This window comes from Clytia hemisphaerica, unplaced genomic scaffold (assembly GCF_902728285.1).
Source record: "Clytia hemisphaerica strain Z4C2 unplaced genomic scaffold, Clytia hemisphaerica genome assembly, whole genome shotgun sequence".
In the NCBI taxonomy this organism is placed as follows: Eukaryota; Metazoa; Cnidaria; class Hydrozoa; order Leptothecata; family Clytiidae; genus Clytia; species Clytia hemisphaerica.
The window spans coordinates 1607913-1666144 of record NW_027103770.1 but is presented as its reverse complement, the minus strand read 5'-3'; the positions used below and the strand labels follow the sequence as shown (position 1 = coordinate 1666144).

General features: G+C 35.4%; 3 protein-coding genes across 3 annotated transcripts; all 3 read left to right on the top strand.

Moving 5' to 3' along the window:
• The first annotated feature begins 20566 nt into the window (after window positions 1–20566).
• Window positions 20567–21769, top strand: LOC136806003 (uncharacterized). The gene has a single exon (XM_067062584.1). It carries the CDS (start codon window positions 20567–20569, stop codon window positions 21767–21769), a length of 1203 nt encoding a protein of 400 aa, XP_066918685.1.
• A 95-nt stretch (window positions 21770–21864) lies between these two features.
• Window positions 21865–24126, top strand: LOC136806001 (uncharacterized). The gene has a single exon (XM_067062583.1). It carries the CDS (start codon window positions 21865–21867, stop codon window positions 24124–24126), a length of 2262 nt encoding a protein of 753 aa, XP_066918684.1.
• A 14371-nt stretch (window positions 24127–38497) lies between these two features.
• On the top strand, window positions 38498–53159 carry LOC136805899 (ankyrin repeat and SAM domain-containing protein 3-like). Its single transcript, XM_067062474.1, has 12 exons — window positions 38498–38662; window positions 40069–40286; window positions 41246–41367; window positions 42640–42721; window positions 43167–43299; window positions 44169–44280; window positions 45153–45283; window positions 45608–45626; window positions 45830–46036; window positions 46478–46553; window positions 52237–52302; window positions 52905–53159. The coding sequence occupies exons 1-12, from the start codon at window positions 38545–38547 to the stop codon at window positions 53142–53144; spliced, it is 1524 nt and encodes a 507-aa protein (XP_066918575.1). The 5' UTR covers window positions 38498–38544; the 3' UTR covers window positions 53145–53159.
• The last annotated feature ends 5073 nt before the right edge of the window (window positions 53160–58232 follow it).

Below are 58232 nucleotides of genomic sequence, written 5' to 3'. Positions count from 1 at the left end.
GCTCTTCCAGAAAAAATTTAAATATGGGAGGATGGTACCCCCGGATATTGTGAATTCTGATCCCCCGGACAACGGATCTCACCCCCGGACAAGCATCAGCTGACCCCCCGAACATTCAAAATCACCCCTAATTAGCGCAAGTTTTCTCCTAAAACAAGGCAAATTTTGCAGATTTTTCACTACTCCCGGAAGAAATATCCAATATAAAATTATCCTCCACCCCACCCTCCATGTACAAAACTTTTCTGGAGGATCCCATTTATAGCAATGACAAAAACTTTCTACTACCTGTTCTACATAATCCCTTATTAATATACGTAGATTATCAAAAATGTTCATTGAAACCTGATCCTAAAGAGAGGTTAAATTTTGGTGGAAAAGTGACCCATACCCATACCACTTTTCAATTTTTCACGTTCTCAAACTGTCCCAAAATCAAAAATTTTACAAGTACAGTTTCATAAATTCTGTTTCAAATATATGAAAAGTCAATCTATCCATGAGATGAATCAATGAATGAAACGTTTTCATTTGAGCAAGTTGGACGTTAAAATCAAAACTTTGCTGAAAGTTTTTTAATGAAGCAAATATATGAGGGAAACGTTAATTAAAGTCTGTCCAGATATAATTGGCAGTGGAAACAAGAATGCCTGTAACTTTTGACAGTCAAATATAATTATGGAAATTTTTTTTTTGGTTGAAAAATTCGCGATTTTTAGCGGTTAAATTTGCGATTGCAAAAAATGAGCTTTTTTTCTACTTATGCTATAACGTTCATTTTTACACCAGTGGTAGTTCAACCTTAGGTTAAGAAGTTTGTTAAATTTCAAGGCAAACAGAAAAGTCCTTCGGAAGATATGGGACCCGAAATACCCCTTGGTAGCACTTTTCTGTGAAATATCAAATCTCGGTGACCAGGGCGATCGATCGATTATTTTCCATCTTCTATATATGATTTAGTTTTAAAAATAAATCCTAAATGGATAAACCCTTAGAATTTAAAAAAAAATTATCAAAAGATTATTGATACCTAGCTAGGTTAAAACTGAACTTTATCGTCTGTCAAGAAATCTGCTTGACAGCTCAATTTTCTAAAGAAAAATGGAGAGAAGTAGACGAGCAACTAGTCTGTTAATTAATCATGAGATAGGGCGGGAACATAAAGAGGGTATGGTCGTTTGCTAAAATAAGAGCTGCGTAGGAGAACGAGCAAAAATTGGTGAGAGGTTGCTGATTAACAAAGCAAAGTTTTCAGCCCTTGCCACTGACAAAATTTCTTCCTTTGCTTACCTAACTCCCACGCTCATTTTTCCCGCGTGATATCATCGCACCCCGACTGGTGTACCAGTCTAGGAGAGAAGACGGCTCTACCAGCCGAATCGATGAAAACAAGGGTTGAAATCTTCATGAGTTGGGTTTGCTATAAGATATCTTTTAAATTTGATTTATAGTCTGTCTCAAAAGTATGTCAGCAGTTTTTTAACAATTTCTCAGCACCCATTGTATGGTATGTTTTTAAAAAGTGATTCACCGTTGTAAAGATCTTTTCGAGGAGAATAACATAAAAGAACAGACTTCAGGATCTTTTGGTAACAAAAATTTCGGGGCTGAAGTCATATTTGGATGATTTGTTTAAAAAGGAATTAAAAGAATATTTAAATAGAATAAATTACTTCATTATATTTAATAAAATAATACTGAGACTAATTACAAAAGAATTGAAGTGCGAAGTAGACCAATTCTACCTTCCGCCCCCTGTAACATCACTGCCTAAGCTACACCCCTGTGGCACAGACCCGGTTGAACCCTCTAGACTCTGGATATTCGGCTAAAGTTTCGTCCCTGGTGTGAAAAATACCCTATAATTCAGCCCGATTGGACAATTGACTTTATTTTCATACCCATTTGAAATTCAATGATAAATATTTAAAAAAAAATTCACTCCAAAAATTTTCTATTGCGATTTAACTATTGAGTTCAAAAGCATATTGTTCAAAGTGTCATTGAAAACTATTCAAGATGAAATTAGACACGATACGGCCTTCATAATCAGAGAGTCAATTGAATAAGTTAAAGTCATAGTTAAAGCTGAAATTACGCGCCTTGAGAGTCAGTTGAATAAGTTGTAATCATAGTTAAAGCTGTAGTTACACGTCGCTTTATAAACTTTCGTATTATTACTCCTTGCCATCAAAATGACTGAATTGAAACCAGTGTTCAAAGAAGAAGCAAAAGCTGAAAAATCAGCATTTCGTTTTGTCCAGATGAAGGTACTCCCTTCTAAAAGCGTTGAATCGTTCAAGCTTTTGTTTAATATAATGAGAGATGGCATCTGTAAAATCATCGAGAATAACATTACTAACGTAATGATTAGAAGGGTTTTACTGGATTTCCGCTGGTTGATTAGTCGTCTCTTATCCACGATACTTAGCTCGTCACCTTGGTTTTCTTTCTTTCGGATATGATGTAAGGTAAACCAAACGCATGACAATATTCCTGCGTTCAAACTGATCACAAACGCAGATGCCATATAGCTGACAATCTGAAAATTCAATATATCTTCCTTGCCTACAGTGTAGACTATGAAGAAAACCAGAGTAAAAATTACACTCAGAATATTTTGCAATACCATAATTACAACCATTTTACGACGAGCCATTTTTGTTGATCCTAACGGCCTAACTATTGACCGCACTCTCAGTAAGGATATAGTTAACATTCCAAATCCATCGGCAATGACTGGAAACACAATGAAGGAGATCATAACAGCTTGTTGAAGGCATGTCAAACCACGGACGACACTAAATCCTAACATTGGCATACCAATAAAACCAGTAAGTAAATCAACGCATGAGACATAAACGAATAACTTCTGAACGCGACTTAATCCTTTGTTAGTTTTGAACAACCCAAACATGAATGTAAAATTGGCAGCAATGATAAATGCGGAAAATGCGAAACAAAATATTCCAGCAACTATTTCGAAAGTTTCATCTTCAAGTTCGTAAAGTGTTCGAAAAGATTCAGTTGAGTTGAAATCTAGCACGTACAAATAACAACTGTAGCGGAATTTGAAATAACTCATTGGCGGTAGCTTAGTTCGGTTATTCATTTCAATTTTGTTGGCTTCTAAATGTCACAAAAATGAAGTTTTAATCTCAAAATTTGAAATCGATAAGTGAATTAATAACATTACACGATTAAATAAGAGCATTTATACAGAAAAGAATTAACAGATCACCCGGGAGGAGGTAGCATTTCACACCTAATGTACAAGAAACTCACCTGAGAGGAAAAATTATTCAGGTTATTGTTTTAGGTTTTTCACCCAATATATGACAAGAAGAAAAGTTTTGTCAATTTTCTTTCGAATTCTGTCGTTACACTATTTCTTTTTCAGAAATTGATTTTACACAGCCCCTACGGAAAACCGTAAAACAAGTTTTTAAATTTTTGTATCGCGTCAAATATTCTTTAAAATTATTTCGTGTTTTAAGAAAACCATATCATGAATGAAAACATATACAAAAAATTACTATATAGGCGAGGTCAATTTAATTTGTTGTTTTGTGGGAAAAGCTATTTTATGGGCAGAAACTTTCGCAGGCAGAAACTTTCGCATTTTTCTACCAGGTAAGAAATTAAACCTGAAAAACGCAAAAGTTTTTTTTCGCAAAATATAAATTTTCCTACTCAGTTTTGTACTGTTTGCTAAATTTTTGCTTTTTGACTTTTTGTTATCAAAAAAGGCAAATTTTATATAAATTCGCTAAAGTTTTATCTGTGAAATTTCGGCTAGCACCATAATTCGCAAAATATTTCTGCCGGCGTAACTTTCTGCCCTTAAAGTACCAAAAAAAGAGGGTCAGTTGGTCGGCGAAAAAATAAAAATAAAAGTAGAATTTTAACTATAAGATCTCCTAAAAACAAGACAGCAAAAACAGCTACATCTTGACAAAAATGCGAAAAAAGAAAATAAAAGGCACAAAAAGCTCGAATTCATAGATAGAAAAAAAAAAAAAAAAAATGAACACAAAATTCTCGAAACCTTGGAAAAACTACCAAATTTTTGAAAATTTGGCAGTTTGTAAAGCAATGAAAATAAAAATTATACTACCAAAATTAATTTCAATTTTATTTCGAGTTTTGAAATTTCAGGGTCGGTTAGGCCCGTAAAACAATAATAAAATTGGTCTCACTTAATAATAATTTTACCTTACACCTGTACGGTACAGAGCTGAGACTGCCTTGTAAATTGATTGATTTCTTTAATACGCACACCCAGAATCATCAAAGCTCAATAAATAAATATTTCATCGAAAAAAGCAAGTTAAGATTTAGATAAACAAATAAACGTAATTAAGAGCGCATGATTAGAATAAATAAAAATCAGAAATGAATTTATCATAAGAATATCTCTGTCAAGGAAGAATGATGGCAGAATGACAGATCAACAAAAAAAAACTGAAGAATTATTACTAATGCAGGGTATAAAACAAGCTACTAAATAAAAGAGTTTACGTAATTTGAAAATCTAGGAATTACTCTCGGGTACCTAATAGCCGGGGGGGATTAGAATAAGCGGGGGAGTTAAAATAAGCAGGGAAGTTGGAAAAAATCTCAAAACTTTATAAGCTGTGGAGGGGGGGGGGGGTTGGAATAAAAATGTCCTGAGTGGAAAATTTTTGAAAAGGGAGCTAATACAGCCGAATTACGACAAAAGAGGAAACTTTCAAAAACATTTTCCCAAAAATTAATAAGCCGGGGGTTAGAATGTCCTAGGTGGAAAATTTTCGAAAAATTAATTAGCGGGGGGGGGACGGCTACTAGGTACCCTAGAGTATTACCTTTGGGTGTTTGATAAACTGGGAGGCATAAGTTTGGGATTTCGAAATGAGGCAGTGAGAAAAAAGGCAACTTTTGGAAGATTTGGAATAAGAATATATATTTACTGTACAAAAACATGAACGGGAACAAGGGTGATTAAACTCATCCAAACATTAAGTAGAATTAACTGTAAATTGTCCTTATTATATTTTTATCTTTAGCAATATCACATTACTCATAAGAACAGCCAGCGTTTTCGTTTTGCTTACAAAAATTGCAGCGATGTCGTGACATCAAAGGTTTTGTTTTTAAATAAAAGTGATATCGTTTGCTTAAGGCTTGGGGACACGAGAAGTTTTTTTGGCGTTGGTGCAATACAACATCCCACCAACCTGAAACGCTTTCTCGTGTCTCCACCCCATTTTTTATTTAATAACATTTGTGCTTCTCTCACTTTTGTCCCTGGGACAATGGAGCAAAATTGATTTCTTTGGGTATTTCCCTCACTTTTTGTCCCATGGAATAAAAAAAGAAACCATGAGACACACACTTTGGAGCATGTTGCATTGCACCAGCGCGAGAAAAAAAATTCTCGTGTCCCCAAACCTTTACCCGTAAATTTTAATGACTTTTTCACATTGAATTGACACAGATGTGGAGCAAGATTGGCTAGAAAGAGGAAAAGAAAAACTGTTTTTGCTTATTAAGCATAATACAAACAATAGACAGATACAGTCCCGATATGTAATATGTGTCTGACATGAAACTTATGTAAAAATAAAACCTTTTAGTTTTCGTTATTAAAAGATCGGTAAACAGTGTCTCAAGTGTTTGTATGTAATGAAGTTTGAAAAACTATGGAGCGCCAAAGTGGAAATAAATACTATCTTTTAAAACTACACTATCTTTGTTAAAACGACTTTAACTTTTTTTTCAAAAAGATACTTTCTTTGTTAAGCCGATTGCGATAATATTTTTTGAAACCGATACTATCTTTTTTTAAATGATATAATTTGCTTTATATAGCTAACAAAAAAGTCAAAAATTTTGCCTTAGACATCGAAAGATTTAAGGGTTGTTTTTAAGCTACCCAAGGTCCCTTAAAGGATTGGGCTCTTCCAGAAAAAATTTAAATATGGGGGGATGGTACCCCCGGATATTGTGAATTCTGATCCCCTAGACAACGGATCTCACCCCCGGACAAGCATCAGCTGACCCCCCGAACATTCAAAATCACCCCTAATTAGCAAATATATGAGGGAAACGTTAATTAAAGTCTGTCCAGATATAATTGGCAGTGGAAACAAGAATGCCTGTAACTTTTGACATTTAAATATAATTATGGACATTTTTTGCTTGTTTTAGAGAATTAAGATCCCTATATTTAAATTTGCGATTGCAAAAAATGAGCTTTTTTTCTACTTATGCTATAACGTTCATTTTTACACCAGTGGTAGTTCAACTTTAGGTTAAGAAGTTTGTTAAATTTCAAGGCAAACAGAAAAGTCCTTCGGAAGATATGGGACCCGAAATACCCCTTGGTAGCACTTTTCTGTGAAATATCAAATCTCGGTGACCAGGGCGATCGATCGATTATTTTCCATCTTCTATATATGATTTAGTTTTAAAAAGAAATCCTAAATGGATAAACCCTTAGAATTAAAAAACAAATTATCAAAAGATTATTGATACCTAGGTTAAAACTGAACTTTATCGTCTGTCAAGAAATCTGCTTGACAGCTCAATTTTCCAAAGAAAAATGGAGAGAAGTAGACGAGCAACTAGTCTGTTAATTAATCATGTGATAGGGCGGGAACATAAAGAGGGTATGGTCGTTTGCTAAAATAGAAACTGCGTAGGAAAACGAGCAAAAGTTGGTGAGAGGTTGCTGATTAACAAAGCAAAGTTTTCAGCCCTTGCCACTGACAAAATTTCTTCCTTTACTTACCTAACTCCCACGCTCACTTTTCCCGCGTGATATCATCTCACCCCGACTGGTGTACCAGTCTAGGAGAGAAGACGGCTCTACCAGCCGAATCGATAAAAACAAGGGTTGAAATCTTCATGAGTTGGGCTTGCTATAAGATATCTTTTAAATTTGATTTAAAGTGTGTCTCAAAAGTATGTCAGCACTTTTTTAACAATTTCTCAGCACCCATTTTAATGGTATGTTTTTAAAAAGTGATTCACCGTTGTAAATATCTTTTCAAGTAGAATAACCTAAAAGAACAGACTTCGGGATCTTTTGGTAACCAAAATTTCGGGGCTGAAGTCATATTTGGATGATTTGTTTAAAAAGGAATTAAAAGAATATTTAAATAGAATAAATTACTTGATTATATTTAATAAAATAATACTGAGACTAATTACAAAAGAATTGAAGTGCGAAGTAGACCAATTCTATCTTCCGCCCCCTGTAACATCACTGCCTAAGCTACACCCCTGTGGCACAGACCCGGTTGAACCCTCTACACTCTGGATATTCGGCTAAAGTTTCGTCCCTGGTGTGAAAAATACCCTACAATTCAGCCCGATTGGACAATTGACTTTATTTTCATACCCATTTGAAATTCAATGATAAAAAAAAATTTCACTCCAAAAATTTTCTATTGCGATTTAACTATTGAGTTCAAAAGTATATTGTTCAAAGTGTCATTGAAAACTATTCAAGATGAAATTAGACACGATACGGCCTTCATAATCAGAGAGTCAATTGAATAAGTTAAAGTCATAGTTAAAGCTGTAGTTACACGCCTTGAGAGTCAGTTGAATAAGTTGTAATCATAGTTAAAGCTGTAGTTACACGTCGCTTTATAAACTTTCGTATTTTATTACTCCTTGCCATCAAAATGACTGAATTAAAACCAGTGTTCAGAGAAGAAGCAAAAGCTGAAAAATCAGCATTTCGTTTTGTCCAGATGAAGGTACTCCCTTCTAAAAGCGTTGAATCGTTCAAGCTTTTGTTTAATATAATGAGAGATGGCATCTGTAAAATCATCGAGAATAACATTACTAACGTAATGATTAGAAGGGTTTTACTGGATTTCCGCTGGTTGATTAGTCGTCTCTTATCCACGATACTTAGCTCGTCACCTTGGTTTTCTTTCTTTCGGATATGATGTAAGGTAAACCAAACGCATGACAATATTCCTGCGTTCAAACTGATCACAAACGCAGATGCCATATAGCTGACAATCTGAAAATTCAATATATCTTCCTTGCCTACAGTGTAGACTATGAAGAAAACCAGAGTAAAAATTACACTCAGAATATTTTGCAATACCATAATTGCAACCATTTTACGACGAGCCATTTTTGTTGATCCTAACGGCCTAACTATTGACCGCACTCTCAGTAAGGATATAGTTAACATTCCAAATCCATCGGCAATGACTGGAAACACAATGAAGGAGATCATAACAGCTTGTTGAAAGCATGTCAAACCACGGATAACACTAAATCCTAGCATTGGCATACCAATAAAACCAGTAAGTAAATCAACGCATGAGACATAAACGAATAACTTCTGAACGCGACTTAATCCTTTGTTAGTTTTGAACAACCCAAACATGAATGTAAAATTGGCAGCAATGATGAATGCGGAAAATGCGAAACAAAATATTCCAGCAACTATTTCGAAAGATTCATCTTCAAGTTCGTAAAGTGTTCGAAAAGATTCAGTTGAGTTGAAATCTAGCACGTACAAATAACAACTGTAGCGGAATTTGAAATAACTCATTGGCGGTAGCTTAGTTCGGTTATCCATTTCAATTTTGTTAGCTTCTGAAAGTCACAAAAATGGAGTTTTAATCTAAAAATCTACGTTTCGATATTCTGTATTTGATAAATGTATACACCTTTTCCACCATAGTCGCGCGGTCAGGCGTGCGCCACTTTCTTATTCAATTTACCAACCTAATCTCGATCAAACCCTTTTTTTACATTTTTTTCTATTGTCTTTAGGTGAAGAAAAGACTGGAACCGTTTTAGGGTGGTAAAACGGACAAAAAAATATCCGCGATGAAATTGGCGGTTACGGTTGAAAAGGTGTATTGAAGAGTTAAGAGTTGAATAATTAATAAAAAACTTTTAAATATCTAGCCCTTCTCTGGCCCAAGTTGGCGATGAATCATATCTTTTCCCAAATCGCTGATTGACAATGCATTCAGCAAAATACTTCTTATCGTCAGAGCTAAGGTAGCGCATAATTCTAAGCTCGTTATTTGATTGGTTTAGAAATATCGCGTAATGACTTGGGAATCCCCCCTATAATACATCAAAAGAGATTTTCCATTGACTGAGAGGAAAAATTGTTCAGGTTCCCAGGTGTGAAATGTACTTTTCCCACGCACCCGGGTGATTTATTCAATTTTTCCTGTTTTAGGTTTTTCACGTTATAGGACAATAAGAAAAGTTTTGCCAATTTTTTTTCGAATTCTGTCGTTACACTATTTCTTTTTCGGAAATTGATTTTACACAGCCCCTACGAAAAACCGTAAAAAGTTTTTTAATTTTTGTATCGCGTCAAATATTCTTTGAAATTATTTAATTATTTGTTTTAAGAAAACCATATCATGAATGAAAACGTATACCACAAATTACTAGTATAGCAATCGCCCAAACATCTTAACAAATCCAACTCGGATGTTTAAGAGACACTCACTCACTTCCGGTCTTACGTTCGATTTACCAAAAATTACTATATAAGCGAGGCCAATTTAATTTGTTGTTTTATGGGGCAAGCTATCCAAAAAAGAGGGTCAATCGGTTGGCGAAAAATAAAAATAAAAGTAGAATTTCACCTATAAAATCTCCTAAAAAGACAGCAAACACTACTACATCTTGACAAAAATGCGAAAAATAAAATAAAAAGACACACCAACATTTTGAAAATTTGGCAGTCTGCAAAGCAATGAAAATAAAAATTATACTACCAAAATTAATTTCAATTTTATTTCGAGTTTTGAAATTTCAGGGTCGGTTGGGCCCGTAAAACAATCAAATTGGTCTCACTTAACAATAATTTTACCTTACACCTGAGCTTACACAGAGCTGAGACCGCCTTGTAAACTGATTGATTTCTTTAATACGCACACCCAGAATCATCAAAGCTCAAAATAGAATAAATAAATACATACTTTTCATCGAAAAAGCAAATTAAGATTTAGATAAATAAATAAACGTAATTAAGAGCGCATGATTAGAATAAATAAAAATCAGAAATGAATTTATAATAAGAATATCTCTGTCATGGAAGAATGATAGTAGAATGACAGATCAACAAAAAAAACTGAAGAATTATTACTAATGCAGGGTATAAAACAGGCTACTAAATAAAAGAGTTTACGTAATTTGAAAATAGGAACTATGTACCTTTGGGTGCTTGATAAACTGGTAGGCATAAGTTTGGGATTTTGAAATGAGGCAGTGAGAAAAAAGGCAACTTTTGGTAGATTTGGAATGAGAATAAATATTTACTGTGCAAAAACATGAACGTGAACAAGGGAACAAGGATGATTAAACCCATCCAAACTCCAAGATCAAGTAGAATTAACTGTAAATTATTATATTTTTATCTTTAGCAATATCACATTACTCATAAGAACAGCCAGCGTTTTCGTTTTGCTTACAAAAATTGCAGCGATGTCGTGACATCAAAGGTTTTGTTTTTAAATAAAAGTGATATCGTTTGCTTAAGGCTTGGGGACACGAGAAGTTTTTTTCGCGTTGGTGCAATACAACATCCCACCAACCTGAAACGCTTTCTCGTGTCTCCACCCCATTTTTTATTTAATAACATTTGTGCTTCTCTCACTTTTGTCCCTGGGACAATGGAGCAAAATTGATTTTTTTGGGTATTTCACTCACTTTCAGTCCCATGGAATAAAAAAAGAAACCATGAGACACACACTTTTTTCTTGTGTTGGTGGGATGGAGCATGTTGCATTGCACCAGCGCGAAAAAAAATTCTCGTGTCCCCAAACCTTTACTCATAAATTTTAATCACTTTTTCACATTGAATTGACACAGATGTGGAGCAAGATTGGCTAGAAAGAGGAAAAGAAAAACTGTTTTTGCTTATTAAGCATAATATAAACAATAGACAGACACAGTCCCGATATGTAATATGTGTCTGACATGAAACTTATGTAAAAATAAAACCTTTTAGTTTTCGTTATTAAAAGATCGGTAAACAGTGTCTCAAGTGTTTGTATGTAAATGAAGTTTGAAAAACTATGGAGCGCCAAAGTGGAAGTAAATACTATCTTTTAAAACTACACTATCTTTGTTAAAACAACTAACTTTTTTTTCAAAAAGATACTTTCTTTGTTAAGCCGATAGCGATAACAAAAAAGTCAAAAATTCGATTTGCCTTAGACATCGAAAGATTTAAGGGTTGTTTTTAAGCTACCCAAGGTCCCTTAAAGGATTGGGCTCTTCCAGAAAAAAAATTGAATATGGGGGGGGATGGTACCCCCGGATATTGTGAATTCTGATTCCCCGGACAACGGATCTCACCCCCGGACAAGCATCAGCTGATCCCCCGAACATTCAAAATCACCCCTAATTAGAGCAAGTTTTCCCCTAAAACAAGGCAAATTTTGCAGATTTTTCACTACTCCCGGACGAAATATCCAATCTAAAATTATCCTCCACCCTCCATGTACTTTCTGGAAAGATCTTATTTATAGCAATGACAAAAACTTTCTACTACCTGTTCTACATAATCCCTTATTAATATACGTAGATTATCAAAAATGTTCATTGAAACCTGACCCTAAAGAGAGGTTAAATTTTGGTGGAAAAGTGACCCATACCCATATCACTTTTCAATTTTTCACGTTCTCAAACTGTCCCAAAATCAAAAATTTTACAAGTACAATTTCATAAATTCTGTTTCAAATATATGAAAAGTCAATATATCCATGAGATGAATCAATGAATGAAACGTTTTCATTTGAACAAGTTGGACGTTAAAATTAAAACTTTGCTGAAAGTTTAATGAAGCAAATATCTAAGGGAAACGTTAATTAGTCCATTACCCCTTAGTGTATTTGTATATTACTTTTTATAACTAAACCGCTTTTATTTTACAAGTTATCTAAACTAACTTCTCGCAATAGTCTATACAATAGACAGCTCCAGATTTTTAGGCCTTACTCTTGAGTAGTAGTAGGAGTAGGAGTACGATTAGGAGTTTTATTCTTGCTACACGTAAGTCATTTTTCTAGCAGAAACACCCGAAAAAATGCGGGATTTGCCTAAAAAATAGAAACAAGGAGGTCAAAATCCGGCTTTTTTCGGGTGCTTCCGTTGAAAATATGACGTCATCTTGACTCCCTAACCTACTTCTCGCCTGCACGCGATAGAAAAAATGAAATTGTATGAAATCATATTTTTGTCCAAATTGTAATAATGCTCAGTCAATTTTAAAGGGGTAAGGGAAATTGGGCTCTTTCAGAAAAAAATTGTATATTGGAGGGGAGGTTGAGGACAAAGTGACTTTTGGCTCCCGGACAACAGGTTTACCACCCTACTTATAAGGAAATAAACCTCTACAGAACAGACCAAGTGCGATCCTAGGAGGGGGTACTAGGTTTGGGGGTTACTAGGGTCGAGGGATGCCAGACATGTTAGCCCTGATCCTTAAAGAGGCTGGTGACTCAGAAAGAGACGTTTTCAAATTATTCTACTTTTATGAATTTGCCTTTGACTTGCTAGGATAAAAAATTAACTCTTTGGAGGCTTTTTCTATTGTTTGTTTGGTACTAGACAAAATTAAAAACCAACCCTTGCGAAAGAGAGAGAGATAAGATAATAAATAACAAAGACACGACGAAGACGCATGAAATGTGACGCCTACGGCATTATATGTTTTGAATAGAACGTGTTACACAAAATACCAGAGAACTGCAATCCTTGAAAAAAATAAAACAACTTTTTTAAAAATGAAGAAGAAAAAATGGACTTTTCATTCTTTGATTCCAGAAACTTCATTTTGTGCTTTGAAAATAAGTCATTGTGACATCTTATTACACTTGCACAAAGCTCATATCAACTTCATTCTATAAAAGTATAAATCTGTAATCTGTCGTGTACTAAACTATCTTCGCTTTCTGATTTGAATGTTGGCGCTTCACCGTCAAAATCATTAAAGACAAAAAAGTAGTTGAGTAGTTGAGCTCCAGCTTCTGGACTAGAAATTGGCATGGTAAAATCTAGCAAACTTTAAGCTTTGAAGAAATGATAAGAAATGATCTTTGAGATTAAATTTGGCTAAATTTGCCAAAAAATTTTCAAAAACTCGATGCAATAAACCTTCTAAAAATATATTAGGAAAAGCTGGTTAGGCATACAGGCTTTGGTCAAGATAGAATTTTGGGATTTATTTACCACTTTGTCACTCAAATTTTCCCACCAGCTACAGCTACAAATTGACTTAAAACAGCAGAAGAATCAATATTATACATTATCGATTAATGGCCCTTTTAGCAAATCAAACACAATGACTCCCTCGTAACTACTTTAAGCCATTTTTAAATTGGATTTGCCAGTTGAATTCATCCAAAAGGCTTTATAAGATATTTTATTAAGATATTCACAAATAATAACTTTATATGCCATATATTAAAGCCTTTTTTTGAAAAGCTATGCATGCTGGTTCTTGGAATGCGCATTAATCGCATTTTCTATAATGCCCTACTGCTATTCTTAAAGTAGTTTTTGATATTGTTTAAACTGTCGACCCTCCTACACTGAGTCATATGCCAAGGACTTCTCCCACATGAATAAATTCTCTGTATTTCTCAATTGTTTTGGATTTCTTAGATAATATATCTCAGGCATTTTACAAAGGGTATGGTATGTTATTGTGAAAAAAGGAACATATCTATCTGTGGCAAATCCCAATCATTCATAAGTTTTTAGATTTTTAAGAAAAAAATTGTCGATCATAGTTCTATCCAAGTTCAATTGAGGTTCGATCAGTTCAATAGACCTTTTGCTAATCAGGATGAAAGATTCCGGATAATTGACAATAAGAATCTCAGTGGGGAAATGGGAATCTTATACAACACAATAGTACCACTGGAGTTTTTAAATTATTCAACATGATACTCCTGATTAGCAAAAAGGTCTATTAATAAATTATTCAACATGATACTCCTGATTAGCAAAAAGGTCTATTAAGATCAATGTTTAATTGAAGCTTGGTATAGTTTGATTTATTACCTTGTGGTTTAGTGGCCGTCCACTCTAAAGCCAATATCTATCCCATCGGATGGGAAAAGCTGGAGCGTTTACATACATACCAAACTCATCAAACACAAATCAATCTTCATCGGACAAAACTGTCATCAAACTTATATAAATTGATCAAAAAAATTTGTAAGATAAAATTCGATATACGTGTTTGATCAAGTAATCGAACAGCTATCGTTCAATTTTGTTCGATAGTTCGAAAATCAGTTTTATAGGGTACTTGATACTGAGAGTTGGCGGCTAAATTATAGAATTACCACTTATAAATACCACAATAATGAAGGTTACCTTAACCAATGTTTCCTTTCTCTTAACCTTTGTAACCTACACAGTCTACTTCTAAACAGGGGCCGCGACTCCACTTAGAAAGTGATAGGGCCATGATATACCGACGAAAGAGGCGCCTCAATGGTTGGCGTCGATGGGCGACTAGATCGCCTAAAACAGGTTTGTTTTAACGTTAATATTAACAGAATTTGACTTGATTAGTAAATTTCTTTTTTACTTTGAAAAAATGTGGTCGGGCCAAGGACCGGGTGCCCTCCTCCCCCCCCCTGGTGCCGCGGCCCCTGTTCTAAAATAAACGAGAGCGGATTTGAACTCCCTGATCGCTAAGACTCTCTAAGCAAAGAAAAATAGTTTCCATCAGTGATCTGGCCTTCCAATTATTCCTATCTCTAAAGAAGGGTGTCAAAATTAGAAGGGGGGCTGGTCAACATTAGGCCAGCTTACGGTAGAGTTCAGTGATATTGTTGAACATTCAATTGACATGATTTCTTCTAGGAAATACTTGCTAAAACTGACTGTTTAGCACAACTGGTTTCACTGTCAACAAATATGGTGAAAAAGGAAATAAAGATCATACCTGCTGGTTGTGTTGTGTAGCTAGAGTGCTAGACCTAGAGTGTGGTGAAAAATTAACTCTTTGTACTATATATATACTAAGTTCATTAAAAAGTTCTCACGATGAATGTTTACAAAAGCTTGGTTACACTTCTTGCACTAGCGTATTTAATTATTAAGAAAAGCACTCCTTTTATCTTTTTAGTGAGTCCACTTTTAGAATATTGCCCGTAGTACGCCCACAACCAAACACCTACGCCATAATCTTCGCCGCAAAAAAATTCTCCCCCACCGCCGCCGTCCGCCACAGAAAGGCTATCGTTATACTTTCGCTATGCGAAATTAACAAGAGAAAAAGAGATTTAACATCCCTAAAATTTGCTTGCCTAAAAGATTTCACGCAAATCAAATAAAACATTCCTAACATTAATTCAATTCAGAAACACCACTTCAACTTGGAGAAAAGTAGATTTAATTTAAATAAAAATTATTTATTATATATTTTTCCTTTTTTGGCGACATGCCTTTAAAAACTGAAACCATCGTCATATGGTTCAATTGATATCAGGCTTAAAAGAAAACAAGACAGAACATAATGCGTACCAATTTACTTTTCAGCAAAAAATACAAAATCAAAACCACACATAAGTTAGACTACCAGCAAAGTTTTCTTATCTAAAAATGAAAATAGGAGCATAGCATATGTACACATCCTTCCGGAACCAGATAGAAACAACTTGAGATACACATTTTTTTTAATAAGAACATCCAAAGTTTTTGAAGTCTCCAGATAATCTTAACTTTTTTTCATTTCAAGCCTAAAAAAGATGTTCTTAACATGTGCTTGTTTTTCTATATGCTTTTTGTCCATCTTCCTAAAATAGTCGGGTGTTATAGAGTCCTCAAAGCCTTAAAATGTTCTTAACTTGTTTTTTGATATTAATTTGGCCATTGTTCTTATATAAAAAAAGTCTTCACGGAAACAAAGTGCGAGTATAATAGACCTGATCGAGGGGTAAATCACTCGAAAAATTATCGTACACCTCTACAAAAAGTCAAAAAAAAGTCAAAAAAAAAGTCAAAAAGTCAAAGAAAAAGTCAAAAAAAAAGTCAAAAAGTCAAAGAAAAAGTCAAAAATTCTTAGAAAAAAGTCAAACAGTCAAATAAAAGTAAAAAAAAAGTCTTGAAAAAGTCAAAAAATTTCTTGAATGGGCGGATGGGTAGAGCAAAAGTTATGGGCGGTGGGCGTTTTTGTCGGGAAAAAGTCAAAATGGAAGTTTGAAAAAAGTCAAAAAAAAGTCAAAAGGTCAAAAAAAAGTCAAAAAGTCAAATGAAAATTCAAAAAGTCAAAAAGTATCCTACACCTTTTTTCAAGTGATTTACCCCTCGGACCTGATGTCATGATGTTAATTTTAATAACCTTTGAAAAAACTTTTTCACTGTTGGTCTAAAAATAGTTTTTCGACAAAAAATTTGTATTGGTAAATGGTATTGTATTTGTACCTCTAAGGGCTTATTGAAAGAGAGGTTCTGAATTTTAATTGAAAAAAAGTTCTAACTTTTCCATTGTTGCATCTTTAAAGCGGTTTGAACGAATTAAAATAATAATTAACATGGACTTTCAGCCTCTCCCCAAAATTTCTAAAGGGCTAGTTGTCAGAGGGGAGCTCAAATTTAGCAATTTGATAGTTTTACAATACCTAGCAGATCTGATAGAGACTCTGGAAGCTATTTCCCAGTATTCTTCAAATTGAATAGTGCTTTGACTCTTTCTACTGCCTCTATAGTGCGCTTCTTATAGCTTTTAAAGCCATCAATGATTTCAAATAGTGATATGCAAGTATTTTGTAAGGAACACATTTTTAGGGAACTTGAGGCTAAAAATGGACCGAAATTAAAGAATTACTAAGGAACTTCCCTGGCTGAGAATAAGAAAACAAGTTAAGGAACACTAGGAGTTAAAATTTGCACACATTTTTACAAAAACCTAAACAAAAAAATGTAAGATAAATTCAATATATTTTCTCAGAATTTTCATTTTATATTATAATTTTCATATTTCGTAGGTTTGGTAGCTTTGTTTACATTTTTAGGTTAGCATATTTGTTTTGATTTTGACATGATGACATCATCACTTTTTGGTGCACATTTGGTGACTTTTCACACCAGACCACAGTCATGCCTCACTTTTTTGACCACCCACTTTTTGAGCATAGTCAGTTGACATCTGACATTGGTCAAGTCAGGATGTCACTACTCAAACATTAAATTTGATTTACATGTCAAAGAATTCTTTTGAATGTTCACTCAGCTATCAGTATAGCCATATTTGATTCACTCACTCTCAGCAAGATTCCATATGGCAGCTGGTAAGCTTTCTTGTTTGCTTTTGCTTCTCATTCCTTTGTTTTCATCCAGGTGTGTCTTTGCCTCAAGTCACTTTAGGTTTAGGTCAGCACATGGTCCTGGCGGCCATCTTGGATTTCATTTTTTAGTTTTTAGTTACTCAAACTTTTTCAATTTCAATTATTCAATCAAGCCTTATTTTTCAATTACTTTTTGCTTAATCAATCAATATGAACTCAATACTTAGTCAATTTTTCATACTTAGTCATTTTCACGCATTGTCATATTTTCAGTTTATTTATTAGTCATTCAATTTTGTATTTCAGTTTGAACGCTACGCTCAAGAATCAGTAAAAAGTTACAAATCGTTGCTTTGTCAACTCACATATTATCTTGCCAAACTTCAATTCGACCACATTCAAACAGATATCATATTCAAACCGACTTCTGTTCACCGCATGTATCACTGACGTTCCATGACAGACCGCCCAAGACGCAATATCCAGCGATTCGACTTTGCGATTTACGGATCAGACGGTCGAAAGGTACCACCACCACTTGATGATAACATGTCCAGTCAGTCACAAAGTACATCAGACCAAACTATCAAGATGGAGCAACCTCCAGACAGAGATAGATTATCTACACCTCATTCAGTCGAAACCGACCAACAATTACTTACTACAACCGATTTAAACGCATCTCAAGAGGATGAATCTCCTGACTCTGCGTCTCAAGCGTCTGCAACTCCTGATGAGATTAAAGACCTCCCTAAGGAACAACCACCGGCAGCGGACCCATCAACTCCATCTAGACGGATCAAACCGTTGACCGAGACACCACCGTCTGCCAAGAGAGACATCAAACTTCAACTCAATCAAGTATACATACTACAATCTGATATTGAACTTTGTTTAGATGAGGTAACTGACTTGATTGATGAACACTCAATCCATAATGCTTCAATCAAAGACACTGAAAGTATCCTTACCGAACTGAAAGAGCTACGAAAGGGACTCCGTGCAAATGTCAAAACTTTCTCGAAATTAGCTCCCGACGAGTATAAATCGATTCAGCCGAGTATCCAAAATGTATTCGATCTCATCAAAGACTTCATTGTAGCAGCGAAAAGTCACATCGACGAGGCCAACGCCACACTCTCAAACACTGTTGTTGAATCAACCAATTTTAAAAACGAACTAGAAGCAATGATGTTCTCCGCAAATGATATTGTAGATCATATTAGTGAACTAAAATTGTCTCTTGATATTGACATCACCAAATTTGATGACTCAGAACTTTTGCAATGTAAAACTGAATTACCGATCTTCGACAAAAAGTTATCCACCATTGCTGACAGGTATGAGAGACTCATTAAATTTCCTGTTATGAACATCGAACTTTCAAAATTAATTGCAAATATTGGTGTATCTTACAAGAGTGTAAAAGCCAAGAAGTCTTCAATAGCTTCAAAGATCAAATCAGCAATCGAATCGAGAGAAGTAATGAAATTCAAATCTTTCGACGAAGCCAAACTCGGAATCGACTTGCAAAAATTCTCTGGTTACGATTCCAACACAGACATTTACACCTTCAGATCCGACTTTGAGAAGATCAACTTGCGCAACACTCCAAAACTTCTACTTGCAGATCTTCTTATCAACAATTATCTATCTGAACCTGCACTGTCGCTGGTCAAGGGTATGACAGACATCAACTTAATTTGGAAACGACTCATCCACGCGTACGGCAACATAAAGGTTCTACTCACCAAGAAACTCAAGGAACTTAAAAGCCTCGACTCTGTCTCCAAATCTAAGGATCCAACAAAGATTATGTCGTTCATCACTCAACTTATCAACACCATCAAGGACTTGGTCAGCTTGGCCAAGACTCACGATATAGAAAACAACCTCTATTTTGGTGATGGCTTGAACAACATCTACGCTCTACTCGGTGACGCAAGATGCACACGATGGTTTTCCTCAGTCTGCGACCTCGACCTGAATGAAAAACAACAATGGAGTCATCTCATCGACTTCCTCGAAAAGGAGGTCAAAGTACAACAACAACGTGCATTGGTCAATCTTCAAGAGGACAAGCCACCAAAGAAACCATCTCTTCCACGAGGGAGTGGAGGATATCACACACCATCACCAAATCCTCCACCATCAACTGGACCATCAACTGGACCATCAACTGGACCATCAACTGGATCATCTCAATCAAAATGCTACTTCTGTGATGGCGATTGTAAAGACCAACACGTGCCAACCAAGGGGCCAGGAGGTTCCATGGTGATCCAATACTTTGCTTGTAAAGATTTCACAGACAAAACTCCAGCTGAACGGTTATCAACACTTTGGAAGAAAGGACTTTGTCACCAATGCCTCCTACCAGGGGCAAAACGTCAAGACTTGAAGCATAAGAATGGTCAATGCCAACATGACTTCATATGCAAACATCCATCTCATCAGCAATATACCGTGAAACACCATGTGCTTGTATGTGAGGAGCACAAAGCAACACAAGAAAACGAAGAGCTTCTCAACAAGTTCAAATCCAGATTCATTAACCGGAATCCTTCACTACAAAGCTTCTCACGTGACATTCAACTATCATTCTTCACAGCCAATGGCGCCGAGCAGCCAAGCGTGGTTGGTATTTATCTACTTCAACAAATCACTGTCAACAATCAAACCTTTACCATCTTCTTCGACAATGGCTGCAGCGATTTTGTAATCACGAAAGATGCTGTCGAAAGACTTGGACGACATGCAACCAAGGTTGGTGATGGAAGCTTTCAGATCAGTGGTATCGGAGGAGCAACAACATCGTCAAACCATGGCGTCTACACAGTCAACATCCCACTTGCAAATGGTCAGCTCGCAACAATGACAGGAGTTTGTCTCGACAAACTGACACAAACGTTCCCTACGTATCAACTTGGCGAAGCGGAATCAACAATTCGTCAAGCATTTCATGAAAATCCATCATACCTACCCAGACTTCCAAAATCAGTTGGAGGTGATGTTGACATGATGATAGGTATGGAGTATTTTAAATTTCACCCACACACATCATCTTCAGACTGGCAAATGGTCTATCAATCTTTGAATCCGTCTTCAAGGGTGCTGACGGTAGTCTCGGCATCATTGGGGGACCACATCAGTCATTTGCTGAAAGTCACAGACAACATTTTGGGCAATTCAACACCTCGACATTCAAATCAAATCTCAGTTACCAATCATTGGTCGCCTTTGATACGTCATGCTTCCATATCAACTCAATGAAGAACTTTGAAGCTTCAGAGAACGTTGGATCAGAAATTACTTACAGATGTGTCACATGTCGTGACTGCAAGGCATGTAAGAGCCATATCGAAGACATCAGCATCAAAGAGGAAGTGGAGCAAGATCTTATCAAGAAATCCATCACTATCAATACAGAATCAAAAGTTGTTACCGCCAAACTGCCGTTCATCCACGAGCCATCAATTAAGCTATCGTCAAACGAAGACAAAGCGCTCAAAATTTACTATCAACAACTTCGAAAGCTGAACAAGGCAGAAAACTTAACCGACAAACAAGACATCATCCTATCCGAAAAGAAGATGCAAGACCTTGGGTATGTAGATTATGTCGAAAATCTCCCAGAATCAGTCCAACAATCATTGTCAAATCAACTTCATCACTTCATACCTTGGAGAGCAGTATGGAAACCAAACTCTGTCAGCACTCCTTGTCGCGTTGTGTTTGACGCATCAAGTCCAACTCCAACTGGCAATTCACTGAATGACATCTTAGCAAAGGGCATCAACAGTTTGAACCGATTACAAGACATTGCTCTTCGCTGGAGGATCCATGCTTCCGCATTCACGACAGATGTTCGCAAAATGTATAACACGATTCGATTGGATGTTAGCCACTGGCAATATCAACGCTACTTATGGCAAGAAAATTTATCTTTTGACGAACGTCCAAAACAAAAGGTAATCAAGACCTTAATATATGGAGTACGATCAAGCGGCAACCAAGCGGAATATGCACTCCGAGAAGTCGCAAAATTATCATCCAACCAGTTTCCAGAAGCTGCTGAAATTGTCCACAATGATATGTATGTGGATGATTGTGTCAGCGGTGAGTCGTCCAAGAAACTCGCCATTCAGCGTACACAGGAATTGGAAACAATCAGCAACGGAGGAGGATTCATGATCAAAGGAGTTGTCATTTCAGGTGAAGACCCACCAACATCAATGAGTGATGATGGCAGCTCAGTCTTTGTGGCTGGTATGAAATGGTGGCCTAAGGAAGATCAGCTATCCATCCATATTCCTCCAATGAATTTCTCAGCCAAGAAGAGGGGTAAGAAATCAACATTACGTCTCAATCAGATTCCAGACAAGCTCACCCGAAGGCATTGTGTATCACGCACCGGTGAAATGAAATCTTTGATCTACTCGGATTACTCTGTCCGATCACTGCATCACTGAAGCTTGACTTACACCAACTCGTCACAAGAAAGCTGGATTGGGATGATCAAATCCCAGACGACCTTCACCCACTTTGGATCAGTAACTTTGAGATGATGGAAGAGCTCGACTCACTCAGATTCAACAGAACCATCGTCCCAGAAGATGCAACAAACCTCGATCTCACTACTGTTGACTTCGCTGATGCTAGCAAATCTTTGATATGTGTATCTATCTACGCTCGTTTCAAAAGGCGATGTGGTTCATACTCAAGTCAATTAGTTTTCTCTCGTTCCAAATTAGTACCAGAAGGAACCTCTCAACCACGTGCTGAACTGCTTGCAGCCCTACTCAATGCACACACAAGTGAAATTGTTAGAAGATCCTTCAAAAAATGGCACAAATCATCAACAAAGCTGACTGACAGTCAAATCACACTCTACTGGATCAGCAATGAAACCAAATCACTAAAGCAATATGTTCGTAGCAGTGTCATTGAGATCCTCAGATTCACCAACCGAAATGATTGGTACCACATCAAAGGTGAAGATATGCTTGCAGATATCGGCACAAGACGAGGCACTTCAATCAATGAGATTAACAACAAATCAGAATGGTTTAATGGATCAGCTTTCCTCTCGCTAGAGCTGGACAAAATGCCAATCAAAACTGTATCAGAAATCAAGATGACAGCAGCTGAAGAGAAGGAGGCACAACTTGAAACATACAACATCTCGACTGCAACTTCATACGTCGTTTATTCACCTACTTCTTCATCAAAGATTGCCGAAGAGGTTCAAATCAGGCTACAATTCAGCAATTACATCATCAATCCAAACAAGTATCGTTTCAACAAAGTTGTACGTATTCTAGCACTGATGATCAAATTCATACATCAACTCAGATTGTCTCACAAAGGATTCATAAAATTTCACTCCAACTCAAGTCTGAAGGACGTTCTACCAACAGAAGAAGAGATCAGACAAGCCAAGCTTTACTTCTTCAAAAAATCAACAGAAGAATTGAAACACTTCACCAGTTCAAAAAAGTTTCAAGATATCTCCCACGAAAAGGATGGTATCATCTACCATACAGAACGAGTACTCAACATGAATGACACCACCATCGTTGGTCGATTCAATCAAAGCATCAAGGATCTCACTTCAACATCATTTGTCGTTCCAATGTTGGAAAAGTTTTCACCAGTTGGAATCGCCATCATCAATGAGGTTCATTGGAATCATCCTTCCGCAAATCATTCTGGTGTCGAAACATCACTTCGATACGTCAATAAAGAAGCATACATCCTCGAAGGACGATCAATTGTCAAACTTATCAGAAAGTTATGTCAACGTTGTCGTTATATTCTCAAAAAGACGCTTGACGTTGTCATGGGACCTGTTTCAAAACACGTTCTCAACATTGCACCACCCTTCTACACCACACAAGTGGATTTATGTGGACCCTTCGATTGTTACTCGCATCACCATAAAAGAACCACCATCAAAATTTGGTTTCTGGTATTCTGCTGCTCCACAACTACAACAACGAGTATCAAAATCATGGAAGATTACAGCACCCAATCATTCGTCCAATCGTTCATTCGCTTCTCATGCGACGTTGGATATCCCAAAACCCTTCTTATTGATGCTGGTAGTCAATTGATATGTGGCTGCGAAAACATGAAGTTCGACTTCCATGATGCCAAGTATCAGCTTCACACCAATCAGTCTGTTGACTTCAAGGTTTGCCAGGTTGGTGGACACAACGAGCACGGAAGAGTGGAAAGAAAAATCAAGGAGATCAAGTTGTCACTCGAAAAGATATTCGTCAAGAGCAAGCTGTCAATTATGCAATGGGAGACAGTTGCTGCATCAATCAGTAATAGCATCAACGACATGCCAATTGTCATTGGCAGCACAACCTCAGATCTTGAAAACCTTGACATCATCACTCCAAACCGTCTCAAACTTGGTAGAAACAACGCAAGGAGCCCTACTGAGCCACTACTAATCGAGTCAAATCCAAGCAAAATCATTGACGACAATCGTAAAATCTTTCAGTCATGGTTCGAGAACTGGTTACTTTCGCACGTACCCAAACTGATTAATCAGCAAAAATGGTTTCGAACGGATGACGCTCTCAACGTTGGAGATATTGTTTTGTTCTTAAAGAACGATTCTGTTCTTTGTTCGACTTATCAGTATGGTATGGTTTCAGAATTGGAAATGTCGAATGATGGTATTGTTAGACGTGTAATTGTTAAGTACAAAAACTCAAATGAAAAGGTATTTCGTGAAACGAAACGCTCAATTAGAACTTTGATTGTGATCAATAGATCCAATGAAATGAACTTTATTAATGAAATTCAAAACTAAATTTTTTTCAAAAAAAAAAAAAAAAAATTTTTTTTCAGTTATTTTCATTCCATGGGGGGAGTGTAAGATAAATTCAATATATTTTCTCAGAATTTTCATTTTATATTATAATTTTCATATTTCGTAGGTTTGGTAGCTTTGTTTACATTTTTAGGTTAGCATATTTGTTTTGATTTTGACATGATGACATCATCACTTTTTGGTGCACATTTGGTGACTTTTCACACCAGACCACAGTCATGCCTCACTTTTTTGACCACCCACTTTTTGAGCATAGTCAGTTGACATCTGACATTGGTCAAGTCAGGATGTCACTACTCAAACATTAAATTTGATTTACATGTCAAAGAATTCTTTTGAATGTTCACTCAGCTATCAGTATAGCCATATTTGATTCACTCACTCTCAGCAAGATTCCATATGGCAGCTGGTAAGCTTTCTTGTTTGCTTTTGCTTCTCATTCCTTTGTTTTCATCCAGATGTGTCTTTGCCTCAAGTCACTTTAGGTTTAGGTCAGCACATGGTCCTGGCGGCCATCTTGGATTTCATTTTTTAGTTTTTAGTTACTCAAACTTTTTCAATTTCAATTATTCAATCAAGCCTTATTTTTCAATTACTTTTTGCTTAATCAATCAATATGAACTCAATACTTAGTCAATTTTTCATACTTAGTCATTTTCACGCATTGTCATATTTTCAGTTTATTTATTAGTCATTCAATTTTGTATTTCAGTTTGAACGCTACGCTCAAGAATCAGTAAAAGTTACAAATCGTTGCTTTGTCAACTCACATATTATCTTGCCAAACTTCAATTCGACCACAAAAAATGATAAATATTGATAAAATAACGTTCAACTGTTTGTCTTTTTCTGTATCAATGTCAATTGTTATGTTCATAGAGAAGATAAAGAGAAGCTGACCCTCCGATATCATCGGACCGGGCCCTACCCCTGTAGAGAAATCAAAGCGCTTATTGTACTCTGTGCACTTGATGACACATCAGAGCCGTGCTTTATTGATGATTTATGATGATACTCGCACGATAAAAATCATCAAATCAGTCCAAGAAGCTAACCAGCTAAGTAAATGAGGAACTCGATAAGGAACTTTCAGGCTGAAATTTTCTGGAAAAATAAGGAACTTTCAGGCTGAAATTTTCTTTAAAAATAAGGAACTGGCCCCACAGACACAGTACAGAGGCAAGCAGAGGCAGATGGCAGACTGGCAGAGGTTCCTTATTGCTTATAAAGAAACATGTAATAAAAGTAGAAATCACTCTTACCTCATATCTCAGTATATTCGATCGTTGTTGTTACAGTTATGACCTTTCTACCGACTTTGTATTGTTACAGCTACGATTAAAAAATTTCAGACTGAAAAAAATATTTTGAAACACTTTCGTTTTTGTTTTCCCGCGTTTTTATTCTAACGTTTAATTTTCGGAACAAAGAATTTGCAACACTTCGCACAAAATAGCATAATTCTGTTATTTCTTTCAAAAAGGCTGTGTCAGCATAATCTTCCCACTTGTAAACAAAGTTGGAAAGATGTCTGCCGCGCGCTGGTCTGTCGAGGTGAGGTCGAAGTCAGGAAGTCCTGTTTATTATCATGAAGACTCATTAACGAAGAGAAGGTCAGTTTTTAGGGAAAAGAGTCAGGTTTTTGATAGGATGTCATGTTGAATAATTGATAAGGCGGATCTTTAAAAATTGTTTGGTTCCCTTCATTTCCACTTTACAAAGTGGGTCGGTCGGTCGGTCGGTCGGTCGAAAATATTTTTTTGTACATACATACCATCTTTGTTCATTGTAGGTACCTGCATTGTGAGCCCTATAATCATCATGCAACATCTTGTTTTTTAGAAAGTGATGCTTCGCAAGCATGGTCTGCTTCCACGAAGGTTTGAATTATGAAATCGGGTTAAAAAATAGGGAATTCATGGATAAACTGGTTTAGGACCCTGCCAACGCACCGGACTTAACAAACACCGGACACGCAAAAGTCCGGTGGATCAACGAAGGATCGATACTCAAGACTTTTTAATGGCTGAATCTTCCATCGATCTCCTATACGAACCTCGACATGGCCCGAGAATTCTCGGGCCTCTTCGGGCCATGTTCGGGCCGAGAGACCCTATCAATTCTTTTGGCCCGAACATGACCCGAGTCATTTGGGCCATGTTCGGGCCATGTCAGGAGATTCCATATTTAAATTGATTCAGCATGTCCAGTCAAACAAAATAGTACAAAATAAGATTTGTCTGTTTTGTTTTATAATGCTAAAAAAAACTTTACGAGCTTCCCGTGGACACAATGAAGTATAAGCCCGAAGGGCTAGAAATCAATCTCTTTGGTAGGATTTGAAGCCAACAAATCCTACCAAAGTTGCGCGGCCTTGAGCGGCTCGCCTGGTTTTTACACAAATGACAGATTGAAACTAAAATTTACCGCTAAATTTCGAAAAAAATATCAATCATAAACAAAGGAATTGCTAGATTCAATCTGTCGTCAAAAATGCGGCGCATTTTTTAAGGCTTCACTTTTTCTTGCCTGAGAAAGGTTAGAGATTGAACTCTAGCCCTTCGGGCTTTAAACTCAATGCGTGGAAACGCTTCAGTTTAAAACCAGGACCAGTTTACTAGCAAATATTTCCACCCTAAGTATATTTATAACTATGTTTTCATACCAAATAAGACATTTAATATTTATATGAATTTACAACATTCATATATTTAAAATATAATTAAGAGAAACCAAGTTTTTCTCAAAGAAAATGTTAAAAAAATTCAGTCCTGAAATTACACGCCTGTTTAAATCATCTTTTCAAAAAATTGGCCCGTGCGTGGCCCGTGTGTGGCCCGAACACGGCCCGAATTCTCGGGCCAGCTCGGGCCATACTCGGGCTTTACGCAAATTCCAATAAAAGTTTTGGCCCGAGAATTCTCGGGCCATGTCGAGGGTCGTTCTCCTATCCGGATCGTTAAGTAATCCATCAATCACATATCGACCGGTCATCGAGCCGTTCCAATGATCAATCCTATCTGGTATCGACGTCTGGTATAATATTACCGTGAGATTGGGTTAACTTGCGCATCAGTGGAGGCTAACATTCATAGCCCTCAAATGAATGACCTTTCTGGTCATTAAAATACAACTACGCAGCTCCACTCGCAGCTCTACTCTACCATTTTTGATTTCAAGTACCAAAATTTCAAATAAATTGTGAGTCTTCGATCGATCACTTTTCTTAGTCTTAAGCGACTTTAGGGGACCTGTCCATATTCATTTGACAACGCATAACGTCAAATTGACGTTATCCTCTGAAACTCCCCACCCCCAACAGATAACGTCAAGCAATGTATACCAAAAGTTGTAGCCATTTTTCATCAAAGTTTTCCCGCTCTGTCTCAAAGTCTGTACTTGCCTTGGTTGTATTTAAAAAGAAATTAGAAGCTCCACTTGGCGCTAGGTCCGTGCCATGCTTTAGGCGTACCCAATGAAGTATGAGCCCGAAGGGCTAGAATCGAATCTCCTTGGTAGGATTTAAAGCCAACAAATCCTACCAAAGTTGTGCAGCCTTGAGCAGCTCGCCTCGTTTTTACACAAATGACAGATTGAAACTAAAATTTACCTCTAAATTTCGAAAAAAATATCAATCGTAAACAAAGGAATTACTACCGGGTGACCCACGAAAAAGTTCGGACGGTTTTCGTTGGCTAGGATCTGAAATAAAGGTAATATAAACTCAATCTTTTTTTTAAAAGATAGAGGATGCTCTAACTTAAAATTTGAGCTATTACTTTTTAAATTTGGTTCAGCGGTTCTTCATTTATGAGCTTTTAAAGTCAAAATTCAATTATCGGAAAGTGCAAAAAACACGTCAAAAATGAGGTATCAAATTTTAAATGTTTTCTTTATCTTTAACATTGTATTTTCGAGTGTGCTGATGTTTTACGACCTCGTTAATTAGTGTTGTAGGTAATTAAAGTTTGTAAAATAATAAATTAACAACAAAGTAGATTTATATAAATTTATTGTAAATATTTTTATCAAAAATATTTTGCAAATAGTCATAATTTGCCTTCTTTATGAAAATGTCGTGTCTTATGAAAGAACAGAGTGTGGGTTTGCCTGGAATCTGCTAGAAAGTGTATGGTGGTGGTTCTTTTCTGGTGAGCACTGAACGAATAACTTTTGTGAAAGTAAAGAATCTAAAAAAAGTTTTGAAATTGAATAAAAATATCTAACATGCTCTTTTCTAACGATTTAACGACCTTGCTTGATTGATTGATAATAAAACAATTTGATACCTCTTTTTTGACGTAATTTCGCTCTTTCCGAAAAGTGAATTTTGACTTTAAAAGCTCATAAGTAGGGAACTTGCGGGTCAAATTTAAAAAGTAATAGCTCAAACTTTAAGTTAGAATATCTACTTTATACAGATCAAAATTTCAAGCACTTTGAGACATTTGTTCGGCCTCGAGACGCCGAAAACTGTCCGAACTTTTTCGTGGGTCACCCGGTAGATTCAATCTGTCGTCAAAAATACAGCGCATTTTTTAAGGCTTCACTTTTTCTTGCCTGAGAAAGGATAGAGATTTTACTCTTCTTGCCCTTCAGGCTTTAAACTCAATGGGCATACCACCTTCTTTGCCCACTTGTGCGATGTGGTTCGCTCGATCGCGCAAACAATGAAAATAAGATGTAATGATATCATAGCGCGAACCAATGGGATTATGCGAGCAGCAAATTTTCATGTAATTCATACACAAATATATTTTCGACAGCTTATAAAGTCAGTAGTGTGGTTGGTGGTTACAAATATTCGCGATTTTCACAAAAAGGTATACCTTTGATTTCTTATAACGTCAAACCTAACTTTTGAACCCCCCCACCCCTTCATAACATCAATTTGACGTTTTGCGTTGTCAAATGAATATAGACGGTTCCCCTTAACAACCCTTCAAATACTCGATAACCTTTGAGTACTTGAAAGTATCTGATACTTGAGTACTTTGATTGTTATTGATTACTTTCAATAACTTTGACACTTTGTCAGATACTTTCAACTAACACTCACAATTCCAACACGCAGATATTATAACACATCACAACAACTCATACAACAACTAGACAATCCTCAAGGGACGAACACAAACAGAAATAATCAAACTCTCTTGTGAACAATTGTTTCAGCAACCAAAACCAACAAATACAATTCAGGAACCACGATTTGTCACATCAACCTCAACAAACATTCAATCGTCAACATCCCCTACATCATCTACCACCCCAGCACCCAACAATGGAACCAACATTTCCAAGGAATCTACTGGGACAGTGACTGCCCTTACTGATGCTGACCCGACTACCAAAACTACTTCTAAACCTACACTGAATATGTTTTCGCTTGTCAATATACAAGGACTTGAGATTGAAAATTACACTTTTTTTAAGAAAAACAGAGACAGTAAAATCGAAATATGGCAGAGCTTGCGGAGGCGTTGCATTTTATGTGCGTAATGACATTGCACCATTCTTCGAGCCCATTTTCGAATTCTCGAACGGAGTAAATGAAGCATTGATGCTTTTATCAAAAAAATTTAATATTCTTCTCTGTGTTATCTACAGACAACCCAACAATCCAGACCACAAATCTGAAGCACCTGAATTACAAGAACTCCTTTCTGCAATGATAGCAAAAATTGATAGTATTACTGATTGTACACCTGACACATACAGCCTTGGGGATTTTAACATACCACACACACCTCTTAATGATGAGACTTCAACCCCAACACGAAATTGCAATAAACAGCTTCTGGACGTTTTAAATGTTTTTAAAGCAGACTTGCACATTAATCAACTGATACACAAATCAACACACCGTGATGGTAATATTTTAGACTTTCTATTGACAAACAACACAGACACTATATTTAATTACACATGCTCACCTACTATTTATTCAGATCATCTTGTTGTAGATGTTACAACACATTTGAATTTTGATAATCAATTCGGAGAAACTGAAGAATGTAACTTAATAAGCAAATTTGACCTCTACAACTTCCAAAGTGATAAAATTGACTGGGAAATTATCAACAAAGAATTAACAGACATTAATTGGTCTCAAGAACTGGACACGAATCTATATGACCCAAATCGTCAATATGCCAACTTCCTTGAAAAATGTCTTCTGATTGTGAAAAAGCATTTGCCAAAGAGAAAACCTCCAAAAAAATTTTCAAAGATTCCAAGAGATTGTCGTATTCTTATGAGAAAACGTAAAAGACTCTCCAAAAAGAATTTCAAAACCAATAAAACAAATCAGAAACTAATTGACATTGAACTGATGCTACAGCAATCCCACAAAAATGAACGCGATAAAGCAAAGCTGGATGCCTCACTGAAAATCAAAAGCAATCCTAAATACTTCTACTCCTATGCAAAAAGATTCACAAAAACTAAACCTAAAGTTGGCCCACTGAAAAATCCAACCACCAACAAATTAACATCTGACTCGCAAGAGATGGCAAACATCTTACAAAAGCAATACTGTTCAGTATTTACCACTCCTAAAACAGACTACAGTTTTCTGAATTCAAATGAGACAAAAGACTCCTCAACCCTTGAGCACATTACTTTCACAGAAGATGATTTCATCCAACAAATTGACACTATTCCAGCCAACTCGTCAGCCGGACCAGATGGCTTGCCAGCAAAGTTTTTCAAAATGTGCAAGAAATCACTTTCTAAGCCATTTAAGATGATATGGCAAAACAACTTTGACAAAGGAATCACACCTGAAATTCTCAAAACAAGCCACATTACACCAATCTTCAAGAAAGGAGATCAAGGTTTACCAGAGAATTATCGACCTGTTGCCCTGACATCAATTACCACTAAAATATTTGAGAAAATAGCCAGAGAGAAATTACAAACCCACCTTGAAGAAAACAACCTATACAATCCAACACAACACGGTTTCAGACCAGGGCGATCTTGCTTGAGTCAACTATTGGCTTTTCTCTACATGAGAAAGACTGATATCTCACCTACAAAACAATGAAAATGTTGATGTAATCTACCTTGACTTCAGCAAGGCCTTTGACAAGGTGGACCATCACATCTTGCTACACAAGCTAAAAATCAATGGAATCAAAGGACAACTATTGAACTGGATACAATCCTTCCTTAATGAGAGATACCAAAAAGTTTCCATAAACACGTTCCTATCAGATGAAGCGAAAGTTACAAGCGGAGTTCCACAAGGCTCAGTTCTGGGCCCCCTCTTGTTTCTGGTAATGATTAGTGACATAAACGAAAAGATTAAACATTCCATCCTCTCATCTTTTGCTGACGACACAAGACTTATGAAGGCAATATCTTGTGCTGCAGATGCGAGTCTGCTTCAAGATGATCTAGACGTTGTCTATGACTGGACATCCATCAACAATACGGAGCTCAATGGAAAAAAGTTTGAACACATTGCATACGGAAAAAATGAACAACTGAAAGTACACTCAGTCTACAAATCAGATGTACAGCAGGCAATCGAAATAAAAAGTGCACTGAAAGACCTGGGTATCCTACTCTCAAACAACCTGTCATATGAAATGCACATTCAAACAATCACTGACAGAGTCAAGGGTATAAGTGCATGGATATACAGAACCTTCAAGTCCAGAGATAAATCAGTAATGATCACTCTTTGGAAGACATTGGTACTTCAACATCTGGAATACTGCTCCCAGCTATGGTCTCCTACAAAGCGATCCCTGATGCAAGAGCTGGAGTATCTGCAAAAATCCTTTATAAAAGGGATCCAACTTCCACCCAATTTGAATTATTGGGAGAAGCTCAAACACCTCAATATGTACAGTCTCGAGAGAAGACGCAAAAGATACCAAATTATATATACATGGTGTATAATCGAACAACTGGTGCCAAATTTTAACTATGGTGAAGGGGAAGGCGGTATTTATTTTTCATATACAAACCAACGCCTGGGAAGAAAATGCCACCTCAAACCAGTGAATACAACAAACAAGAACATTTGGAAGAGCTGCCTTTCGGACACCGGTCCAAGACTATTCAATGTGTTACCAAGAAAAATACGTGACATGACCAAATGTTCCAAAAATTCCTTCAAAAAACAACTTCATCAATTTCTGCAAGATGTTCCCCACCAGCCACTGCTCCCTGCCTATCTCCCTTACAGGATGGCTGACTCGAATTCAATTGTTGAAATGGTCAAACACCGGACCCCACGGGTTGAGTGAGCAGAGAATTTGCTGAAACACATCAAAGGTAATCAAAGGTAGGTAAAAACACATAACTATACACACAATACGGCACTATAAGGTACAATACACAACTCCCTAGACACATAATATAGACAATAAATGTGGGACTAATACAAATTATATAGTAATCATTTACAGTTTCCCTACAAAAGTCCTATCAAATAATAAATCTAAGTACAAAGGAAACGATGAAAATAAACGTAAAACTAAAAGACAAATGAGTCTCGATTTGATTCATGGAAGGTTATAGTCTACAGAGGGTTCTAAACCCCCCCCCCCCTATTTAAAAAAATTTGTGCTATTGACAGCAGTCACCAGTCTACCAGTCATTCTAAACCAAAAACATTGAAATTTGTATTAAAAATTATATGAAAAAGAGTTTAACATTGCGCTGCAGGCAAAATCTTAGCTATCTACACTTGTTTTTTAGTAAGTTTATAATATAAATATGATAGATATTTTGACCAAAATGTGTTTTTGGCTCAAGAATTTGCAATTTTTAGCGGTTAAATTTGCAAAAATTGAGCTTTTTTCCACTTATGCTACAACGTTTAATTTTACACCGGTGGTAGTTAAAAGGTTGAACTGCTCAAGCAATCTCAACTGGGGCAGGATCATAAGTGTGTAATTGCACCTGATTGTACACAGGCGTAAATTTTAACTGTGTATATAATTCTAATCACGTGCTTACAGCCTTGAGAGTCAAGCGTGCATATATATAAGATGATTTCTCCGACCGTCTAATAACACAAAAACCAGAATAAGATACTTACAAAGTGTACTTAAAAAAGCAAAGAATCACTCAAACTAACAGAATTTGTACTGCATTTATTTTGTTTTTGAACAAAAGATAAAAATAAAAATAATTGGGTGAATTAAGTCAAAAAGTATACTTTGAGTATACTGCCTTTGAAGAGGGAAAGTTCTTATTTGTTTTGAAAACATTTTTCCTTTGTTTGAAGTGAATTTCATAAAAACTTTGAAACACATGAAAAAATTCTCTCATAACGTCAGAACATTACATGTGTGTTGTGTTGTGAGAGAACTTGAGTTGAAATTTTAAACATTTATAAATTTGAGTTTGAAGATGAACTGTGCAACAGCTAAGCTCTAAAACTTTAAAAAGTTTTAAAAAACTACATCCAGGGTTTCGAGGATTTAGCCGAGGTGAAAAATCCCCCCTTCCAATCTGTTAATCATTTTCTAAAGCAAAGAGTATGCGATGTCAGGGATCATCAGTTGATAGTATGTATTCAATTAATTATCATTATTCACGGTTAGTGTAAAACACAGGTCACAGGTCAGTGTTGACGGGTCAGCTTCAATTACTGTAAAACACAAAGAAAATCTTTGAAAAACAGTTGTTGATGTCAAAAATATAATTCCAAAGGTATTTTATTGATCTAGAACTATTTTAAAGCTAAAAATCTACCCACATGCTTACCCTGTGATTTCGCGTTTTATGCCGTGTAATGCTTGTATTATATATTACATCTATATCACACATGTAAAAAGATTATAAGTTACGTATGTTATTTACCTGCATCACATTGGGTATGATAACAAGAATTGATGAGAATAATGTCAATGGGATTATATTTTATAAATGTTTCAATATTTTTATCCCCTGCTTTGTATTTTTGATAAAATGACGTCACTATTTCGTATCTCTAAAACAGCTCTCTTGGAATATTTGTTGTTTTCAAAACCTGTCAATCTATATCCACTTGCAGTGTCAGCATCCTATTATGCATGAATAATATTTTATTCTTAATTGGTGCACAAAACCTCATACTTTGAGATAACATCATTATTTACATAATTTTTAAGTGTCATTTGTTGTCAATATGGGGTTGATGATGACTAAGTCTTCTAAATAACATATTTGCATATTACATTTCCATTACATATAATATTTTCAGGAACTTATGTTATGAGTTGAATGTTATGAGTTGTATGTTATGTTACGAGTGCATTACAGTTTTCCGGTCTGTAATTTTTGTATGACCTGTGACCCGTAAGCTGTGACCTGTGACCTGTGTTTTACACTAACCGCATTATTCATTTATTTTCTTATTTTGAGCTTTTAGAAAAATACAACAGGTATTTTTTACTGCTCTTATTAATCATGTACTAAATTTGAAAGATCTTACAGTATGTGGAGTTTTTTTGCAAACTTCAAAAAACTGCTTTTTGTCCCTCTTTTCAAGACTTAAAGCTTTTAAATGCTTGCGTGCAGCATGGGATACAAAGTCCAAATATGTGTTTCCAGTAAATTGGTATGGAGAATTAGGGCTATACTGCCAGGCCTCATGGTTGCAAATTCAAGTCTCATGATGTTTCTGTAACCATTTGGTACCTGTTTATGTAAGTTTAGGGAATTTGTCCTTTGTAATTTTTTTTTCATTTTGAAATATCTAATGAATAAAAAACTGAGAATGAAAATAGCCTTTACATACTCACACATAATTGCCATAGTTTTTGTGCAAAAATCTGGTGGCCAAGATCATGATCAATTATGATCATACCATACCAGAAATTTAAACCTATTATGGTGGAGAAAACACCTTTCCAATAACCCTCAGAAATAATCTCTCAGAAATTGCCTAAATGATCCTAATGTGTGATCCACCGTTGTGTTTAAAATTGTCTGGGAGGTAAACAAACGCTGGTTGGGAAAGTGGGTTTTCAGCTTCATACTCTTGATACTATGATACCTATCATTTGTTAGGGAAAAAAATTTCAGGGTGGCACAATATCAAAAATAAGAAAGAACACTGGTGGAGAGATTCAATGGTGGAGAGCCATACTTTAAGGTAGGGCAGCGTCCGTTTATGGCCAATTAAGGCACTTTTTCTGCTGTTTTTCCACTAAAAAGGCTGTTTTTAGCAAAATAATTTCAGGCTTAAAAGGGCATGAAAAATGGCCTGACATTACTAATAAAATTGACATAAGAAGTTGACATATTACAAAAGATGTGCACAAAGAAAGGTGTCATTGGGGCTCTTTTGATAGATCTTTGTTTAATAAAAACAATTGAAATAACAGCATTGAAATTGAAGTTCTCCCATACAATGGAAGGGTCTCCGGTTCAGATCCTATATATCTAGGTCAACAAATTTTTAAAGAAGATCAAATCAGGATTCAGTCAGCTTGTTATGGCTATATGGCTATTATTTACATGCCACTGAGAAATTTAGAAGCAAAAATAGTGTAACTCTCTAATGGTTAGTAGTTTCTAGTGGTTTGCCTAAAAAACAGTGTCGAAATCAAATATATCTATTGTATATCTATTGTAAAACAGTAGAAAGAACTGTGACTGCTACTGTGGTCTACGTTGTACAGGGGGAAGAGTATTCCATCTTTTAGGGGGCCCACTAAAGGGAAAGCACTCTGTTGGGAGGAGTGGTTATGTTTGGCTTTGATAACTATTGGAAGTAGAGAATAATTATGATTATATCCCTAGAAGTAGAAGCAATGAGGATTTAAAACCAGTAATTTCCTAACTTTTTTCAGATAATGATTTGTAAACATACTTCTTTTCCAGTTTGCAGTGAGAGAGAATATATTAACTGAGATGTTATATTCTTGTCATAAATTTTCATTTAGGACCAATACCTTTTAGTGATTCAATACTGCAGGGACTTTATCATTTATATTTCTTCTTCTTAAGTTGTTTGAAAGTTAATTCAATTATCATATAGGTTTGAAAAAAATAACAATAAAGAAAAGAAAATGTTGCCTCGTTATTTCTTGAAATTATTGTAATTATTACAAAATGTAATCATTCTACGTCACAAATTACATTTTTCTAATTATAGCTTAAGAAATTCTTGTAATTGTAATGTAAATTAAGAAACCGTTTGTATATTGAAACAAATTCAAATAATTATTTGACAAAATTTATTTTTACTTTTTTTCTTGAGAAGAGTAGGCGAAGTTTCAGCATAGCCATTGACAGATATGGCAATCTTATTGATAGTTCTGCTCGTATTACTTATAATGTGCTGTTAATATTTTGATGGTCGAATCGATCTCCTAAGTATTTATTTGCTGCACAGGAGTAATCAGAATTCAGTTTGATTCGTCCAGGACCTTAGACTTAGGAGATAGATAGATAGAGTCGATATTTTACCTGATTAGCCAGCCCAGTAATCTAGGACTTTTAGACAGTCTTTCGATTGTTTTCACGGGGTCCACGGCTAGCCGGCTCGGCTATCTATGAACTGAACGGAACATTGGAAGGAGTTGGGATTCGAACCTCGAATCCCTGGTTTGAGACGCTGACGCCTTTGACCACTTTGCTATCGCTCCCAAATGTACACTCTCCTCTGGGATAAACTTCTTCTTTCATTATTTCTTTGAATTTTAAAAACAACTTCTTCTTGATATTCTTTATTATTACTTAAGATATGTCCTCTATGCAATCGATGATTGTTAGTCTTTTTGCAATATAATAATGTCCTCCATTTTGGTTTATCAGAAAGTTGATCTAGATTTTCTCATACGAAAAGCAAAATAACAGTTGACTTGCTCTTTGTTAATTTGATTTTCAAAAGACCAGGAATTTTCTTCTAAATAGAAAACGGTTCGACTTACAGAGCGTGATTCATGCTACTTTCCAGCTGAGGAGACCAATATTTTAATTCAAATTATTGAAAGATACGAATACTTAGAGGCTCGAATAAAAGTGAAAAGGTTGACCGTACTAATCTAGAATGAATCCATATTGATCCATGGCAAAATCAATTTTCGGATTAAGTTTTATCTTGTTTTCAATCTAGAATGACCTTATCTTTTTTCATCTTCTTTATAGCACTCATTAAAAATGTGTTCAATATTCAAATGCAATTATCCCTATCCTATCTCTTCAAAATAGAGAAAGGATCGATTTACAGAGCGTGATTCATGCTTCTTTCCAGCTGAGGAGACCAATATTTTAATTCAAATTATTGAAAGATACGAATACTTAGAGGCTCGAATAAAAGTGAAAAGGTTGACCGTACTAATCTAGAATGAAACCTTGCCTTTTTTCATCCTCTTATAGCACTCATTAAAAATGTGTTCAATATTCGGTAGAGTACAGAGCAGAAAATCAAATGCAATTATATTACCATGAAAACTACGAACGTACCATTAATGACATACTTTTATAATCAAATCTGATTAAACAGTTGTGTGTCTATTCTAAAGTTTGTCGAGCATGTGGTTTTGTGAAAGCTAGAGTAATTCTGTCATTGATTGATTTTGTAATTAAGGTTTGTACTGAGTTGTTGTGACTACAGTATGTAATAGGCTGCTCTTTCTTAAAAAAATAGATATACACACATGCTTATATTTTTATGTCTTTCTTATAATAGAGTTTGTTCTTCAGTTTATTTATCATTTTTCAAAACACGAAAAGTAATCGACTCTCTTCATGAAAATTTGTACAAGCTATTTTGAAAAGCTTTGAAGTTACGTTTACCAATCAACAGAGTCTCGTGCACGAACTAGAAAAGTTTGAGGAAAGAGATAACTGGAACTTTTTGTTTGAGTAAGTTCAAAGTACAATCTTGGCCGAAATAAATTGAGATTTTAGTGTATTTTAACGTTTTTCAGTAATTCAGAGTTCGGGCGAGAATTGCTATTTTAGTACTTCCACTTTATTTCATTGAACATTTCAATTTTGAAGGGGTTCGGTGGCTTCTAGGCTTTATTCCAAGCCTTATCGGAACAGTTTTGAGCTTTTAAATTCTAACATCCTAAAAGTCTTTAAAGTCTCATGTTAAAACTCTACTTTCCAACTGTAGTTTAACGCGCTTAAAAATCATTTGTGGTGTTTAAAATATCGCAAATATCCCCTTTGTCTCAAATATTTTGTCCATAATTGTAGTTTGGTTCTCAAACCGTTGGATTGGTTAATGGATGCGTGTCTTGGTCAGATCTTAAAAACTTACATTCTCAGTATCAAGAGAAAAATAAATAAAAATTCAACAGCAATAGGTGTATGTTTTCTAATCTTTGAAAAAACTTCATAACTAAAACAATACCACTGTCTTGTATTTCTAGAAAACATATATAAATAAAAACAGAAAATAATATCCAGCATCTATCAACAACAATTGTTATGGATCCTTTCGAGACGTCAAGTTTTTCATCATTGATTGAACGCGAAGAGAGAGAAGAAGTCATCCAATTAGATCTTCACACAGCTGCTCTCATCGGTGATTATGATATGGTGAGAGGTATGGAAGAGTTTAGTTTTATTCAAAAGGGTTTGAGATATATCTTTTTGGATCAAACCTCACAAATTCTTTTCCCCAACTATTTTCCAAAGCCGAAATATTCAATAGTATAACTTTTTAACTTTTAGTAAGATAACATTAGAATTGTAAGTACCGTGTAAGAACCTATTTTCAGAAATTTGATATTGGGGTATCTCGACTCGAAAATAGTTAGGCAAATACTGGATTGTTTTACTTTTACTTAAGACAACGGTAGAAGGTTTCTGCAGGCCAAATATCTCAAACCATCTAACTACCCCTTAAACATTCGCCAAAATCTTTCGTATCGCAATCAGTACTTTGAGTTACTACCTCCTTACACATTAGGGTTCCAAACTAGGAAGGAATTCCAAAGTTAGGGCTGCTGAAGATAACTCAGAATCGCCCATAGTGTCCTCCCCCCCCCCTTTATAAAGGGGGGGATTCTGATTTTGGCCCTTTTTTTAAAGTATGGGGGAAAATGAAAAATTTGAAATTTGCTGGGGGAAAATAAAGAGGGGGAAAACCATAAATTTAGGAGATTTTGACTGGGGGAACTTCACTGATCTCAAGGTGATCTTGTTGCAAAACCTGTTTAAGCAATAAAATCAGCAAATCTTTTGGGATAAACCAACTTTTCAATACAAGTTCATTTTTCCAGCACTTTCAAGGCTATTTTTTCAAGATTTCCAAAATTTCAAACTTGATTTAAGGCATTTTTATGTTAACCATATGGGGAACCGCAAAATCTTCAAATAGCTGGGGGAATTCAAAAAAGAGGGGGGAACCGAAAAATTTTGAAATATGGTGGGGGAAATAAAGAGGGGGGAATGGAGAAAAATTTTGATTTTTAGTGGGGGGAACCAACCCAGGAGGACACTATGTCGCCCCAACTCGGGAAGTCTTTCATAGCCTGGGACAACATAGAAAGCAGACACAAAAAACAAGGGTTTTCCAAAGTGGCAGACGACTATACTAAATTTATGTCAGCCTTTTTACTGAAATAACTATGGATTTTTCATTCCAGAATTTAAATGAAAGAATATTTTGAGATTTGGAATGAGCTTATTTCAAGAGATCTTCTCAACTTCACATAGTGTTATTCCAAGACCTCTATAATCTCTCTCGTTTGAGGATGAGCAGAAGTCTAAGCTAAAATCTAATAATGTTTTCTGTGTTTTAATAAAATTTCCTTGGTGTATGTGTAACCATAAACGCTTTATGCAACCTGGATACAAAATTAAAAATCATGTTCCGGCATTCCATTTTTTAGCTGAATCACTTAATTGTTTTCACTATTTTACCAGTATTAATAATAATCCACAAGGCATCCCTCCTATAAAATCACTGTAGTAACTTACTCTTAAATTTAACTAATCTTACATTAGACTGCATCCACAAGAAGAGTGATTTGGACCACACCAACCGTGGTGGTTGGACTCCTCTCATGTATGCTGCATACGTTGGTCGTGATAACATTCTCAACATGTTACTCGATGCTGGAGCTCGTATTGACATCCAATCAAAAAGTGTGAAATTGGGTAGCACTGCTCTTATGTTGGCTTCCTATTGTGCTACAGAATCAATCATGTATTTCTTACTACAGGTAGGATTTTTTTGTTAAAGGGATAATCAGATGGTCTGAGATATTTTGCCTGCAGATAGCTTCTAGGATTTTAGGAGAAACCTCTAAATTTTTCGGTGTACTTATTTTCCTAACTCAAGTTATGCCACTTTGAAATTTTGTCCCTGAAAAGTCCCATTTTTCGAGATTTCAAATTAGCATAACTTGAGTTAGGAAAATAAGTACACCGAAAAATTTAGAGGTTTCTCCTAAAATCCTAGAAGCTATCTGCAGGCAAAATATCTCAGACCATCTGATTATCCCTTTAAACTCAATTCTTCACTCCTCTTTATCGTTCAGGTTTATTAAGCCCCTTATGGTGGGCTTTTCCAGAAAACAATTTGATACGGGGGTGGAGGATATAACATTTCTGGGAAATTTACCCACTAAACGTTGTGATTTTTGACCCCCGGACAGCAGGTCTAACTCCCTGGACAAGCATCAGTTGACCCCCTGGACATCAAAATTACCCTAAAACAGAGAAAAATTACACCCAAAAAAGAGAAAATTTAACCCCCCCCCCCGGACAAGGCAAATTTTGGAGATTTTTCACTACCCCCGGACACTATATCCTCCACCCCCCATGTACGGGCATTTTATGGAAGAGCCCAGTTCATTAAAAAATCATAGACAAAATCGTTTGGTTCATAACAAAGATTAAAAAGGCAATACCTAGAAAAGAGGTTCAAGCTAACGATCGTAGGAGCGAACCTCAAGGGTAAATTTTCAGACCCTCGTAAGGTGCATTGAGACCGTAGCAACCGTACTTCGGGGGTTCATTTTGCTGCGGAGAAAAGTTTGACGGGTTAGCGAGCGCCTCGCCAAAAACCGGGATTTTGCTACTACAAGAGCTTCGAAAGTTTAAAGTGACGTAAAAAAGTCCTTCGAAAAGTGAAAAGGATAAAATAGTCTTCCCATTATTTTACTTTCCAACTTTTTAGCACGGTGCATCGATCAATCTTCGAGATGGCGAAGGAATGACTAGTTTGTTTCATGCAGTGCGTCAAGGTCACCAATCTGCTGTCAAATTACTGGCATCCAAAGGAGCTGATCTAGACCTTGGGTAAGTCAAATAAATACATGCTTTTTCTTATAAGAATGGTGTTTTTTCATTTCATCATGGGTATTCTTAATTTTTTGGGAAAAATCCTAAAATATTCTTACGGTTTTCTTTTGGGTAGAATCGAAATTTAAACTAAGTTTAATAAGAAAATACATTTCTGAAGCATAAAATGGCATTTTTGTCAAGGTATTAAACCTGGGATAGTTGGTAATTCAAAGTTAAAAAATTGTTCTTTAAATGCCATTCTGAGGGTTTGTTGCCAAGTTTCATGATGATGATATTATAAAGTACATTCTTACAAAAAATACGTGTATGTTTACAATTAGTATGCTGATAAAATAGTTACTTCTAAATTTTACCCACGAAAAAGATTTTTTCTATTACTTTACTGACGATCTTATTACGAAGTACCTTTCAATTACACACCCCGCTTCATCCCTTTCCACTGGAAAAATTGGTCAAAATATCGTCCCCAGTTGAAAAACTCTAATTTTTATCAGATATGAAGGTCCTCACTGCAAAATGTTATGCTATTTTTCTCATCCCCATTGACTTTTTTGACTTGAAAACAAAAGAATTGAAATCCCCAGCCATAAAAAATATCAATCGCCATCAAGTTTTGGTCCGTTATTTTTATCCCACTGACTGATAAATTCCCACCGGAATTTACTTCAACGCTCTTACTTGGGTAACGTTATTTGAACCTCTTTTATTTGAACCTTTTTGTATCCATGTCATGAACTAAAATATTGTTCCCTTAACTGGATAGCCTTTAATACGGCTTTAAATATACTCTCCGTATTATGAATTTATCATTAATTCGAAAAAATTATTGAGTCCCTTCAAGATAGAATTAGAGATAATCAACACTGTAAGTGTCATTTCTTTCTCATTTTGTAGGCAATACTTGACGGAGATCACGCTAATACACGCTTTTTTTTTATAAGAATGGTGTAAATCCATTTCATCATGTATATTCTTAACTTTTTTGGGAAAATCATCCTAAAATATTCTTACAGCATTCTTAGGTTAGGATCCTAATTGACTAAAAAATGGTCTAAAAATGGCATTCTTAGCTCGAGTAGCAAAATTCTATGATGGTGATATTCTTCACATTTTTTGGCCATTTTCATCATGGACATTCTTTAAAGTGTATTCTTATTAAAAAAAAGCGTGTAATGCTAATGGAGATAAGAACTCCTATAGATGTGATGTTTCTTATTGAATCGTTTGTAATGATGAAATTTAATATTATTTCCTTTCATTTTGCAGGCAATACTTGACTGGGATCACACCAATCATGGAAGCAGCTATATCCGGACACGAACTCATCTTCAATATTTTACTAGACCATGTAAGTCTCCTATATGTTATCATCGTGACTTTTTTTCCAGCTCCATCACTCACTTGATTCGATTACTAACTGAAATTAGTAAAATTTCGGAATTCCAGAGGGGTATGATCCTAAAATTGCCTGGAATTCCAAGGGGGTAGGTCACAAAAGGTTGGACCTTCTCAACAGGGGGTGTACGGTTTTTTCCTGGAAAAGTCTATTTTTAGGCGAGAAAGATTTTTCATTTGCTAAGACCTATTTTCGCCTTGTCTTTATTTGAATCATTGAATCATTGCGTCAGAAGAAGGCATCACAATTGCTTTGAGAGTTGACTTTCTGACTCCTTTCGTTAAAAATGCGAGAGTGTAAAGCCAAAAGTTTAACAATTCAAATAAGAGTCTATGGCTGTTTGGAATATTTCATACATTGGTGAAAATTAATTTCATTATGTTACTACAATCACCAGGGTGCAGACATAACAAGGAGAACGAAAAAAGGAGAAACAGTCAAGAGTTTGGCCATGCGTCATAAGAATACATCTATAGTTGCACTGATTGATAAACACATTTCACCTCAAGAACCTACCAGAAAGGAACCAAGTAAGAATCAGTGTTGTAATTTTTCCTTTGTATTTTCAAATTTTCGAAGTTCAATTGCGGAGGAAGGTAGAGGCTTTAAATCCATTTTACAGGATGACGGGGGGGGTGCCCGGCCTTCGACCCTCTGAACGGGGACTAAAAAGGAGGGAAAATTGGAAAAAGTTGTGAATTTTACGACCCCTATGGGACTAATTTGTCCAAATTTCGATGTTTTTAAGGGCAAAAAATTTAAATTTTCTTATTTTTCCGACCTTGAATGCGATTGAAATTTAATTTTCTGATTTTTTTTAACCCTTACGGGCACTTGACTAAGTACCCCCCCCCCCGCAATAATAAGTTGAGGTCCCTAATAAGGTCCTGGGTACTGCACCATGTCAACCAAATTACTCATCAAACACAAAGCCTTTTTATAGCGCCCGTACAGATTCATAAATTCCGGCTACAACACTGAAAAACTCCGTGATCTAGTTTGATATCTATCACTGTGAAGGTGTTTGCGATGCAAGATCAATCCTAGACTAGAGTTTACTTCTGACTAAATTTTGCTTTTTGATAACTTTTTGACGCCGAGTCCAGTCCGACTGAGCAAAGGCAGAAAATTACCATATACTACCGGGCCACTAAATCGTATTAGGATTAAATAATAATAGGATTGCCATCCAGTCTATAAAAAAAGCTTTAAGTGGACCCCGGGCTAGGTCAATCCTCCATAGATCAACTAAAACAGAACCTCGGCAAAAGTTTTTTGCCAATCGCGAAAATTTAATCTTCAAATACAAATTTTTTGAACAACCATTAGCTCTTTGGAAATTACTCCTGCGGCGTTGAGATAATTTCAAAATAACTTTTTATTTCGTTTCCCTTATCAGCATTGGAGTTACACGACCAATTCGGTGCATCCATCTCATCCTCTGGTGTCATAGAAGGGAGCATCCAAGATGGACCTGCCATTATTGATTCACTTATGAGAAATGCTGCCAAGTAAGATTGTTTGTTTTTACGAAAATTTGAAAACCAAAATTGGAAGAGTTTTTTCAGATAGATCATGCAAAATACCTCCGAAACTAGGAGACCATGTCATAGACTTCCGTATCGTTCCGAAACGAAAGGGTTCCGAAACTGCAGTGGTGTGACCGTTAAAATTCGAAACTTCGAAAAAGAAGACGTTACAAAGTAAAACAGATCAAAACGGCTTTGCTCCACTATTTTCATCGGAAAAATTGCTCCGAAACGTTTCGAAACCAATATGAACACTCTCGATCCGTAACAGAAACCATACCGGCACGATACGAAACCGTAACGTCTGAACATGGCCTGATTTCCCCTGACTTGCTGCGTATAGCTTACTAGATAAAAATCGGACTAAATCTCCGACCATGTTCATAGTTAACGGCTCTGCTTCGATCCAAAACGAAATGAAGCCGTTCTACTGGTTAGAAGTGACGTAAAGATTGAACTTAACCAATGGAATGGCTTCATTTCATTTCCGAGCGAAATGGAACCATAGTGTGTGAACCACAGATATCTTATATAAAACACTAGATGGAAGCCTAGTTGAAGCAAAATAATTCGCTATCTTGAATGAATTTTGAAGTCATTGCAGTGTCAAAAAAGTTTCAACAGTGAAAAACCAAGTTTTCAACTGCGACCTACTGTGGCCTACCTTCAGCAAAGATGGCGGATTATTTTGCTTCTCCTGTCGTTGCTTGGGAAATGCAGAGTAGCTCTATTTAGTGTTTATATAAAATATCTGTGATGTGAACGTGGTCTCAGAGAGTAATGAAACGGAGAACTTTAACATGAATTATTGATATACATTCTTGATTGACTTCTTCGTATTTCCTTATTTTTAGTTCGGCGAGAAATCCAGATTTTTCTGAAGGAGCACCCGTGGCATCACTTTGTCCAGAAATACAAAACAAACTCTCCATCCAAGGTCAAGGAGGTCCTCCACCGCAAATTAATAACCCCGTATTTCAAAATGGTATTTAATTTTTTCTTTCTTGTCTTTCTAATTCCGAGACCAATACTATCATTCAAGTTGTTAATAAAGTTTGCTTGAAATTCATTGATCATGAAACTTTTTTTTATTCATATGCTATGGCCACGAACTACTCTGAATTTAATTTAATGGTCCTTGAGTTCATGTCTCTGAGAAAATCAATCTCGTATTAGAAGATATTCATTTGACTTGGAGTGTTCCATATTATAAAAACACATTCAATTTAATTACTGAAAGCTCAAAAATCTTTAACGAATTCTTCTCTTCGCAATCGTTATAATTATGTTGTTTCTTTTTTACTTTTAGAACCACCGAATCAAAAAAGGTATACCTACAAATTCTTTAATATCGCAATAGAAACAATAGCCAAAATATGATAATTTGAAATTAAATCAAAAATTAAACTTGGTTTCAAATGGTTTTCCATGAAGAAAGTAGTTGTTTTCGTTCCATTTTTTGTTCCGACTTCTATTAGAACAGCTATTGTCATGTTAATATTTTAAAATAATATTCCCTTTCATTTTCTAGAGCTCAAGGTATTCTTAAACCACCTATAGACGTTTTCAATCAGAATCCGCCCATCAGCGCCCTTCCGCCTAAACTACCAGACACACTGGGTGAACTGCTTGCAGAATACAATCTTCAAATGTATTTACCGAAGCTGGAAGGTGAAGGGTTGGATGTAGCGACATTCTTGGAACTATGTGATAATGATTTGAAAGAATTGGGAATTGAGTAAGTTGTTGCGCTCTCTAAGGCGGCGGTTACACAGAGCCGGGTGAAATTTTGAAAAATATCACCCCAGGTAGAATATCACTATGGTCTTTAAGACAACACTCTTTCTGTATACACATATTTAGGCGGGGTGAAATCGCTTTTTTGGCTGGGTTAATTCCGCCCGGTCCTGAGGACCGGATTGAAATTTTTTTATGATTTTTTTTGCAAATTTTTGAAGATTCTTAAATGTATGCACAATTTCTTTTTTGCACCTGGAGTGAAAATAAGTTGAAAAAAAAACTTCTTTTAATTAGTAGAGTGATCGAATTAAGCAGTCAGCATATAGTTTAAACGTGATTGTATTTTTCATATATCCGAAAAACGTCTTTCATGACATTCAGAATAATTTGTTCACCTTTATATCCATCCTTGATTATTTTCCCCTTTTTGCTTTTTCAGTAAATTCGGACCACGTAAAAAGATGTTGTTAGCAATACGTGAATGCAAGGAACGAATGGCTGTTCACGACCCTAACGTAAGTCTTTTCAATCTAATATCTCAAGAAAAATGTTTTCTCATTTCAAGACTTGATTTACGAAATGAGCTCTCTGCCGGGGCAAACAAATGCATTAAAAAGTGCTAGCTCTATTGTAGTTGTGCTGTACAGATGTATGAAATTTTGCTGATTTGATCCAGTCTAATGTCTTTATTTTCATCTTCCAGACGACATTTTTATTTCTACACTTTACTTTCCATCCACAGATCATCTATAGATCCCTTCTTTCGATTTATTTTAACCCTTTTAGTACCACTGCTTTTTTGATTCTCTTATTTTGGAAAATTGTTTAGCTCGAAATCTTATTGATTGGATAGACGGGAAAGGTGCCCATTATGAAAATTGAGATTAATTCACTACAAGATGGAATCGAGTAAAATGTTAGACGATCCTATCGTCTACACAAGATCACTGAAAAAGGGAATAGTTTAGGAGAGGCGTGATAAATTCGGGTGGAGTAAGCAGTGGCGGAGATGTTTACAGTGTAGACGATACCAATTTGGCGCAAAAGCAAAAAACTGAAAAAGCCGTGGATTTGCCTTTGCGTATTATTGACGATTCGGTGCGGCCATTTTCAAAACATTCGAAAACGCACAGCATCAACTTTTACTTTTCTACACTGGCTGAAGGATTTTTTTGCATGAAATTCTTTTCTTTATGGGTTTATTTTGTAGCTCAAATTTAGAATGTTAGTTTGCAATTTATTTGCAACAAGTATTTAAATTTTAAGAGCCATGCTTCGTATGTTTAACATACTTTTTGACTTCAGAAACACAAAGACTAACAGGTTTGTTGTTAATATTTTTTACTTCCAACCTTCATTTTTCTTCTTTTTAACTACAGTAATTTAACTCAAAGACACCACACTTGCTGTACATTTAGTATCATTGTACACATATCCCTTCTGATAAAAACAGCTTTTTACCTTCTTTTCAATACTCCCTATTTTTGTTTTGTTAGAAATTCTACAAGTTACCAATTTTTAACTTTTATATTTTTTATATTTGACATGTTCAGTAGTATAGAAGTATAATTATAGCCACAGGAAATCATTTTGAAGTTTTTAATTTTTGTTTGTCTGGAAGATGGTATCAATTTGAAGGTAGACTATGTGCTTCTGGCAGCTAGAGAAGAGTTTTATTCTGATACAAAAAATCATTACAGGATAGTTTGACAATTGAAGACAATTTGTTTACAATATTTTCCACCATACATATTCTATATTTAAAGATGATTATATTCTGGTCTTAGGTGGAAGACGTTCATGGTACAGCAAGATGCTGTTATTGCTACCATACAGTGCTACTTGAAAGTCTTATCCAAATCCTAGCTGGAAAAAATGATTATCTAAAAAAAGATAAAATATTTTATTTTCTCAGACATATCGTACTACATATTCTACAAATGGCCTTTCAATTGCTTTTAATCGGCTGATTGGAGTAAAAACTGAGCTTTTTCAGGGTTTCGAGAAATTAAACCAAAAAATGCCAGAACAAATTCTCACCCTAATTAAAATCCCTGAAGTACAGTAATCTCTAAATTAAAAAAAAAAATTTTCCTGATTTCCTATATAAATTTTTAAAAATAAGGATAAAATTTTAGTTTTAGTTCTGTTTTGCTAACTTCTTTATATAAACATTATACTGTCTGCTATTGCGAAACCATATTTTACATTAACTTATGTAGCATTAAAATTACCATAAATCCTAGAGCACTCTTCAGATTGACTTCAGATCTGGTGTGTAAATTCTCTGTACAGACTGGAAGAAATTTGCAAATAAAAAATGCCCAAAAGATACCCCAATCAAAATCTTGTTTTTTCAGCAAAGGGCGACAACAGTCAGACAGTTTCTTTTTTCAAACAGCCAAATTTCTTGTTAAAAAATTGCTAAAATTGGCATAATTCTGGAATTTTTTTACACGATATAGACATTCCTTTGCCACACAATTCACCAAATTTTGTTTGAGATATTCATTCAATCTGAAGTTATTTATAAAAAAATATAAGTCAAAAAATTATATATATGAAATATTTTAATTCCCGCAACCCAAGATTATGCTAAATAAACCAGCTGCGCTGGAAGCTCCGGCTTTAGAGATTAAAAGATGTGAAAGCTGAGCTTGTTGAGTTAGTTGTGTTCGAACGTTGCCCACAAACTACTTACTAATCAGAACATCAGAAAGCAAAGCAATAAATCTATTGAAGAGCGAGTATGAGAAATAATCTTAACGAATAAATAAACCAGCTGGAAGTTTAGCTCTTTTAAATGATTACACATGCACTTTCTTGCTTAAATAACCAAGCCCATCCCCCGCCCACTCATCCTCAACTAAAAAGTTCAAAATTGGAGCTAAAGGAGATAAACATTTAGAAGTCAATATTTCCAAGTTCTTTATAAATTTATTTTTTTCTAAACTTGCCAATAGCAAAGCCATGATGCGCCGTTGATTTGATTGTCCGGATAAAATTTCGTTAATGGGATAAACTTTGCGAGGATTTAATTTCGCGATTGGGCCTACCCTCGAAATTTAAAAATTTTGCGGGGACTTAATTTCGCGGGTGGCATTATTGGGTGGCAATATTTTCACGATTTTGTGACTTAACTGTCAAATCGTGCATTTTGGTTGTTGAAATACACATTATTAGCACTTCTTTGATGCCAGTAAACATTCAAAAAGTATTTGTTTGACAAATTTTGAGTTTTGTTTAGAAATATTTCGCGGATGAGGCCTTTCCAAATTTCCATTGTGACTTAATTTCGCGGATGACACCCAAATCCGCGAAATCAGCGAAATTTAATCCCTGCGAAAGTTTATCTATTAAGCCACGGGTTTTTAGCTAACCATTATTTTTTTCTGCTGGGATAATACTTGGAGAAGAGTAGGATAAACCAAATAAAATGGTACAATAGTGTGTATGTAATAAATAGTGTTATATTTGGAAAAAACCTGTTTCGGGTTTGAAAAATGTTCAAAAGGAACGGTCGCCCAGCCAATGAAATTACGACAAAGTCCAAAAAATATCATTTTCAGTTATAACACTGTGAAAATTTCTCCGATCTTGTTCAAATTTACACAGGAATTGTGTTTTAGTATCCTTTACTGAATTCTCATAGTGATATGTTTGTAAAAAATCTGTGTCGGGTTTGAAAAATCAAAAGAAACGGTCGCCAGCCGCGACAAAATTACGACAAATAAGTCCAAAAACGATCATTTTCAGTCATAATACTGTGAAAATTTCTCCAATCTTGTTCAAATTTACACAGGAATTGTGTTTTAGTATCCTTTACTGAATTCTCATAGTGATATGTTTGTAAAAAATCTGTGTCGGGTTTGAAAAATCAAAAGGAACGGTCGCCAGCCGCGATGAAATTACAACAGGTCCAAAAATGATAATTTTCAGCCATAACACTGTCTGACTGTGAAAATTTCTCCAATCTTGTTAAAATTTACACAGGAACTGTGTTTCAGTATCCTTTATTGGATTCTCATAGTGATATGTTTGTAAAAAATCTGTGTAGGGTTTGAAAAATCAAAAGGAACGGTCGCCAGCCGATGATGAATACGACAATAACAAAGTCCAAAACAGGATCATTTTCAGCCATGGATACATAATACCACAAAAAATACTGTGTATCAATGGCTGTGTGTTTGAAAGTTTCATTGTCAAGTTTGAAAATCCAAAAGGGACAACCACCAATTAAATTATATCATCATGAAAAATGTCCAAAAGTCCAAAATAGATCATTTTTACAGCATAAAATCATGAGAAACACACGTATTTGAATTCAGTATACAGTACAACGTACAACGCACCATCAAACTTCTCATAAATCATGTCCAAAACATCATGAATAAGGATGAAAATGATCAATTTTTCACTGAGATTTGCCAGTATACGTGCCAGTATTTGCTACACAGTCAGCTAGTCCACTTTCGATCTGTTTCGATAGCCATCTTTTTCTAAATACTTTTCGGCCAATCAAATCACAGTATTATCGGAATCAGTGATCCGTTTTTGTTAAATCGGAATAGATCATCGGATTAGATAAACAGACAAAAAATGTCTTAACCCTTGTCGGAAGAGAGAATTAAAGGCTCCTAGGCCGGAGCAAAAATTTTGTGGCTGAATGTCTTGACCTGTAGTAGAATAGTAAAGGAAAAACAATGTTTGAGAATGTGTAAGTACAATTTTTACATTTTACCCTAACCACAACAAGTAGAAAACAACAAATTAGTCACTTATATAGAAAAATTTCTCAAAAATTAAATAAATAGGTTCAATGTACGGGTAGCAACATTGAGTATTCACAGCTTGCATTTGGCAGTACCATTTTTGATTGTTTTGACTGGTTTTATTCTTCATTTAACGTACAGAACAATTTTCCAACCACGTTCTACTGGTTCAATTTCACAAATTTCACAAATTACATAAAATAACACGAAATAATTTTATAAAAAGTTATATAAGCAGTAGGGAAACTTATTACCAAAACCTTTTTGGTGACTTCACAAAAACATTTTTGGTTAACTCTAGATATGCACCATTGTCTTCCACAGCTGATTGGTTGAAAGTGACGTATTGACTTATTTTACGTCACTTACAACGAATCACCTATTGGGTACGTGATGTAATGTCAGAAGACCTTGGAATGGCACATATCGTGAATTTGCAGTGAATAGGTGCAATCCATTGAAGTGGCAATCTGAACACCCAATAAATAAGAAGAATTAGAATTTGTAACACCAGTTCTAAAAAATTCTATTCATAGAAACTTGGGGAAATAAAATACTAGATTAGAAACAAACATGAAAAAATTTACATGAAGGAAAGTATTTTCAATCAAAAATCAAAAAGTAGTTTGAGGTATAAAGTAGTTGAGAAGAGTGAGAATATGTGAAAATTATATGCTCGTGCTCATAAACCACATAAAAGCACAAGCTGAAAATTTTAAGGAATGGAAAGAATGGAAAACATACCTGATTAAAATGGAATCTTGAGGGGAAAGTCAGTCAGGTTGTTGTTCATCATATTCAAAACGATTTTTCCAAAAGCAAATCTTGAGGAATCTAATCCCTACTGACACACTAAAGACTTATATACTGTACACAAAAATTCATGCATAAAATAAAAGACTAATAAAAGTAGAAATTGTTCTCCACCATGAAAATAAATCTCATAAAAACAAAAGAGTGAAATTTCATCAGCCATCTTTCTCAAACTTTCAGCTGTTTGCACTCACTTCGATCAAAAAACGCAAACGGAAAATCTCGAAAACCCGCTGACCTCTCTCAGAGGTCAGTCAGGCAAGGATTTTTATATTGAGGTGCGCCAAATTGGTATCGTCCGTTTTGTTCCAAAACTCTAACTACCGCCACTTTTTTCCCGTAAACCGCCCTGACTCTTTCTCGCATTTACTTTAAACGGACGATAGCATCGTCTAGTAAAATGTTTGCTGGTTTTTGTTCACTCTTTGACCCTTTGGTCGAATAACAATAAATAAAACATTCCTTACGAAATTTTGACCAGATTTTGACTTTGACAAATCCTTTTACAATATTTTTCTCACCATGAGATCAAAATCTTGGTCGAAGTCTCAGTCCAATGTCTTCCTTTACATCTTCAAACTACATTTTTATTCACTTTACTTTCCATCCACAGATCGATCAGGTGCAAGTGGACCAATATCAAGTTCGTATAAGAGATCTAACAATGCATTTACAGCAGGTAAAATGTTTTAAAAAATTCATAATGAGAGAGCTGTGATACGAGCCCTCCCCATTGGGGGAGGATGATAGAGCTACATTTTTGTATACACATTTTATATAGCTATGAAGTGACAAAATGAATTCTTCACTTACTGAGAATATTAGTCTATACCCCTGTCTTTTGAAGCATGTGATTTATCTCCCAAAAGCGAAGTTCCCTTACCGAAAATCTTACAAGAAATAAAAATCCTAGAGACAATAATAAGATGATAAGTTTTCGAAATTGGCTCAGAAATATTTTAAAGAATAACTGGCTAAAATTTTGATAAATACACTCTCTTGATTTTGGTACTCTAAAACAAATTTAATGCACGGGTTTCGAATTAAACTGAATTATCGTTTTTGAGTTTTTGGCTGTTATAGTGACCCATACAGTATGCCAAAATGGAAAAATTAGCTAAAATCGCTTGTCGCACGGCCACTGTTTTGTTTATATGATTTTTGTTCGTGCAAATTACATGGGATCAAATCAAAAGCTACGCAAAAATCTAATTCGAAATCCGTGTATTTACGTTGCTTTGGACTACCCGGTATCATAGCTTGGTTTTTGTTTCCTTCCAGGCGCTGGCATACTGTAAGAACTATCAAACTCAATTATATCAAGAACAACAATACCGTCAAGAGTTTGGTAATTATCTTGAAGCAGAAGCACAAAGAATGAAACAAATCTTCTTTTATTCAAATAACATTGGAAAGAATTGTAAAGAAGCAAGCGCACAACTTCGAAAAATGAAGTACGGTGATTTTTTATTTTTTATTTTTCATTTGAGCCCTAGGAATGAGTACTTTCAGCCCCGCTAATTAAATTTTCGTAAATTTCCAGCCAGGACATTCTTATTCTAACCCCTCCGCTTATTGAGTTTTTATTACTCGGGGCTTCGCCCGAGTGGTCTATATAGTGTCAGCAGCCGAAACCATGGGGTTCCCAGTTCGAATCACTGCTCGTTTCATGTTTTATCAAATATCGGAGAGGCCGGCTGTGGCCCAACTGAAAACAATTCAAAGACTGGCCAAAAGTCCTTAATTACCTGGGCTATCGAAACGTAAAATTAGTGTATTTTAGCTAAATCTCTAGCAGCATTTTCTTACTAAGCTAACTGACTTACCTTTGCTCACTATAAAGAAATTAGTTAGCTGTCCTAACAAATAGATGTTGATTTACTAAAGCAAATATAATTTTATTGGCAATACCGAAAACATTAAAGGTTTTGTTTAAAAAAAAAGAGTGATATCGTTTGCTTACTCATCATTTTTAATTAACAAGCTTTTTGATATTGAATCAACACGGATGCGGGGCAAGATCGGTCAGAAAGAGGAAAAGATAAACAATTTTTTGTTTATTCAGCACAATATAACAATAGGCAGACACAGTCCCGATATGAAACATGTGTTTGATATGAAACGGGAGCACTCTAGCAATTTTCTTTCGTTCTTCTAAATACATCAACCAGTTCAGCATGTTTCTACAAAAATTCAAAGACCATCCGAACTTTTTAAATCTTTCAAACGAACTACATATAGACACTTCAGTATTTGAAGCTGTGAAAAATTTACAATGTGAAGTTGAAATGGCTGGTAATCGACTTGACATGACTTTTAAACAAGTTGAACGCACACTAATGATAGCTCAATTGGAAATTCCTAATAATCAACAACAATTACAACAGCAACCACAACAGACTGCAAACCAACAACATCACACCTCAATCACAAACAACAAGCTCATCCACAACACTTACTCCAACCAACAAAATCCTCAGAGTTTGGCAATTCCTCAACACCACATCAACAGCATTTACAACATGCTTCTTAAAGAATATCAACATTAACATCAGCACCCTTCAGAAATAATTATTGATAATCAACAAACAGCAGAATGAAAATCCTCACACCAGCATTGACTAGTCATCCATCTCAACAAAACACTCAACAATCTCCTCAACAAAACACTCAACAATCTCCTCAAGAACACCCAAACATTATGTCTATTAGCCACCATGCAATGATAATCAACTTCATACCGTATTAGCAACAAAAAACCTTGCAATCACCAACAAACTTCTCCACAACATCCACATATTATTGTGATATATCAACATCATCAATGAGAGACCAGGAATAGACTGTCGATTGTCATTAACATATGATCTGGTTTGGAGAACTGATTATCGCAACAACAGAAGTCTGATATATCCTCCATCCGAGTCTTAAGTATTATCCATCTATTGGCACCTATCAAACCATTATGTTCACGATCACTATAAGTTCTAGGATATCAGGATTTTGATGCAAGATAAAATTCGAAGAGTATTTCAAATAGAAGCTTTTAAGCATATACTTGTTGTTTTTATTCGTTTCTCCAAATTGACAATTTTTAAGATAATTTTTTTTTACCAGCACTTTATTTACCATATAAATTATTATAACAATTATAATAAGATATTTTTAATTCGAATATTTTTTGTCCTGTTTGTAAGCCTTTTTGCATATAAAGGAAGTTCTTTATGAATTGGGTACCTCATATTCCTTAAAATATTGAAAGCTTTGATATCTCTTGGATAACTATCATAATGTTAAATTTTACAAATAAAACCTAATGAAGATGTCCTTTGACTTTCTTGAAAACCTTCTGTTGGATTAACTGGTCTGGTATCTCCAGTATTTCCAGTCCAGCGTTCTCTGGCTACCAATCACATTCTCATTACACGTTTTTTTATAAGAATATCCAAAAATTTTTGAAGCCTTGGGATGTTCTTAACTTTTTGAGTTTTAAGTTTATGTTCTTATTTTCACTATTTTTTGAGTATTTTTGTCTATTTTCCTAAGAAATTCGCCAGCGAAGCCTTATAATGTTCTTAACTTGTTCTTAACATTTTAGCCATCGAAGCCTTATGTTCTTATATAGTTTTTTATCATAAAAAAACGTGTACTTCAATCTTCCCTCCTCCTTTCCGCTTCCAAATTTGAAGAATTCAAGATTAATATCTATTTTTTTTTCCTCTTTAACACAACGATTTTACTAGCTTGTTTTAATTTTTTTTAACGTGCATTTCATTTATAATAATTCAATATTATTAAATCAGCATTTTAGTTGAATATTTTTTATACCAATAGCCCACTTTTTTTGTAATTTTTAGGTAATTTTTTTCAAGTTTATTGTTTTGTAGATGTTCATTATTATTTAGTCCAGAAATTACTTGTTTTAGGAATAAAAGCGAAAAACTTATAAGAAATATTTGTATTATCCACTACCTCAATAGATTCTCCAAGAAGCCTTGTGTAGATAGGAGGTAATTACTCAGCAAGAGTGAATGTCCTCGTAAAACCTTGAAACATCTAGGTGAATCAGTTGTATTTTGTGAACAATTCAAGACAGGCAAAAATCTAGAACAGAACTCTGAGATTCAGAATAAAATCTAAGGGAATACACTTTCTTTATTAGAACCTAGTTTATAAGAACATTTGGGAACGTCTGCATTTATAAGAAACTTTCTTGATTACAATGATGTTTCTACTTTCTAAATTAAAAAGCACATCCACAATCTCCGTTTTTCGATAATGAAAATTTACTTGATAATGATAACAATGAGATAATCCCTCTCTAATTAAAGGCATTTCTCAATCCTTTCCTTATCTTATGTAATTATAGAATTTCCTACAGTTGTTGATAAAGGCTATATGCACTGCAGTACACCCCTTTTTTATAAGAACGTCTAAAATTTTCAAAGCCTTCGAAGGTTCTTTACTTTGTGAGTTTTTAAACTTTAAAATGTTCTTATCATACTGTAAGTATTTTTGTACAATTTGGTGTTTTAGAGTCCATAAAGCCTTGAAATTTTCTTAATTTTTTCTTAACATTTTGTCCATTAAAGCCTTCTGTTTTTATATAGTTTGTTCTCATAAAAAAAATGTGTCTGTTTTCCGAAGTGTTTACTGTTTATTGCTCGGGGGGGTACTAGGCTTGTAAGGTGACAGTTATTTCCGAGCCAAAAATCGAAAATCGACATTTAGAGAGAGGAAAAATTGACGGGTCCCCTTAGACAGAATCTTCTCAAAATTTTTGTCGATTTTTACTCGATTTTTTTCTAAGTTTTCGAAAATCACGACCCTTTGAGAGAGGAAATTTCAATTTTTGTGAATTTTGGACCCTTTCAGAGAGTGAATTGCTTTTTTGTAACCCGCAGAGAGACTTTCGGGAGTGTACGAAAGGGATCCTCATGGCTCGCACATACCCCTCAGCCATTTTGCCTAAGTACCCCCTCCCGGTTTTTATTGTGAAGACAATGCGCGTGATAATGTATCACGAATTAATTTTCTTTTGTTTCTCCTACAATAAATAGTCCTTTTTATCCGTTGTTATCCTTCCCTTAAACATTTTTCTTCTCTAAACATTCAACTGAATATAAAGTGTCGTCTATACGTCTTCTTGTATTTCATCTTGGGTGATACATTTATTTGACGGACGTTGGCACTGGCCGATTTAAGACAATAAATCAAGTACGTCACGTTTGTTTGACAAGTACCTTATCGGGGAAAACTTCGTCGGGAAAAATTCTCGTCGGGGAAAATTTTTGTCGGGGAAAAATATTCCTCACTTGCTGGTAGTTGGTAAACGCATTAAGGCCGGGGAAAATATTCGTCGAGAAAAATATTCGTCATTTGGCCAAAATTTCGTCACTTTCCCCCGACGAAGTTTTCCCCGATAAGGTACGTCGGAAACATGCGAAGGAGTGCAATGCTCGTTAAAAGACAATGAAATTACAATTATAAATCTCTTCATCTGATAAGTTCGACGTGGTCTAAAACCGCCTATGATTGGTCCAATTTATTATTGTGCTAATTTTGGTATTTTTAGAAAACCTATCAAATCTGAAAAGAGTTTTTGACTTTTTGAACATATTGGTTTCTTTATTAATTGCAAAAGATGAGACTTGCTACAATAAATTTTTTAGCCATCGTTTTCACGTGCAAGTGGTTTTATCACACTCCAATCTTGATAAAAATGTTTGGATGGGACGTATTTCAGATTCAAGAAAACTTTGTCAAGTTTTAATACCTGGTACACACAATTCTGGTGCTTATGGCATTTTGTTTGGTCTTGGACAAACTCAGGATTGGAGTATTAAAGAGCAACTTGAAAATGGAGTAAGGTTTTTAGATATTCGTTTGGCTCGGAACTTATCACCAAACGATTTTGAAGTCGTTCACGGATTCATCAAATTGGGAAGTTTTAAGAAATTTATTTTGTCTCCAGTCACTAAATTTTTGACAGACAACCCTTCTGAGGTTATTTTAATGAGAATTAAAACTTACGGATTTGACTTTGATGCAGAAGCTCGTTTGGAACGTGATTTCATGATGAATTTGGAATATAGATTTTATCAGAAAATTGTGAATTCAAATACATCAATCAGTCAGGTACGTTGAAACACCCCCTGTCTCAGTGACCCGTTCAGTGCGCTTTAGTTAGTGGAAATAAAAGAAAGGGGCTAAACCCTGATAGAGGCCCCCAAGCGGTTTTCGTGATGACGTGATAGAAACTTTTTTGCAGCGTGATTACGTGATTTGAAATTTTTTCTTTGTGATTGCGTCAAAACATGATTGTGATTTGAAAGATTTTTGATACGTGATCTTCCATTTTTTTTGTTGATTTGCGTGCGATCGTGATTAAAGACAAAAAATTGCGTGATTCCTGATAAGAATAAGAATCACCCTTACGTTACTTATATGTATGTTACAGCTTCAGAAATCCATTTAAGTGGTTCTGAGTTTTTATAGTGTTCCTCCCAAATGATTCCAACTCTGGAAAATTTTCCAGTAAATCAGTAAATGGAAATTTTGGTTGCCAAATTAGTGGAATGCCAAATTTTATGGCGTTAAAATCTAATT

Coding starts and splice junctions, on each gene's coding strand:
- LOC136805899 (XM_067062474.1), top strand. CDS start 38,545: ATGGATCCTTTCGAGACGTCAAGTTTTTCATCATTGATTGAACGCGAA. Junction 40,287..41,245: donor TCATGTATTTCTTACTACAG/GTAGGATTTTTT, acceptor CCAACTTTTTAG/CACGGTGCATCGATCAATCT. Junction 43,300..44,168: donor ACCTACCAGAAAGGAACCAA/GTAAGAATCAGT, acceptor TTCCCTTATCAG/CATTGGAGTTACACGACCAA.
- LOC136806001 (XM_067062583.1), top strand. CDS start 21,865: ATGGAAGAGCTCGACTCACTCAGATTCAACAGAACCATCGTCCCAGAA.
- LOC136806003 (XM_067062584.1), top strand. CDS start 20,567: ATGAAGAACTTTGAAGCTTCAGAGAACGTTGGATCAGAAATTACTTAC.